This window comes from Quercus lobata, chromosome 2, assembly GCF_001633185.2.
Source record: "Quercus lobata isolate SW786 chromosome 2, ValleyOak3.0 Primary Assembly, whole genome shotgun sequence".
NCBI lineage: Eukaryota > Viridiplantae > Streptophyta > Magnoliopsida > Fagales > Fagaceae > Quercus > Quercus lobata.
Window position 1 is genome coordinate 102886856 of NC_044905.1, and position 72089 is coordinate 102958944.

Genomic DNA, 72089 nt, shown 5'->3' on the forward strand with positions numbered 1-72089 from the left:
CTCAAGAGAGGAGGGATTTCAGGTCGGACTGTTATAACAGTAACCGACCCCGGAAGGATTTTGTTGGGCAGTCGGGTTCGGCAGACACCCAGGTGGTTAATGCAATATTTCAAGAGCTAGTGCAGTAGATTTTGGAGAAGATAAAGAATGAACCATTTTTCAAATGGCCGAACAAGATGGCAGGAGAGCCTAGGAAACGCAACCCGAACTTATATTGCCACTATCATCAGGATCATAGGCACACGACGGAAAATTACAGGAATTTATGGGACCACTTAGAATAGTTGGTCTGAGAAGGGAAATTAAAATAACTCTTGCATCACTCTAGCGGTAGGGCAAGCTAAGCAGGTTCAGAGATGCGTGGGGACGCTTCTTCAAGACTTCCTCTGGGTATGATTAACGTTATCTTTGCGGCCCCGAGGAGGACTGGATCTTGCCCTTCCAGGGTACTGTCAGTGTTCCGACCCCCGACCGAGGAGCATTCCCAAGTATCGAAAAGAGCCAGGGTGGATGTCCCCCTGATTCTGGGCTTTTCGGATAAGGACATGGTTGGAACCATACAGCCCCATGATGATACTTTAATGGTAACGCTGAGAATTGGCGGGTACGATGTCAGAAGGGTGATGGTAGATCAGGGTAGCGCTATGGATATAATGTATCCAGACTTGTACAAGGGGCTAGGTTTGAAGTCAGAGGATTTAACAACCTACAACTCCCCTCTAGTAAGTTTTGAGGGAAGGATGGTCGCTCCCAAAGGATTGATCAGGCTGCCTGTACAAGCAGGTACGAATGTAGTGGAGGTGGACTTTATTGTCGTAGATGTTTTTCTCCGTACACGGCTATTATGGGCAGACCTTGGCTTCATACCCTTAAAGCGGTCTCGTCTACTTTGCATCAGAAAGTGAAGTACCCATCTGGAGGCCAAGTGTTGGAAATAGTAGGGAGTCAGGCGGCTGCTCGACAATGCCTAGTAGCGGCTATACAGCATCGGCCAGAAGCAGAAACCTCGGCTACTGCCGACAATGAATTATAGCAATTAAAGCCCCCAGCATTACGCTTGGATGTACCAGCCGATGAGGTAGAGTGTGAAGATTTGGAGAGGGTAATTGTTGCTGGTGATCCGGAAAAATTCTTCAAGGTTGGGGCTAAGTTGCCTTTGCAAGAGAAGGAGAGGTTGCTGGAATTCCTCCGAGCCAATGTAGACGTGTTTGCATGGAACCCGTATGAAGCCCCAGGGGTGGACCCGAATTTCATTTGTCATCGACTCAATGTGAATCCCGCTGTTATTCCTAGGAGGCAGCCTCCTCGGCGACCATCGAAGGAGCACGCCGAGGCGGTTAGGAGTTAAGTGGCCAAGCTCAAACAGGCTGGGGCTATCAAGGAAGTTTTTTATCCTCAATGGTTGGCTAATACGGTGGTGGTAAAAAAGAAGATTGGAAAGTGGCGGGTGTGTGTGGAACTTCACGGACCTTAATAAGGCTTGCCCCAAGGATCCATTTCCCATGCCGAAGATAGACCAGTTGGTGGATGCAACCGTGGGTCATCCTAGGATGAGTTTCTTGGATGCCTTCCAAGGATATCACCAAATACTGCTGGCCACGGACGATCAGGAAAAGATTGTTTTTGTCACCCCAATTGGGAACTACCATTACAAGGTGATGCCTTTCGGTTTGAAAAACGCCGGATCTACCTACCAACGCATGATGACGAAAATATTTGAACCACAACTTGGTAGAAGTATTGAGGTTTATATCGACGACATGGTTGTGAAGAGTAAAGTGGTGTCTGAGCATGTGGAAGATCTCACGAGTATCTTTGCGATACTAAGAAAACACAAGTTACGCTTGAATGCTTCAAAGTGCTCCTTTGGTGTGGGTTCCAGAAAGTTCTTGGGGTACATGGTGACCCATAAAGGAATTGAAGTTAACCTAGATCAGATTAAGGCCATTAACGATTTACAAGCACCTCGGAATCTAAACGAAGTGCAAAAACTGACTGGAATGACTGCTGCTTTGAACCGGTTCATCTCTAGGTCAGCTGAGAGGTGTTGTCCTTTTTTCCGTCTATTGCATAAGTGGCAAGGATTTGAATGGACCGAGGAGTGTGCTGTGGCATTCTAACAGTTGAAAGAATACCTGTCCCGGCCGCCTATCATGTCTAGTCCTGAGGTGGATGAGGTATTGTTTGCTTATCTGGCGGTTGCCCCTCATATAGTTAGTTTCGTCTTGATATGAGAAGACAATGGCGTCCAAAGTCCAGTGTACTATGTAAGTAAATCCCTCAATGAGGCCAAGGTGAGATACTTGTCATTAGAAAAGGCCATCTTGGCTGTGGTCCATGCAACGCACAAACTTCCGCATTACTTTCAAGCCCATACTATGGCTATCTTGACCTAGCTACCCCTCAAGTCCATACTAAGAAGTGCAGACTACACTGGAAGAATTGCTAAGTGGGGCACAATTCTGGGTGCCTTCGATATCAAGTACATGTCTCGCACCTCTGTGAAAAGCCAAGTCCTTGCCGATCTGGTGGCCGAGTTCGCCAAGTGCCCAGAAGAAGTTAACATGAAGCAAGACCACATGGATGAAAAATCGGTTGGCCTAATATCCACACAAGGTGGATCCTCTTGGAGGGTGTACGTGGATGGAGCAGCGAACCAACGGGGAGCAGGATTGGGATAAGTATTGATATCCTCCAAAGAGGTCATCATCGAGAAGTCATTGAGGTTAGGGTTCTCGGCTACTAATAATGAATCAGAATACGAGGCTTTGTTAATGGGAATGAGTATGGTCTAAAAAATGGGCGGAAAGGTAGTGGAATTATTCTCGGACTCAAGATTGGTAGTCGGCCAGGTGAGAGGAGAACTGAAGGCTCGGGATCTAAGGATGCAGGGGTATTTGAGTCAGGTTAGGCGTATGCAAACGAAGTTTGAGTCTTTCGACTTATCGCATATTCCCCGAGGTGAAAATACTCACGTTGATTCCTTGGCAACCCTTGCCACCTCCTTGGTACGGAATTTTCCTTGGGTGATCATCATTAAAGACCTGTGTACCCCCACCTCACCAGAAAAGGATGTTTGCCAAGTCTATCAAACCAGTCTACCACTGAGCTGGATGGATCCCACATTGAAATTCCTTGAAAGTGACATATTGCCCGAAGAGAAGGTAGAAGCTGAGCAAATACGGAGGAAAGCTCCTCGGTACTGGTTATCTGAGGATAAAAAGTTATACAAATGGTCCTTCTCTAGGCCATACCTGCTCTGTGTGCCTCCTGAGACTGTAGAATCAATCCTAGAAGAATTGTATGAGGGCATTTATGGAAGTCATACAGGGGGAAGGTCTCTATCATGTCGAGCCATCACACAAGGATATTGGTGGCTAAATATGCAGAAGGAAGCATAGGAGTACGTTAGGAAGTGTGACCAGTGCCAAAGATTCGCTCCAAATATCCATCAACCAGGAGGAGTTCTTAATCCTCTCTCCAGCCCTTGGCCTTTTGCTCAATGGAGGCTGGACATTGTCGGCCCTTTTCCTAAAGCCCTAGGAAACAAGAAGTATCTGCTGGTCAGCACAGATTACTTCACTAAATGGGTCGAAACTGAGCCCTTGGCGAACATCAGATATATAGATGTTAAGAAGTTTATTTGGAGGAACATTGTCACGCGATTTGGAACTCCACGCATTTTTGTCTCGGATAATGGACTTCAATTTGATAGTAATGCCTTTAGGCAATATTGTTTGGACCTGGGAATAAGAAACAGACATTCCACTCCGGCTTATCCTTAAGGGAATGGGCAGGCTGAACCTGTTAACAAAGTAATAGTCAATGGGCTTAAGAAAAGGCTGGATGACGCAAAAGGGAAGTGGGTGGAAGAATTGCCACATGTTCTCTGGACATATCGAACAACACCCCGACATTCAACGGGGGAAACTCCCTTTTCCATGACCTATAGGGCCGAGGCCGTCATCCCCCCGGAAATTGGATTCCCAATGTTAAGGACCAGTACATTCTCTTCGGACAATAATGATGCGATGTTGGAGAAAATTTTGGACCTGATCGAAGAGCGAAGGGAGAGCGCGATGGTTCAACTAGCTTACTACCAACATAAACTCAAACAAGGCTATGATAGTAATGTGAAGCTGAGGCCATTAGCCGTAGGAGATCTGGTGCTGAGAAAAATTCTAGGGACCACCAAGAATCCAAATTGGGGAAAATTGAGACCTAATTGGGAAGGGCCGTATCGGATTACTTCTGTAGCCGGAATATGAGCCTATTATCTGGAAGACCTAGATGAAAAAGTTGTACTTCATCCTTTGAATGTAAATAATCTCAAGAGGTATTATTATTAATAAAAGTTTTTCAATTCAAGTTTTTCTTTTAATTTACGTTAGCCATACATCCTATGTTCCTACATCCTATGGTATGTATTGAAATGTTAAACAGAAACTAAGTTATGTCAGGTCCTCAGATCACAAACTTGGTGGAAATTAACGTCCTATGATGTGTATTGAAATGTTAAACAGAAACTAAGTTATGTCAGGTCCTCAGATCACAAACTTAGTGGAAATTAACGTCGTATAATGTGTATTGAAATGTTAAACAGAAACTAAGTTATGTCAGGTCCTCAGATCACAAACTTGGTGGAAATTAACGTCCTATGGTATGTATTGAAATGTTAAACAGAAACTAAGTTATGTCAGATCCTCGGATCACAAATTTGGTGGAAATTAACATACTATGATGTGTATTGAAATGTTAAACAGAAACTAAGTTATGTCAGGTCCTCGGATCACAAACTTGGTGGAAATTAACGTCCTATGATGTGTATTGAAATGTTAAACAGAAACTAAGTTATGTCAGGTCCTCGGATCACAAACTTGGTGGAAATTAACGTCCTATGATGTATATTGAAATGTTAAACAGAAACTAAGTTATGTCAGGTCCTCGGACCACAAACTTGGTGGAAATTAACATCCTATGATAGGTATTGAAGTGTTGAACAGTAACTAAGTTGTGGCAGGTCCTCGGATCACAAATTTAGTGGAAATTAATGCCCTACAACATCTATTGAAGTATTAAAGAGGAATCTATGAACGTCATTTAATGTACAATCGAAGTACTGGAGGCATAATTTTATTCAGTTTTTGAACTTTTATAAAAAGCTGCAATTGATTGGAAAGAATACGTGCGTATCTAAAACGTCTTCCTAAGACCCCGTTGTATTAATGCTTATCATCTATTTTTAATTGCCAATTGACGATGTTTATAAGTAGAATTGCCCCATGCAAACAAAAGATAGTTGAAATGAACCCATCCAAATCACAGTAACACAGTGAACAAGTACAAGAATAACATAAAGCAGCAAGAGTGATAAGAAAATAAACATGAGAGTCCTTACTAAATTTCTAGTTAAACTACAAAATAATTCCTACTTTTTCAATTTGAATTGGATCTTCGGGTCCTGGCTGGTAGATTTGTCTACCTCCGAAGTAGTGATTTCCTCTTTATCCTTAGTAACGCCCCCAGTTGGCAAGACTGTGGAAGCCAAAACCTGTTGAAAACTTTGGGAGGCCGTCTCTGCCTCCGAAGCAGTTGCGGTCTTGTCCGAGGAAGCTCCTGGAAGGGCAATTCCCCCTTTAGCTGATTCTGGTTGGCCAAAGAGAGGAAAATTGCAAGGCAAAACCTCCTCATTGGGGTTAACGACTGAAGGAGGAGCTTCAGCTTGATGGGGTAGAAGAGCTGAGGGACGGATCGCCTCAGGATAGAATACGTTCTCTGGCTTACGTAACTCAGATGAAGCCTCCACCCCAGCACGGTTAAAGGCCTCATCCCAAGTTTTTGTGCAGTAGATACGGCACACCGTCGGAACCTTGGCTTTCAAAGCCTCCTCAGTCTCAACTATACCAACCTCATAGCCTCTCTGCTCATCTTCATTCATTTCCCGTTCAGCCTCGGTTTTTGCTTTCTCGGCTTCCTCCCTAGACTTTTCAGCTCGCTCCCTTAGCTTTTGGGTTTCCTCCAAGTACTTCTTAAGAACTAGGACTTGTTCCTGAGCCTTCTTCAGTTCGGCATTCGCCTCACGCAAGCGGTTCCCCTGGTCCTTGGCCTGCTTTTGATAACCTTTTAGTGCCAACTCAACGCTCTTGCGAGCTTGCTCTTCAGCATGTAACTTTTTCTTTACATCGGCCAAGTCCTGTTCAAATTTGGACAAGGTCTGTACAGCCGTTGTCCGTCTCTTCCTTTCATCATCTAGTTGATCGGAGTAGATATTGAGCATCTCATCCAGTTTGAAAGTATTTTGGATAATCTGTAAGAAAAGAGGTTAACACTATAGTCAGTGAAAAGTACATATTGGTGACTAATGATCATGAAAGGAAAGAGCAGAAAAGTCAACCTCTTACCATGCCCAAGTATCTTTTATTGTCGAGGATAAGTTCATTCTTCCTCAAATTCTTTAGTTCGGCCATATCTTTTGGGAGCAATAAGGCTTCCTCTATGGCCGAGGCTATGTGGCACCCTATGCCACCGTTGAAGTCCCTTATAGATGCATCATCTCGCAAGGGTTCTCCACCGTGCATAGGTGCTGGCAACCATGCTTGTGGCTCTGAAAGTTGCGAATCAGATCTCTCTTGGCCCTGCTTAACTTGGTGCCTGGTTTTTTGCTGCTTTGTAGCTCGTTGGGTATCCTCCTCGCGAGTAGGACGAGACTTGCCAATGTCTGCCACCTCCTTCCCCTTTTACTCCCTACGCCTTTTTAACTCGGCAACGTTAGGACGGACTGGCTAAGGAGGTTGACGAGAGGGCTGGCGAGGAGCAGGAGGAGGAGACCTAGCGGGAAGAGATAGAGCCTGGGATTGTGTTGATTTTGCCGGCGCACTCTTCCCCGGCTGATCTTCCATCAACTCCAGCAAGCTTCTTTGGGATTTCTCTGTATCCCCATCTCATCAGGATCTTCCCTGGAGTTTATGGATTGATCAAAAATCCCAAAGTCGTCCGATGTTTCAGAGACCTCTACAACTTCTTCCTCGTCTTTTTCCTCTTCCTTTCTCTCTTATACTTCCTCTTCTCGGGGGGCAAGCTGGGATGAAGAGGCTCCTGCCGAGACTTTGGCCACGAAAAGAGGCCCGATACAGGATGTATACTGGGGAAGTGGAATACCTTCTGGGACTATGAGCCCTGTATAGGCAACACTGATACGGTGAAGCCGAGGATCACGGGCTCTAATTACTTCAGTGCCTGGAAAGCGAATGATAGGGGGGTATAGTCGAGGATCAAATGTGCTACTCGGAGCTGGCCGTCAGCTTTGTTCATGTATATCTCGGCTTTCAATACCTTATCAAGCTCGCCTTATTGACTAACCTAAGGTTGGGCTTTGTGTAACGTCTGTCTGCAGAACCATTGAATTGAAGCAAAGCGTTGTTAGAGGTAGGAATCACGAGACCAAAAAAAAAAAAAAAAGAGCGTATACAGAAACCAAATGTTATGAATCTCTAACTATGCTCCCACTTGGTACTCCTTCCACCGTGGGGCATGGCAGACCATTATGCCATTCCCTGGAGAAGATAAGGAAATCCTCCTTTAAGTTCTTGTTCGAAGTGGGAAGGCACTGGATTAGCCTCACCTCGGGATATCTCGATCTAAGATAATACCCCTGCCCTTTCAGGTGGTGGAGATTGTACACCCAATTCACATCATGGTGGGTCAGTTTTAGGTCCATCCTCTCATTCAAAGCATCTATGCTTCCCAGAACTCTAAACATATTTGGGGCACACTAGGTAGGGGATAGTCTAAAGAAGCTAAAGTAGCTCCTAGTAATACTACCCATGGGGATGGTCATCCCGTCTTCTATGAAGGCAATCATGGGAATAACCACTTCCCTTATTTGCCTAGCGTCAACCCATTCCCCTTGGGCTGCGTATCTCATACCCACCGTGGAGGGAATCCCATACTTAGAGCGGAAATTTCTGATACCTGTCTCGGACTCAACTAGACACCGAAATGGACTCTTCTTTTTCCCCATTTTTCTAAAGGATTTAGAAAAGAACTTAACGAATTTAAGATAAAAGTGGTAAAGATTTTAAGAAGACTTACAGGTTTAAAAGAGGGACCTCGAACAAGATGTGATTATTTGTAGACGCCAGGAAAATGATAAAAAAGGAGAAAGGCAAGTTCAGTGTATGAGCTCTGGAGCTGTGTGGTCACCGAAGGTAAGAAAGAGAATTGATTTGAGAACGCCTTTATAGTCGTGTAGAAATTATGAGTGGTAAAATTCCCGCTCATGAAACGAGACAAGCCCTCCACCGTTTGATTTAAATCTCACCATCGAACGTGGGAGACAAGGGCGTCGCTAAAATTTAATGCTGCCACAATCGGGATACTGAAGCGTCAGAAGCATGCCTCCAAACATAACTGGGTATGGGCTTATGACATCAAAATCTATCTTTTCTCCCGAGGAGTCGAAAAGCAAGATTTTGAGGGGCTATTGTGGGGGCCGGTCAGTCACTAAAACTATTAAAGTCAAGTTAATTGGGCCTGTGGCCCATCCAAGGAGGCAAACCTACCCAAGGAGGCTCATATTAGATTAAAGGGGTAACCAAACGAAGGGAAGAGGGAATATCATGAAAGGGGAGTTTAGTATTCGTCTGAGGACAAAACCTTTCTCGGTAATACGAGTCCTAGGACGATCAGGACGCCATATGGTTACAAACATACCTCGGAGCTACGTCACCACTCAAGGTGGGATAAGGGGCCAAAGGTGGGAAAGAGAGAAGGCAAACAAATATCTACGGTAACAGCTGCCTCCGCATTAATTGCCTTTCAACCAACTCTCTGGCCGCATTAATGTGGAAGTGATGCCTGAACAATGATGAAGCAGCTTTACAGCTACTAGAAAGAGGTTCCAGAAGGTGTTAGATGGGACAGGAAGAGATCTCCTGAACCCAATCTACACGTGTGTGGTGAAGATGGAATAAAGAGGGCAGTATATAACATGAAAGGAGGGCATGCAGAAAGAGGATCGGAACAGAGAGAAAAACAAAGAGAAGACTCAAGAAGAAAACTTGAAAAACAAAAGTACTATATCTATTTCAAAGAAGAACCGATTGTTATATCAGCTTTGATCCATCTATAAACGTGAGGTTGAATCTTTTTACTTCTAAAGAGGTTAATCTAGTTCTTGAACACCCACGCTCTACAAATTATATTGTTTGGGCCCCTAACGTGCGAACCCAATATCATTTTGGAGTCGTTACAAATTGAATCCTTACAGATAAGATATTCAAATTAAATATAAACATGCTATTATATAATTAAAAACCAAAAATAGGATATTTAAATTTGTCTTGCAACTTCTTTTCTTTTGATGAAAAAATTTACATCCAACAGTATATTACTAGAAATGCATTGTGATTCTTCAAGTCATACTGTGTGAGTTCAAATTTTTTGTCCCATTTTTCCTATCCCACTTTATGCTCCACAAATAAAAAATTACCAACTACCTATCTACTTAATTAAATGCTAATTTTCTACCTTCTCTTATTTCAGTTTCCTAAAATAAAAACCAAAACATTCCCACTGGTCATGGTCCACCACCACCAACCAGCACCGGTGCCACTACAAGTCTACAATGGCCATCTATCAATGCCTCAGTTGTTTTCAAATCCATGACTAGGTACAAGTATAGAGAAATTGCATTGTCCTTTTATCAACTAGCATCTATTCATCGAATCCACCACCCAATGGTCTATTTTGGTAGATTGATAAAGCATATTAGAAAACAAAAAACTAATATCAAGTGGCTTTGTGGCTATGATTTTCTTTTGATATTTAACATAAACTGTGGGTATATACTTTGATATTATTCTCTTAGGAATTTATGATCCTACATTTTTTTTTTTTTTTTGAGAGAGTTTCAACCTATGGCGTTCGCTTCTGATAATAGCTCTTTATCATCAGACCAAGACACCAATCAGTTTTTGGTGTAGGCGGGGATTGAACTCCAGATCTCTTATACAACCATCAGAGACTTTACCAATTGAGCTAACTGGAACCCATTGCTTTTGAAATAGAAGGGGACTGTTTCATGATATGGGAGCATGCACAGGTCTATTTGGTTCGATTTTAAGAAGAATTTCATAATAAAACAAACATTGACCCCTTGAGAATACTTTGGTTGAACAAACATCCAACATATTAAAAAAATTGTATGGTATATCAGAACATAAACATAATTGGCACGCGGTGGACGGTCGTTGATGAAGTGGTAGCGGCGCTAGTTGGTGGTGGTGGACTAGTAGTAGTGGCTGGTGGGGACGTGTTGGTTTTTATTTTATTTATTTTAGGAAACTGAAATAAAAGAAGAAGACAATTAGTATTAAATTAAGTAGGTGTACACTTGGCAATTTTTTATTTGTGAAGCATATAGTGGGATAGGAAAAGTGAGATAGAAGATTTAGACTAATACATAATTTGCCAATACTATAACTGTTGGCTTCTCTTCCCTGAATGAACTCAGCCCAATGAGGCAATGACAGCACAGGTGGCCACCATACAGAAGCTCTCATAATCACGAATTATGATTGCCATGGCCCCATATTACTCTCCTTTTTTCAAGTTACGGCTACATTTACCTTGCAAACTTCTTGTTGATTCTATATGACCCCATATATATCTTCTCTAGGCGTGACTTTAAGAATGAATTTGTCAATGAGATCCTCAGCATCATAAGCAATGTTTGTGATCTCTGCTACCCAATTACGCACACGTGCATCTTGTTCCTGCTTGCGGTCCATTGTCAAATTCTCCATCTCTCTCTCTCTCAAGTTTCCCCCTATTAGAATTAGAGTGTGAGTTGAGGAAATGACTGTGATCTTTAGAAGATTTTTTTTTCTATTTATTTATTAATTAAAAAAAAACAACATTAATTATTATTTTTTTCACATATTTAACAAATAAATTACTCAATATTATATATTTTGTCTAATAGTAAATAAGCTATCGAAAAAAAAAAAAGTTTTTTTTGCCGAACAAATATTAGAGGCTTCATATTAAGAGTCTGTTTGTATAAGCTATTGGAATACTGTGGTTTGAATTAAAATGACATTTGTAAAAAAATAAAAAATAAATAAATAAAATAAACTATTAAGAGTTGTTATTGCAAAACAGAGTTTTGGGTTTTTTAAACGCTCATTCAATCTCCTAAAACATCTAATTAAATGGACCTTTAAAATATATTTATTTATCTTCTAATCCTATAATATGTATTTGACAAGAATTTTATCGTTAAATAAACAAGTTCAATTATTTCCAATAAAATTATTCAGGATTCAACTACCAAATTAACAAACAAACAAAAAAAAATGCTATAATATGTATTTAAAATATCCTATACCATGAAATCCTTTAATGTAAGGAATTTTTTTTATTTTTTATTTTTTAATTCTTTCATCTAAGGAATTCTCCTCTTCTCATGTAACCTTTCTAGAATACCTTATGTCTCTCTCACTAACCTCACGCATTTTCTTTCTCCAACCTTTCCCTTCCACCTTTTTAGAATATTATCACCCTCATCACCACGTGGAAAGAATTGGATGGCAGAAGGGAAAATTCTCTCTTGAGTTGGACCCTAAAGACAACCTATAAAGTAGTTGATAAACTTCTCTAGAAAATTAGTGAAGGGGATAAACATTAAACTAGAATGTTATAAATGAAGTTGAAATTAGGCTCTATTTGGATGTAAGATGGGAAAGTGAAACTTTGAGGATGGAAAATGTTGGGAAAATATAAAATATTTGTATTTTTTATCATGTGTGTTTGGTAAAAATTGCAGAAAAGTGGAATGATAAAAAGCAAAGTACTATTATGTTTTTATTGTTAAAAGTATAATGATGAAAAAATATGGATAATTTTATACTTTCTTTCTTACTGTGCATTTGGCACAAATTAAAAAGTCAACTTTTTTTACTATTCAACTTATTTTTGCTATTATTTATGAGTCTCATTGCATTTTTTGATACTATTCATAGATTCCATTATACTATTTAAACTAATTTTTACCTTTATCTACAGTACTTTTAGTAAAATGTTTTTAGTTTCAGCAAAATAAACGGATCCTAAATAGACCCTTAATATCATCTTCTCTCTCTTTTTTCCAACAATTTGGAAGGAAAGAAAAAAAATAGTGAGTTCATGATCTTCAAATGGAAAAATTCATCCACTCTATTTTTTATCTCTCTCTTTTTATTTCAAAAGGAGTGTTTGGTACCACAACTTAAACAATAGTTTCAATTTTTAAATAATATTACTCCTATTTTTATGAACTTTTATGCTCACACGTATATCCAAAAAATTTACTAGACCAAACATTAACAAACTGAAGAAAAGAAAATGGGGGTGGAGGTTGAAAAAATAAAAATAAAAAAAGTAGGTGACAACTGACGTGGCAGTCCCGGATTGACCCGATCCAATATTATAAGTTTTACCACGCGTTCAGTTTTGCCAGTTGCAGCCATATACTCGTAAGATAAAATTTGGTTGCTCACTTTATCTTTTGTTTTGTTTGAAGTCAACGTTAGTTACTCTGAGTCTCTGAGCAAGAAGTTCAAGATCGACATCTCTGTGACCGTGTGGGTGGTTGCTTCACGCTGCTATACCGAATACTCTGTTTAAGGTTAGTCTTCTTGTCACTCTGTACAGCACAAACTCTACTCCTATTTAAGGTTAGCTAGCTGAAATGATTTCTTAACTCTGTATTACAAACTTGAGAATTCAATTCTGATTATATAAGTAAAATTAAATTTGGTTGCTCATCTTTACTTCTTTTTTTTTTTTTTAATTGAAGTCAACGCTTGGTAGTGGTAGCTGGAAGTTCAATATCTTTTAGACTGCAGATCATTACTCTAATTGTATAAGGTTAGTCTTCTTATCCATGTATAGTAATCTCTCATAAATGGTTAGATTAGTCTTCTCATTCATCTATAGTAATAGTATGCACTCATTAATGGTGAAGTTACCCCTTTGGAGTTTGGAAGGAAGTGCTTGAGCTTGTTACACAGTATTTAAAATGGCTTCTATTTTATTGGGGAAAATGATTAGACTGTACGTTGAATATTTCTGATCTAAGAATTTTTAGTGGAAATGGGAAGAAAAAAGAGCAGAACAATTTATGTGGCTTGGTACTGTGCCTGCATCCGCAGGTATCACACCGGTACGACACAGACACTTCATTTGGGCTGTGGTACTGGTGCCGTACCTGTGTAATACCGGTTTCATATCTGCCACATTATAATTTTTCAAAAATTGCTTGTGTTGCCATGACATACCCGTGTCTGTGTCTGTGTCTGTACGTTCTAGAATTCCACTATATAAAAATAAAAATAAGGGTTTTCAACGTACTTATACGGCCCAAACAAACCCTAGCCCAACACATTGAATTTCCCAATTGATTTAGACAACAAGGTCTTTTTTTGTCTGTTTGTTTTTCCCCAAACTTGATTTGGGTTATGTTTTGATAAATTAATACTTTTTATTTATCTAAGCAGGTTCTCCCTAAAGGTTAGTGGAGAATGGCGACTATTTAATATCAGAGGAGAACGAAAGGAAGAAAAAAAGGATATAGAAAATTGTTAAAGAAATCTAGTTCAAGTAAAGCTACAAGAGCAAATGGAGGTGTGTATTCTCTTTGATAATGTATATTCAAAACTACTTAGCGATAATGCTTTTGTGGAGGAAAATGTTGATTCATAGCATGATAATATACATGTTTTATTTATTAATTTTTTTCTGAAACATTATCCAAATGTCTTACAGTTGCTTATGAATATTGATACTGATGCAGAACCATCAAAGTTGCATGCAAAGGAAGTCAGGAATTCTATGAGTGGCGGGTGCCGGGGAGGTATTTCTCAACCCAAAGCACAATTTACAAAGACTAATTTCTTCATTCAATTATCAATAGCTATCTTTACAATGCCACAAAGAGTAAGTTATGATGACATCATCATAACTAACTAACTACACCTAAGCAAGTATGTAATTGAATTAGTTACATGTTAAAATAATCACAAACTGCATCTAACACAACATTTATTCCACCTGTCTAACCAACTTCTAATCAATTAAGAATATGCCTAATTGTTTGATCACATGTTATAAAGATAGTGTTGCCTGGAGTTGGAACTTGTTCACTTGGCTTCATCAAGACATACTCAGCCATATGAATTTTCTTGCTTCAAATGCTTTGCATCAGATGTATGTAACTCGTTTTCATTGTGGGAGCTTATGGTTGTTATCATGATCCTTCATCAGAAAATCAACCCTATTTGGGTGGTTTGTTGTCCATATTTCACCTAAACGAGTTACAAATACCAAAACCCCACAAGGGTGGTTTGGGTATTCAAAAGCTTAGTTCTTTTAATCAAGTCCTATCAGGAAAGTAGCTTTGGAGTTTTGTAGTGGAAAATAATCATCTTTGGAGAAGTCATTTAGATGAAATATGGAGAAGAACGGGGAGGATGGACAATGAAGCGGATTAAGGGACCTTATGGTGTTAGTTTGTGGAAGAGTATAAGTGGGGGATGATATTCCTTCAACTTCTTAAAATTTGACGTACAAGAAGGATCTGGAGTGAGGTTTTGGACATCTAGAGCGGGTTAAAGATTTTTTCCCAGATTTGTATGCCTTAATTGTTGATAGGGAAGCTTCAGTAGCTTCTTACCTAGCCAACCCATCCAAGGGTGAAGTTAGGCATTGGAATCCTCCGTTTGTTCAGCCTTTTCAAGATTGAGAACTAGAATCAGTGATGAATTTTTTTGAGTTGCTCTATAAGCACTTGCCTTCATCTCTCGGTGGAGATTGAGTTTTATGGATTCCAACAAAGAGTGGGATATATAAGATTCATTCCTATTATAATTCCTTTAGGGGTTTCACATGCCACTCTTTTCCATGGAAGAGCATTTAGGGTACTAGGGTCCCTCGAAAGGCAGCATGTGTTTTTTGTGGACTACAGTTTTAGGAACAAATTTGTCAATTGATAATCTCCATAAGCAGCACTTATTGATAAGTTGATTAGTGTTGTCCGGTTAAAAGGAGTGGGGAATCAGTTAATCATTTTCCGTTCCATTTCTTTTTTACAACAAATATTTGGTCATTTGTTTCTGCATTGTTTGGGACAGTTTGGGTGATGCCAAAATCTGTGATTGAGCTCTTGGAAGGTTGGCAAGGATGATTCCATTGCCTAGCAAGCCACAACTGTTATGTGAAATCTTTGGCGTGAAGTAAACGTGAGGATTTTTTTATGGTGCTGAGTAATCTAATTTTGTAATCAAATTGTGTTGTGTTGTGTTGTGTTTTTTTTTTTTTTTTTTTTTTTTTTTTTTTTTTTTGAGTTCTTGTATGATTAGATGACTGCCTTAGGTACCATCCCCTTGTTGTCTTTTGTATTTTGTGGATTTGTCTTTGTGATTGGACTCCTTGGAAAGGGATTTGAATGTGACCCTCCCTTTTCTTTTCTAATTATTAAAAAAAAAAACTCCTATCAAGTTTTGAAGAAGTCCAAGTTTGATTAGAAATTAGGAATAGATATTAATCATCTATGTATATGGATATAATATTTTCCAAATCAAACGAGGAGAATAAATTTTCAAAAGTTATGAAACTAAATTTGAGGTTTGTGTGATATAATCTTCTATGAGGAGTGATGCGAGGATTTTCTCCAAAAAAAAAAAGGTGTGATGCAAGGAAATGCTCGGTGTCATGCTTAGAATATGTATATATATATATATATATATATTCCTGTCCTTAATTTTTCAACAATTTGAAACCTTGCACAGGGTTACTATTCACAGTCCTGTAATAGCAACCCAAACCTTAGGTTTTACTCGTTAGAAATCCTATATTCCTTACAATTGTCAAGCCTTTTTTCCACTAAATTCTAACCCTAATTCTTAAAAAATTCTAAATTTGATTTGGCATGTTCCCCTTTGTCTTTCGTCATTTTGGGCTGGCTGGATTTGTTGCTGATGCTTTAGTTTTGGCTTTGTTCTCATGTGTGGTGGGAATTGAGCTGTGTGACTCAGGTTTGGGTGTTGTTTGGTATAGGTTGAAGGTATGGTTTAGGTGTTGAGGTTGTGATTGAGGTCTTCTCCTACTCACAATTTCTTGTTAGATGATGTTGGATGCCTTGTCAAAGAGGTCTTCTTTGAGAGGCTATTCTTTTTTGCTGCAGCTCTTGTTAATCATGGGTGTTTTTTGGAAGAACAATAAAGAAAAATCAATTTACAACATAGCATGGCTAAAGTAGTTGATGTGGCACATTCCGCATAGATTGCTACCTCTATATGTGAAAATTTTCATGAAAAGTGGTTGTATCCCCTAACACCACCCTCTATATGGGTAATTATTGTTTCACACTCCCAAATATGAAATGTTTCACACAATGTTCACACTTTCACACCAGATGTCCACATTTTCCACATGATATAAAAAAAATGTGGACACAATGTGAAAGAGTGTGGATGCAGTTGGATGTGAAACAAGCAAAGCCCCTTTCTATAATAACCTATGCTACTCTTTCTTATTAAAAAAAAAAAAAAACCTTATGTTAGAATAGATTAATTTTTCCATGGTGACCTGATGTCATAATCATACAGTGACGTATTGGTATGATATATATTTCTAATTTTGGGTTATTTTGATGTATATACCAACTCGATATGGAAATTGTATGTGCTTGAGCAAATTGAATTCACAAGAAAAAAGGGCTTTAATGTTATTACCATTTTATATTTAAAACAATAACATAAATAAATTATGACTGTGTTTTAATATTAGATTTTCGAAAAGAAAATTACAAAAAGGGGACATAAGCCCATGAATGAATAAATCTTTATTGATTAAAAATTCTCCTTAAGATGGCTTAGTTATGTTTAGAGGAAAGTGATTAATGCACTAACGAGAGAGAGTGAGTTAATTTAAGTGGAATGAAAAAAGGTAGAGGAATACCAAATTAATAGAAATTGTAAAAAATGACATATGACTGACTCTAACAAGTATGTTGAGGATCCATAGCTGACCCCAAATTTGGGATTAAGGTTTGGTTGTTGTTGATTAAAAATAAGCTCCATGTCTAAAGACCATTCATGAGATTGTGAAAATTGTGCTTTAATTTTTGTAATTTAACCATGTTTGCGCCTTTTGACTAACAAAATCCTTTTTTGTATGGTTATATATTATACTTATTACTTCTCTAAACTGAAAATTCATTCTTCATTTTGCATTTAGAGTTTTTGCTAATGTTTAAAATTTTTTATTGTTGTGACACAGATATGTGGGGGGCAGCAGCATCTGGTATAGCTTCAGCTGCAGCTTCTGCTGTGGGTACTGCAGCAGGGGATGAGGCCTGCAAATATACAAAAGATATTATCAATAACCTAAGTTTCAAAGTTGATAATGAAGCTGATTATGATCTAGAATACAACTATGAAAGGTTAATAGAGCAAGCAAAGAAGCTGTATGCCTGCAGGGATGATTTATTGGCTCAAGCAAAGACAAAGCTGGTCACTCAAGTATATGAAGCTTGGATTTCTAGGGTCATGAAATGTGAAGAAGAGGTGCGAGAACTAGAAACCAAATACAAGAAAGAAAAAAGTAATAAAAGGACATGGAGTCAGTTTTTTCGCGGGTCAAGCGAGTCACGCACAGATCTTAGCCAAAGCATGGCAGAGAAGTGCAAGAAACTGCATAATCTTTGGGTAGAAGGAAAGTCTGAGATAGGAATAGTGTTTGAGAAATTGCCAGAGCGTGTGATAATTATGCATGGACCCAAATCAGAAGACAAGATATTTCTTGACTCAACTGTTGAAGAAATACTGGGCCATCTGAGGGATAAAAATGTAAAAAGAATCGGACTTTGGGGAATGTCAGGAATTGGGAAAACAACCATAATGCAGAGCTTAAATAACAATGAAGATACTGCTAAAATGTTTGATATTGTTATTTGGGTAACTGTACCAAAGGATTGGAACTTAGAAAAATTGCAACACAAAATTGCTGATCGGTTAAAATTGAATATGGAAGGCATCACTGACCCTAATGAAATTGCTCAACTAATATGTAGAGACTTGAAAAGCAAAAGGTGTCTACTTCTTTTGGATGAAGTTCGGGAAGTTCTTGATCTGCCTCTGATAGGAATGTGTGAAAGTGAAAAGGATAGCAAGGTGGTCGTGGCAACTAGAAATTATCATGTTTGTTGTGATATGGAAACTGATTTGGAAATTAATGTGCAACGATTGTCTGAAGCTGATGCATGGAAAATGTTCAAGGTAAAGGTGGGTCGAAATGTAAATCTTCCAGGTATTGAACCGATAGCCAAGCTAGTTGTCAGTGAATGTGCTGGTTTGCCACTACTGATAGACAAAGTAGCAAGTATGTTTAGAAGAAAGGATAACTTTCACCTGTGGAGTGATGGATTAAGAAGTTTGCGGAGATGGCCAAGTATCAAAATCCAAGGCATCGATGAATTGATTGAGTGCTTGAAGTTTTGTTATGAAGATTTAGATGATGAGGTTAAAAAGGTTTGCTTTCTATATGGTGCAATATATCCTGAAGACTATGAGATATATATAGATTATCTGTTGGAATGTTGGAGAGCTGAAGGTTTCATTCATGATACAAGTGAGTTTAGAGTTGCACGTGACAAAGGGCATTCCATATTGGAGGAACTTATCAGCGTTTCTTTACTAGAGAAGAGTGCAAAGATGAATCATGTAAGGATGAACAAAGTAATACGAAATATGGCCCTTAACATTTCTTCCCGAAGTTGTAATTTCAAGATTTTGGTGAAACCTCGTGAAGGGTTGCAAGAGGCCCCCAATGAGGTAGAATGGCAACAAGCAAATCGAATCTCCTTGATGGATAATAAATTGTGCACTTTACCGGAAATGCCAGATTGCAATGAGCTTTCAACATTGTTATTACAGAGAAATCAAGAACTAATAGTGATTCCTGAGTCATTCTTTGGATGCATGCAAAATCTACGGGTTTTAGATTTACATGGCACTGGAATTACATCATTACCATCATCAATATCTTGCTTGAAGTGTCTCAAAGCATTATATCTGCATTCTTGCAGCTGTTTAATGGAACTCCGTTACTTAGAAGGACTTGAGCATCTCGAGGTGCTTGATATTCGAGACACTAGCCTTAATCATTTTCCAATTCAGATTGGACGTTTGAATCAGTTGAAGTGTTTACGTATGTCATTGTCGAATTTTGGCATTAGGCATTCAAGTAATGTAGAATATTGTCAAAATGTCTTTTCAAGTCTTCTTTTATTAGAAGAACTACTAATAGATGTGGATCCAAATAATCAAAGTTGGGAGGTGACTATAAAGGCTATTTCTGAGGGAGTGGCTAAATTGACGCACTTGACTTCACTATCAATTTGCTTCCCTACAGTGGATTGTCTTAAGAGTTTTATCTCAACAAGTCAATTGTGGAAGGATTTCCGCTTCACATTTCAATTTTCTGTTGGTTATCATGACATGACTCCTTATAAAATTCTTGATTGCTTCAAATATCAAATTAGGAAATGTTTGAAGTTTGCAAATGGCGAAGGTGTAGATCCAATAATTTCTGACATTCTTTTGGAAACTGATGCATTTGAATTGATTGGCCACAAGGGAACTTCAAGACTATCAGATTTTGGTATCGAAAGTATCAACAAGATGCGAGGTTGTTTGATTGAAGGATGCAATGAAATTGAAACAATTGTTGATGGTAATAGAGTAGAGAGAAGTGCGTTAATATGCTTGGAAAAGATGTTCATAAATAATGTTCCAAACTTAAAAAGCATTTGGGAAGGTCCTGTACATATTGGAAGCCTATCACAACTAACAACTTTAACTTTATGCAAATGTTTGAAGTTGAAGAAGATATTCTCCGGTGGCATGATTAAACAACTCTCTCGACTTGAACACTTGAAAGTTGAAGATTGTCCTGAAATTGAAGAGATAATTGCAGAGTCTGAAAATAATGGCTTGAAACCTGACGCACTTCCAGAGTTAAAGATGTTAGAACTTTCTGATCTTCCAAGGGTAAAAAGCATTTGGACAAGTGACTCATTGGAATGGCCATCTTTAAAGAAGATTAAAATCTTCAGGTGCCAGATGTTGACAAAATTGCCCTTCAACAATGAGAATGCAATCTACTTGAGATGTATTGAAGCCGATCAGACATGGTGGAGTGCATTGGCATGCCAAGATGATGCTATTGAACAAAGATTAAGGTCTTTATGGTTTCAATCTCCTTAATGGTTGTTCTTCTCTAGATAAGGTAACGGTAGAAATGTCTACTCCTCCTTTAAATTTTCATTTTCTTTATCTTTCAAGATATCTTATGAATGTGTGTGATTGTTTAGCATTTGTGATTACATGAATGTTGGATTCAAACCTTCCTCATATTTGATCATGATTATCTTAAGTCTTTAATGAAGACTTTTGAACATTTAATTTATAACATATAAGATATTAACCTTGCTTCATTTCAGTTTTGGGTAGCCAAACCTACCTTACATAGGTATTTCATGAATTTCTGTTGATTTGTGAATAACAGAAATTTTTGTTGCTATATAGAAAATATTGCTTCCAAAAAGCATTTTAAAAATTTCTTGTACATACTAGAAGCCTAGCTCGACTAATAGCTTTAACTTTATGCAGATGTTTGAAGTTGAAGATATTCTCCTATGATTGAATAGCTCTTTCAACTTCAACACTTAAGACTAGAGTTGAACAATGACTTGAAATCAAAGAGATACTTTTGGTTGGAATTTGGAAATGCATTTGGATTGATGACTGATTGAAGTGGCTATATTTAGAGTGTAATACGATATTTATGTGTTGACAAAATAGCCCTTCAAGAGTGAGAACGTAGTTAATATGAGACATATTGAAGGCCATTAATCATGGTGTAGTTCATTGTCATGGCAAGAAGATGCTATTGAGCAGAAATTATGATATATATGCATCTTCAACTGGTGCATTAGGTTTCATTCCTGTTCACAACAGTCCTATCTAAGGTAGTGCTAAAATGTTTGGTCCAACTTTTGGCTCCAACTTTTGGTTTGTAAGATTTAATACTTTCATGTTTCTTTCTTTTTTTCCCCCCCTTTTTAAGATGACATGAATGCTAGTGTCTACTATATTGACGTGTGATTGTTTTGTATTTGTGATTAAAATATAATGTTAGACCGAAAACCTTCCTCTTCTCCAAAAAAAAAAAAAATGGAAACCCTTCCTTATAGTTTGATTTTCTATATTTTCTATTATACTACAGAAGATGTAATCTTGCTAATTCACTTGATTTTTAGTAGCCAAAACTACCTTTTTCATATACCTCCTACTTCCAAATGTTTGTTTGGAAAAGTTCAAGTCCAACGTAGATCATGATCATCTTTGCCACAACTTTGTGTTCATTATTATTATTTTTTTGGTAATATGGGAATATTATAAAACAATAAGAAGCAGCTATAGAAGGTGTATCAGTGCATAAACGGTTACAACCTAGACAGCTAGACCCATCGGGTCATCCATCAAAAGAGTTTGTAACTCGACAGGAGTACTCAAAATGAGGAAGTCATTAGTCATGTTGTGTCTGAATAGCCTTTCTTGCTAGAGCATCAGCAAACGGGTTTGCCTCCCTATAGCAGTGGTTCAGCTTCCACAAAGGAATTTGGTTCAACAGGTTCTGCAATCATCAACAATTGGTGCAAATTCAGCATAGCTATTTTCGTTATTAGACAGCAAAATAACCAGAGTGCTAGCATCAATCTCAATTTCTATGGCTTGGATTTGCAACTGGATACAGAGGTTGAGCCCATCTCTGATTGCCCATAGTTCAGTTTCAAGACTGTTTGCCCACCCTATAGCTCTAGTGAACCCCTTCACCCATCTTCCCAGGCAATCTCTAATTATGCCTCCCCCTCCTGCCAAACCAGGGCAGCCAAGCACAACTTTGTGTTTGATAAATTATGAATATGATTTAAACTATGAGCACTACTTCCATCATCATAATCATCATCATTATTATTATTATTGAAGGGAAATTGATTATTATTCAAGAACTAGCGTTTTCCAATGCAATAGGTGACATCTGAGTTGAGGCAAAAGGACATCTGGGTTGTGAGTTTTGTGACCAACCCAACACTCTCTTATGTCTCCAAAATTTAGGTCTGAAAACAAACTACGCTATTGGTCTTCTATGTATGCGTGTGCGAATTGTTAAAAAAAGTTTTTCTTTACTTTTTGTCTCCGCTTTTTTGCATATATTCTAGCTTTTAGGTATTTTGAAATAAATTAGCTTTTAGCTTTATGTAACATATTTAAAATAAAAGTTATTAAAAATTATATCTTTTGATAAATATTATGTAAATAAGTTGACGGAAATAAACAATTTCAGGCTATGTAGTTTTGTTGATTTAACCTGCGTGGTAATGCTAAAAGCCTTGTAATAATAAAAAATATATAAAAATAAAAAAATAAAAACCTTAGGTATGACAATATCCTAAATAACAGGAATTTTTGTCTCCATAAAATATTCCTTCGAGATATCATTTAGGCAAAAATGCAAAACTGACCCTCTAACTTTCAGTCTTTTTCTTTTCAATCCTTTAACTTTCAGTTTTGTCATTTCAGTCCTTTAACTTTTAATTGTTGTCAATTTAGTACTTCGTTAAACTTCAGTTATGTCCTATCGTTAATTGAGCCAAAACTACGTCGTTTTGGCTCTTTTTTTTTTTAATAAATTTCGGAATTTAAAGAAAATTTAAAAAAAAAAAAAAAAAAAAACGAGCCACGCCTAAATCACTCACTGGTAAATTTCCTACACACTTCTCAAACTCAAACCAAATCCTCCACATTGTAAACCCAATACACAACAACAACAAAACTCCCACTACCACTTTCAGGAAACTAGCTACTCATCAATCTCTCACAAAAAAGTTTCAGCTTTCTTTCCACCATTTCATGCCAAGATTCAATCTTTCAACATCCCATCTCTTCCAATGTCCATGAACACTCCTAAAACTGAAGAAGACAATGGATCTAACCCTGACCCAAGATTCAATCTTTCAACATCCCGTCTTTAGCAAAACCCATGAAACTGCCACACCCACAAAAATGCTTCGTCCGCCCTCTATTCAGCACTCTCCTCCTCATAGTCTTCACCGCCACCGTCAGCGTATGCGCTGTGCTCCGCCACGTCAACATCAACCTCAGCCTTAGCGCGTGGTCCCCACAGAAGAAAACCCATGTCCTCAACTTAAGCTCCAATGAGGTTTTATCGGTATTGGTTGCAATTTCGAATTGGGTTTTCATCACATAAATGTTTTCTTCTTTTAAAAAAAAAAAAATCTTTAAATTCTAAAATTTATTTTTTTTTTTTTAAAAATATATATATATATATATATATTTATATATAAAAAGCCAAAACGGCGTAGTTTTGGCTCAATTAATGGCAGAACATAACTGGAGTTTAACGGAATACCAAATTGACAACAATTGAAAGTTAAAGGACCGAAATGACAAAACTGAAAGTTAGAGGACTAAAATAAAAAAAACTGAAAGTTAAAGGGTCAGTTTTGCATTTTTGCCTATCATTTATCAATATGAATGGTAATGGCTGATGCCTAACATGCTTAAAATTTCAATGTCCAAAGCAATTTGAGCTATGGCTATTTCAATTTGTTAATGTACCTATGTACACCTTCCTTTCTTTCAAGCACCAGATTTTAGAATGTAGTTGACAAGGAAGCTCCATTTAGTAATGGATGGACATCTATATTCTATATATTACTAAAAACTGAAGCATAGCATTTAATATTGCTGCTCTCACGTTACGTCACATCAGCTATCACATCATTCTTTCTTTTTTTAAATATAATTTGTCCTACAATTTTAAAATGGTTTTTACAATTTTCAACCCTATTAATGCAACCTACTACTTATTTATTTACTTCCACTATTGCCCTATAATAAATTGAGCCCACTACTTATTTATTTACTTCCACTATCACCCTATAATAAATCTGTATAATTAATCTAGCCCACCTCTTGTTTATTTAGTTCCACTATCAAGCCTAACCCAAAACCTTTTCAGTTCAGTTTTAGGGTTTTGTGTGAGCCTTTTCAGCTTAAAGGAAGGGGGAAAAAAAAAATTGAAACCTTCAGGTATTGCGTGAGAAAACAGAGAGTTTGAAAGCTACTCACCTTCCTACTCTACCGTTTCGTAGTAACGGCTGCCTATCCAATTTCCTTCCTTCCTGTCTTCCTTTGCACATGGTGTATAAATATTGATAGAACTTGTTTGCTTCGATTGAGGTATCTGTGATGCTTTGGATGTGAGACTTTGTTCTTCAGGTTTTTGTTTTGCTTTTGCTTTTGCTTTTGATGTTTGATTTAAATTTCAATTTGTTAATGCAATTGTTGAGGGGTTTTAGGATTGTTAAAGTTGTTTTGGTTTTTTCATTTTTTGAAGGAAGGATAGCTTTATCACGCACTAGGATTTCTGTGATGCTTTGGCAGAAGTGAGCGTTAGAGCTCAGACTCAACCAGTAGTGAATCCAAATTCAAAGTCAGACACCAAAATTCAAGCAGTTGATGATCAAGGACGGTGCTACAACCCCTTTTGGCTTTTCAAAAATCTCCTTAACAATAAGCCATGGCCCCCTCATAGATCCGATTCTCTCTCCTGCATCTACTACCCCTCTTGTATTATTTTTTATTTAGCAACCATAATTAATTTGAGTGACAACATATGTATTACAATATATTAAGAAATAATCATTTCTCATTTGTTCTTAGTTTTTAAATATTGAACCAATGTTATTTTGGATTTTCATGAATTTTTTTTTCCATACTTCAGCCCCCCTCAATCCAAATCTTGGCTCAGTCTCTACAGTTGATTCATCTCCACCAACGCCAGCACAAGCTCGACTAGCTCCTCCATCGTCAACTGGTGTAATATCCTTGGTTTTGCCACTCAAGAGTCCAGGCAAGTAGAACAAGAATTTAGAAAATTTTCAATCTTTTCTCTGTTGAGTTCTGTCGAATGTTTGTTTTGTTTGTCTATGTAGTTAATCTATATATCTATATATATCTAAAAGCTAAAGCATAGAATTTGTGGTTGCTATGCTCCAGTTGAGTCACATCAGCATCTAATTCTTTTTTTTTTTTCTTTCCAATTTTCCTATAATTATTTTTAACATTTATTTTTTTAATATTTATACTTCTCCAACCTTTCTCTCTGCCTTACTATTTCATCTCCCTACTACTTCTTCAATCTTTCTCCCTCCCTTACCTTTTCATTTCCCCACTACCCTCTACATTAATCTCGTTCTTCCTCTTTTCCTTCATCTTTCTTTATTTTTATCTCTTCTTATTTATACCCTCTTACTATAAATTTATCATTATCTCTTCTATTTTATGCATAGTTTTCCCTCACAAAAAAATGGTTCTCTCTCTATCTCTCTCTAAATTTTTGTGTGGATTTATTTATTTTTCTTGCATCTCTACTTTAGGTTGATGATTTTTTTTATTCTTTAAAACTCTATTTTGGGTTAATGTGATTTAGTTTTATTTTTAAAATTTTTGTTGTTGTTGTTGTTTTTTTTTTTTTTTTTTAATTCTCTTTGATTGTTAAATGTTATCCTATTGCATTCTAAAGAATTAAATATAGCATATAAAAATATAATATTATTCTATTACATAGCATGATTTGGATAATTTGGTATTTATTCTGTTACATAGCATGATTTTCTATAGTGCTCAATTTAGATGTTAAACTATGAGACTTTACTAATTTTTGTTTATTTTCTAATCCTTTGTGGTGGACAAAGTACTCTTAATAGTTGTATTAGAAGTACTCTATAATGCTATTCATCTATATATATATATAAAACCGAAGCCTTTGAAACTCCCACAATTTTCCACATCATCATTTTAATTTAAAAAATTTTAAATTAAAAGAGAGTCCTAATAGGAGTCTCTTATCTATATATATATATATATATATATATATATATATAAGAGACAAAATCTTTGAAAACCCTAAAGCAATCTCCTCTGTCTCTCTCCACTAAGAGAGAAAACCCTAAATTTCAATTTCTTTGGTACGTTTGCTATTACTTTTTCTCTTTTTTGTGAATAAGTTTTCTTGCTATTGCTTTTTCTCTTTTTTGTGAATAAGATTTTACATGACTTTCATTGGCGATGGAATAGTACTTTACAATATATAGTATAACTACAAGTATTGTGGAGTAAGGTATATACACTATATGTTATCTTATGTTTTCTCTTATGGTGTCATGCTTCTTTGTTTATTAATTAAAGATTATGTTGGAAGCCTATATTATTTGCATCTTCAAAGTGTTTGACAATGTTTGAACCAAATTTTTCATCAATTAGGAAGAATTGGATAAAAAAAAACTTAGAAAAGCTTTCCATCCTTACTGAAATTGTCTCGCAATAATGACTTTTTGTTTTTGTTTTGTTTTTATAATTTGTAGGTTCTGAATCATTTGATTTTAAATTTTATTGTCTTTTGAAAGTTTGACCATCTAAATATTTGGGTTCAATTTTTTGCAATATTTGAAACAGTTTAGCAAATTTCAACTGTTATAACTATGGATTATTCTCTTGAAGGTAACCTATCTTTCTCTTATATTTTCTCTATTTGGTAGTCATATATATATATATATATATATATATATATATTTTTTTTTTCCTTTCGGACGTTTTAACATTAGAATTTTTTAGTTATTTTTTTTCAATATCTAAATTTGTTAGCTAGATTTTTTGCAACCTATTGCATGTTCAAGCAATGACTTATTCATCAAATTGTAACTCAAAAAAATAGGAGCAATTCACGCAATAGTATAATTTCATAATCAATTTAAAATTTTATAAAATTATTTTAGTCTATTATAAATAGGTAAGATCCCGTGCGTTGCACGGGTTTCCGACTAGTTTAAAGAAAAGCAAAGGTTAGCCAAACGAAAATAATCAGATGGGTGACAAATTTTACCTTTTGCAATTTTATTTTAATTATTATTATTTTATAACAATGCATGTATATAAATTTAATTCTTAGATTTTGCTAATAATTGTTTATTTGATAATATGTTTTGGGTGGCCGAAATTATAATTTCTACAAAGAAAATAACCTTAATAGATTATCAAAAAAAAAAATTTATCCTAATATTGGTTTAATTAATCATTGTTAAGTTTCATTAATTTTTTTCATTTTACGTTTTTTTGGTGTTTTGTATTGTTCCTATATTACATTTATAATTGTTTCTATAATAAATAAAAATATAATTACGAAATATATTACTCATTATTAGATTAGTTTAAATTGTAAAAAAAAAATTAATAAAACCACCATAAAAATAATCATCACGTGCAACACGCGGATTCGTGGCTAGTTCTATTAATTCACCATGCCAAAACTTCAAAGTAATTGTACTAATTTTCTTTTTAGAAAAGAGGCATTTTTTTTTTTTTTACTTTTCATGTCTAGCATATTTTCCTTGCTTTTTCGTTACTTCTTAATAAAAGAACTAAAGTCTTCATTAATTTGATGAGTAAAATGTAAGAGAAAAACATTTAAAATGTCCATTACTCACTTAGATGTTCATAAAAAAATAAAAAATAAAAAAAAGAGGGGGAAAAATTGAGGATTATGTCATACAAGCGAAAAAAAATAAGAAAAGAAGAAACAAAATGAATTTGCCCAATCAAAAGGTTCATTCTATTTCTTTTATAGAGTTCCTAGAATCATAACCATTTACTATTTATGGCATCATCAACTACATTTTTAATATCTACTATTTAAATAATTAATGATGTGACCAAAAATTAAACCACTTATTTAACATTGAAATGTAAAGATTTTAAGAAATATATATTGGAGTTACATTATGTCAATATTTCTCTGTTATTGCTTAATAAGTTGAGACTTCATGGAATAAGGATCCTCTGGATCTGGAGTGCATAAAATTACTCTTAAAAAACGTAACTCACAGCTCGGGCTGATAAATAGATACTATTAGATTGACTAGAGTCTCCACAATCCCTTCAAAATCAACAGATGCAGTAGGATTGACCAAAATCTCCACCATTCCTTCAAAAATCAAAATCAATAGATATCAATAGATACAAGAGGAAGCTAGAAAAGCCCTGTTTAAATTTTCATGTTATTAGTAAAGCGGTAACGTGATCTTTATTGAAAACAGCCTAATTAACGAGCTTAAAGTTTGATTGCAGCTGGAACAGGGGTACTCACATTTTTTAACTGCTTCATATCATTCTGGTAATGGATTGACTAGAGTCTCCACAATTCCAAGAATTTCCAAAATCCTTGGTATTGATCAAAGCCTCCATTGTTCCTTCTATCACACACGATGGCAAAAATGGCCAAATATGGCCAAATACCATAGTTTAGTGAAATATTTGGTAATCTACTACTGTTTTTGAAATATTATGGAGAATACCATTGTTTTGAAACTTGAGTTTCACGCGAAACTCAAGTTTCAAAAACTTGAATTTCAGAAAAAATGCCACAGTGGCACCCGCTGACCTAGAAATTTTTTTAATTAAAAAAAGCCATGTAGAACTTGCAATTTTAGGAAACTCCAATTTCTATGAATTTGAGTAACATGTAAAACTCAAGTTTCAAAATGATGGTATTTTCCCAAATATTTTGAAAACAATGATAGATTGCCAAATATTTCACCAAACTATGGTATTTGACCATTTTGGCCCGCACACGACATTTCATTTCTAAAGTTTAGGTAGTTTCAACTTTCAACAGGTAAAATCTTCCATAGCAAAACATTTCTTTTCTGAAGTTTAGGTTGTTTCAACCATAGTTTTAAAAACCGGACCGGACCGGCCGGTCCAACCGGAAACCGGACATCAATCCGGTCCGGTTATCATTAAAAACCGAAAATAGCTTAAAAATCGGAGAATAGTGAAAATCGGCCGGTTCAACCGGAAAACCGGGAACCGGTGTGGTTAAACCGGTTCTTGAATCTGAAGAAGAACAAGAAAAAAAACTGGAATAAAATAGAAAGAACTTCTCAGATTTGCCCTAAAGTAAAATTGGAGAAAATTTGTGGTGAAAATAAAATAAAAGAAATACTTCTATTGGATGATATGTATAAGAAATCTGTGCTTTGAGCTTTGACTGGAATAAAATGTAAAGAAAGACTATCAAAAACTTATCTTGAGAAAGAGAATGACTTGAGATTTGAGAGGGAGCGGCAGAAATGAAGTTTACTGCATTATGAAAAAGTGTGGAAAGAAAACTGAAGAGGAGTAAGATTTAAAAAGGAGTTTGAATCTGATTTGAGGGGTAGGTGGTAATGTGTGGTTATAGATTTAAGGAGAATAAAAAAAAAGAAGAAAAAACAAAAGAGCAAAGTAGAGTGAACGTGTATGGGTAAGTGAGTCTGACACTTGCTATTGAAGGAAAAGCATGCAAGAGAAGTAAGGTGATGAATGACTTGTCTAGTCATTCTCACCTTTTGAACTTTGGTTTTCGAGTTTTTTTTTTTTTTTTAATAAATAGTTAAAAGTTGAAAGTTAAATATCAAACTATTATTTATATATTCACCCAAAAAAAATATTATTTGTAATATATATATACATGAAGCTTAAATAGCAAATTATACTTTTTTAATAATTATTAATTAGGAAAAAAATGAAGAATAATGAAAATTTTTTATTTTTTAAAATATTTTCTTAATATAATTTATGAAAAATAAAAATTCACATAAAATTTATTTAAATATTTTAAATTAAATTATTTATTACATCATCGGTTCGACCATCGGTTCGATCTCGGTCGGACCATAAAACCGATAATCAGTCTCTTTATCGGTTTTTTCACCATACCGGTTTTTAAAACCATGGTTTCAACACGTAAAATTATCCCAGCACAAGTTTCCACTTCCAAAATCTTGGATGTTTCAACATGTAAAATTTTTCTTAACAATACATTCGAATCACACCCTCCTTGGTTATAAGACCCCTCACAGTTCTAACTTCTAATTCACCTCAATCATACCCTTTGTAGTTATAATTCACCTGGGATTACACTCTTCATGGTTATAATTGATGGGATTTGTTCTTTAAAATCTATTTTGTATGATGATTTTAATTAATAAAAGTATTTTGAACATTATGCATTCATTTGATAAATAGTGAATGAGTTACACTATATGCGATTTAGATATGTTGATAAGATTAACATACCAAAGATCTGAATTGCAATTCCTTAGGATTCTTAAACTTAGGGTCTCAACGCCATAGTTGCTACAAGAGTATAAGCATAGCAGACAGAAACTGGTTTAAGAATGCCTCAGTTTACAAGTTACAATCATATACTATCAATTGACATTGAACCAATGAGCCTGCATAAGGCAATGCACAGACTACTTTTGATTAGGAAACATCGCTAGTACTCAGCAATCCCATATGTCAATTGGAACAAAAATTTCATCCAAGTAACCTGGGCGACTCTTGCTCCAATCCAACTCCTCTCACTCTCGATCTTCCACAAATACTGACAAGAAACTTCCTCAACCAATGGTTTTTTTTTTTGGTTATTTAGTGAAAGTATATAATTTCCAAAACCATTTTCAATATGCTTTTTGTACCTTATTTTGTCAAAGATTTGTTGAATTATACGAAAAACTTGAGATTCTGCATCTTAGATATGCCGTTGATTCATCCATAGGTGGGGTAGTCCTTATCTAACAAGGGAGTTCTTCCACAATATGGGATCAAAGATGGGGATCAGGTACTACTTGTTGCTGAAGAAGGGAAGAACTTGTTGCTGGAGCTCTTAATCTTATTGGAGGAGATACTTTATTTGGGCGGCTATGGGGATGTCAGCCACGAGCTTACTATCCAAGTTTGCATTTTGAAGTATGCTATTACCAGGTTTGTATCTGATTGTTGAACCTAAATAATCTACAATTCTCAACTCCTTACCTTCAGTTCTATAACCGGAAGAACAATCTCGAAAATTTTTCATGTTATGAAAAAACAGCTATATCTATGATAATGTTGGACTATAAGTATGAACATGATAGTGCACATCCTGTGTATTAGGGCAGCGCACTACTCTTTGCTCTTGTTTCAATATAATTAATTACTTGTCAAAAAATGAAAAATAGCTATGAATGTGATAGTGCACTTTAGAACCCTTGAGCCCAGGGTGATTGTTCTCCCACTTTATCACAAAGCTCAAGCTTACCGGCAAAATCACGACAGTATGGGTAGGAGGGTTGAATATCAGGAAATTGAGTACACGAATACACATAATCCAAATTGGCAACCAGTGTGTATGGTGGATGTAAGACTACATATACATATAGCATAGTTTTTTTGCATGAGTGGTGATGTAGTTTCTTCTGTCACATGCATAATATTAAAAGTGACCCTTCTTCTCTATAGGAAACTATTTAATTTCAAATTTACTCTTATCTCTTATACTCTTCCAATGCCCCTTCAACCTCTACCTCTTTCCCCTCTCTCTCTCTCTTCTGAGCAGTGAAATTTCAGTGTAATTAATTGTCCCTTAATGCTGATAATATTTGTCCGCATAGATTAAGTACTCGTTTTGCTGAAATAGAAGATTTAGTATTCTTACATACATGCCTTGCGTGATTTTACCGTATCTAATTAGTTATTCTGTTTGCAGGTCAGGTTTGTTATGAAACTCTTGCATGAGTCTGGTCCCTTTAAGGCCTTGAAGGAAAAAATTTGTGTTTTTATACCTGTAAATGTCTTTTTCATCATTTTGTGATGATCATAGTTATGATATTTTTCTTCAAGAATCAAGATTATGTAAATAGGCACACGTGACAGCAATCATTAGTGGATCACTGAACCATATTTCTCTCCAGTAGACAACCAGTTAGCTGAGATACCAAATGCTGGCTCTAGACTAGTTTAAACCCATGTAAATCGTGCCCTGATACCTATAAAAAACCTGTAAATGTCTAGAGGGAATCATCTCATTATAAATGCAGACAGTAGTATTCATAAATTGAAAATATCCCCCATCTACTTAGATGAAAGTTCTTTATATAAGCCTATCAAGAAATTAAAGTTCTTTATAAAAGTTGAATAACACCCCCAGAAGTAGTGCTGATGACTCTTTTGGAGAAAAGGGAGGGTGCTTGGACAAATGCCTTTAATCATAGAAATATATGTACAAACAATGTAAACTCTTCAATAATTTTATGGCTTTCTGGGGTATTACGCAAACAGTAATAATTCCTTTCTTTAAAGAATAAATTTGAAAAATGTAAAGAAATTCATATTTTTCCTCATTGACAACTTCCAATTGCAAATTATTATTACTATGAATGGTGATTATTCCATTCAAAGATGTACTTGGTATGAATTGTCTTCAAATATTGACTAGATAATTCCTCAACCAATGGGTTCTTAAGATTTGGGCAGTTATAAAAACTCAACCATTCTAACTTTGGTGCAATGTGTAAACCACAAGAGATATCGAATTGACTACGGAGCGTATACCGAATTTCGGCTGGTAAATGGATACCGGGCCGAAATAAAAAACCTCCATTGTTTTGTAGATTTCTGAGAAATTGAAGGTATTTGAACAAGAATAAAAATAGAAGAAGCAGTTGAGGCTTTTTGTAAAATCTTTGAAAATTTTCTTTACCTGCAGATTCTGCTTCTTTCTCAGTTCTCTGATGTGGCCTTCTTCTCCTTTTTTACTTCTTTCTTCTTTATGTTTTTCTACCACACTTCGGCACTTCGCCCTCTTTTTCTTGTTCTAACCGCCTGTGAATCTCAATGCAAAATTTTGAAACTTGTGATCAGTGATGGGAAGTGAAAATGACAAGGCTTTTACGCTCACTTATACCCATCCAAAATGGTCACGTTTCACTCACGTGACCTGTGGTGTATTTTTTTTTTTTTCTTTTTTCTTTTTGAAAGGTGTATTTTTTTTTTTTTTTTTTCCTTTCACTTGGTAATTGTACAATACGGATCTTTAGCTCAAAAAAAAGTACATTTTATTATATACTATAGATTATAATAAACTATATATATTGTACATTAGTTAGATAGTATTAATTTTTTTTTTTTTTTAAATTATTGTGTTCTTATTGTTATGGCAAAAAGGTGCTGTTTTTTAGGTTTTCCTTTTAAGATTCAACCATGTGACTATTTAATTAGAAAAAAAGTCTACATGACAGAATTTTAAAATAATAACTTAAGGAACAGCACCTAAGTACTGTACAAATTCTATACCTAAATTTTGTCCTTATTGTTATCATTATTACTATAGAATTAGTGGTAAGCTGAAATGATATACATGTATTGACTAGTACCAAAATATATCGTTTTCTTGGCTAAAGACAATATGGCTTCCAGTACGAAATTAATCCTCTTGTCGCCACCACTACCACTACTGCAGCATCACCTCATTTTGGGATCGGGTATTTTGGATAATTTATATGATCAACTTAATAATAAAAGCATCTTAGCTATTTTCAAGATCTAAAAGTAAACTTCTTTTCTTGGTAAACAAAAGTAAACAACTTCATCTCTTCTTCATCAATACGAAGAATAGAAAGCTAAACTATTTTGTCCCGCGCTCTCTTTCTTGATTCTAGTGTCAAGGTTTTCAATTCTTTGAGTTTATTCTTTTAGGATATATATATATATATATATATATATTAATCCTCTTCGATTTTCTTTTTACCAAACCATTTCTGTGTAAGTCTTAATTTTTTTATGAAAGAAAAAATTTCTAAAATATCATTTTTTTTTTAATTATTTCCCTACTAATTCCAGTATTGCATCATCATTACCGCATTTGTTTATGGAATCCCCGTTAGCATGTATTTTAATATTTTACATCATTTTTCTTGGTGAAGATTTTGCAAACCCTAAACATGGTGATATGATCTTTAAATTAAGCAATAGTATAATCAAGATAGTAAAATCTCTCTTTATTTATTTTTTCTTTTATACCTGAACAAATTAGAATGTGAAAGCACTATTAGAGCATGCAAATTTTGCAATGACACAAAAAATTTAAGATATTGGAATGTATCGAAATGTGAGAATGAAATAACAAGTTGACTTACAAAGAATACTATGAAAACCATACAGATTTCGTGCATCAGATATCTAATCAAATTGTTCATGAACTTGAAAGTTTTTGAAAAAATATATACCAAAATGAAAGATGAGAACATAGATAAATTGCTAGAAAAATGAAGAGGGGGGTGGAGAGAGAGTGTAACTTGGAGAATTTAAAATAACAGTTTAATTGAAAAAGGATAACGTATTAAGAAAACGGTGAATTCATGCTGGAAATTTAAAAGACAAACAAGTTTTTTTTTTTTTTTTTTTAAGAAGACATTGTAATCAAATTTTTGATAATGAAGATAATAATAAATGATGAAATTAAGATAAATTACAAAAAGTGAAAATTCAAATCAAGGAACCGTTTAATTTTAGGTGAATTAGAATTTGGAATTATTTTTAAGATTTATTTAAATTAATATTATTAAAAAAAGTTGTCCGTCAAATCAATTGATAACTTTAATATTTATAATGACTTTAACACTTGGTGAACGGTTCTTTTGTTTTGTATTCGATCTCCTTTTGTAAAATAATATCAATTTTTTTTTTTTAAGAAGAAAAATAATATCAATTGATTGAGCAAAGCACTGACCCAGTCACCATCGTGGTTCCTAAAAATGCCGCTTTCTCATGTTGTCTAAGGAAGAATCATTAGTGTTCTGTTGAAAATGGCTAGTGCTGGGCTCGATCCAACTGGCCCAAAGATATCTACCCCCATATTATAACTTGGGTTATATTGCTTTCACATTATCACATATGATTAAACTTGAGTTCCATTTAAGGTTTACAAAGATCATCTTACCAACAATAAAATAAATGGCCAAGACCTATAAATTTATTTGTCTCATTGAATGATCAGACCCATGAATTAGCTTCTCAAAAAAAGACCCATGAATTAACTTATTTTGTCAAATATGTTTTCAATACTTTTTTTTTTTGAGAGATAGAAATGTTTTCAATACTTAGAGAACACATTATAAGCCTTAAAGAGTATTTTTCTCTTGTGCGAAACTCTATGAATGTGTCACACTGGAAAACACAGAATAGAGAGTTCTCAATAGTGAGAATTGAGTTAAGAAGTTGAGCATAGTAAATATGATCATCTAGACATAGAAATCATGTCGAACCTTGTATATTCTTCGGCTTTCTTTAATTGCTTCCTAAGATTTATTTAAATTAATATTATTAAAAAAGTTGTCTTTCAAATCAATTGATAAATTTAATATTTATAATGACTTTAACATTTGGCGAGCAATTTTTTTTTTTTTTTTGGTATTCTCTTTTTGTAAAACTTTAGGCCATGTTTAGTAACTATTTTAGTTTTCTATTTTCATTTTCTTGTTTTCAAGGGAAAAATAAATTTTAAAAAAAAAACAATTTTTTTTCTATTTTCAAAATGAAAAACACATTTGGTTAGTTGAAAGGAATAAAAAATTTTCCAAAAACAAAATTCTAGAAATTTATTTGGTATTTGTTTTTGAAAAAGTTGAATTTTTTTTGTTTGGTTAATTTTTTTTTTTTTTAAATTATATCTATTCTAATTCAAAAACATGTTTGCTCCAAAGTATTTAAATCCTTGCACTTAGAGGAATTATAAAATCAAATGTTTTGTATATAACATTCAATCCTGAAACTTTAATCATATAAATAAGACTGAAACTATAACACTTTAATCAAGTATTATAAAAGATAATCAATAACTAAAATTTACAACGTGGCATCAATGCCAGGGAATCGATTTCATCCAAAAAAAAAAATTAACATGACATGAATGATGCCTATTATTTGCCAACATCAATCTTGCGATCTAATCCCTGTAAGTTGCCATAGCTTTAGCAGCTTGATCAGTTAAGTCAATATTGTGCAATGGCTTACTTGAATTATTCTTATCTTCACCTTCAACAGTAAGGTTATCAATATTGAACTAAGTAAACAAGCGATCATTTCTTGTTGCCATTCGAATGAAGTTATGAATTGTGTAACAAGCTCTCATCACATTCCCTTGTCGACATGGTTTATAACGGGGCATCATTTTTAAGACCGGAAATCGTGCCTTTAAAACGCTAAAACATCTTTCAATTACATTACGAAGAGAGGAATGTCTATAATTGAAAAGCTCTTTAGCACCTTCAAGATGATCCCCACCTCAAAAGTCTCATAGATGGTATCTTTTAGTAAGGTACGGAGGTAGAAACCCAAAGGTGCATAGATAACCAGAATCCACTAAATAATAGCCACCTAACAAAAAAATAATAAGATAGAGAGAAGTATGACATGATGAATGGATTAAACTTGAAAATTGTAAGTATGTAAGTGAGGAAACAATATATCTTACCAGATGGAGACCATGGGAAATTATTTTCTGGTCTTTGAAGTGCATCTAAAAATACTCATGAGTCATTGGCTGTACCCTCCCAACTTGTGTAAACAAATGTAAAATTCATATCAAAATCACATGCACACATTATATTATGGACGATTGTGGCCTTTCTATTCCTATAACTGACTTGCTTTGATGCTGGAGTCCATGCACTGAAATATATTCCATCAATTGCATCTATATATTTCTAGATAAAATATAAACACAAGTATTAACATATGCGAGCAAATAATATTTGTATAATAAAATGAACAGTAATTTGGGATTACCTTGAAATATGGAAAGAAGTTGGTATTGTTAGCAATATGTGGATGCACTTCATTGTTTTGAGAATAACGTATAATGAATTTTCACAGGCAGCATATTGCTCTTACAGTTTCCTTAAATTGCCTATCCACTGTCTCAGTTGAGTGTTGAAAACGATCTGCTATTAGCCTTATCCTCACATTATGTCCCACTATTAATAAGAACATACCAACTGCCTCCTCCATTGTAATCTAGCGTGAGTTTGTTAAGAACTTATGTGTTCTCAAATAGTTACAGAAACTTGTAAATGTTGGCCTATCCATGCGGAATAACTCATAACACGTTCGAGGATTGCCATTCAATATCTCTTTTATAAATGCATCACTAGTCAATATAGAGATACGTTAAGGCTCCTTAGGAATATAGTTGTTTTTATTCTCAACAAACATTAGCAAGAAGAAAATATCATCGTCCTCTTCCTCATCTGAAGAGGATGAACTGCTATTATAATTTGGTTGAACACTCATCCTGGACAATTAAACAGCAAATTTGCTCTCAAGTAGTGCTTTTTTATTAACATAAATAAAACATAATCAACATAAATAAAATAGATTACCATAAAATAATTATAAACCATCATTTAACAACGTTAAATAACAATATAATAGTACCAAATCATAGTTCAAAGACATTAAAATAAACATAATCTAATAGGAAATTATTGTTTTGACATAATCCCCCATAGCCTACTCAACCAAACCATCCTCCTGGCGAGACTTATGTTAACAAAGATCTCTCTATCATTAGGATCTTGCTTGAACTTCTCAACAACCTTCATAAATATTTCATCATTGACTACTTCCATGGTCTCAAGGATATTAATGCACTTGCCTAAGGAGAAGTCATTTGTAGGTGCAGTATTGCTACTAACTTCATCAATGGTATACCTCTTATACCTCTCATAACTTCATTCGAATTGCCTATCTGCCATATTTCCCTTATTGATCTCTTTCAGCATTATGTCAATAAATAGTTTCTCAAGTTGTGGTGTTCAAAGTTTATTGTCATCAATTGAATTATTTCCTTTCATCTATTATAATACAATGAAACATGGAAACAACTAAGGAACAACCTCAGAACACATGCCAAACCACCAGATCAACAAATACATAAATAAAAGGAGATATTGACATTAAATTTTAGATAAAATTTGTATTAACTGTTGAAAAAGAGAACAAACTTAAACCATTGCATAGTTGCTGCACAAGGATAGTGTATTATATGAAATCACCTTGTTAAGAAATTCATTACAATACAAAAAGATATCACATAATTCACAAAAAAAAAAAAAAAAAAAAACTGTAATATTTTGTGTTTCACGGCTCCTATTAAATCTCACATATTTTGTGTTTCATACGGCACCCTTTTTTTTTTTTTTTTGATGAATTATATGGCACCTGTTAAATCTCATACTGCAATTGCACTGTTATATACCTATAAAACTGGAATCCTATAAATTAGGATAGTATTATATGCCTATAAAATAAACCAAATGTGCTAACACTATTATATACCTATAAAATAAACCAAACATACTATTATATCACATCAACCCCTAAGATGGATTCTGTAAAGCTCGTTGTCCTTGTAACATTAGTTTATTCAAAGTTAAAGTAGGTCTTATTTATTTAGATACTAAAATATTATTTTATATGTGTACCTTTGACTGATGGATCACCAAAAGCTGTAAAAGATTAAGCAAATCTGCTAATAGAAAATAGAAATATGAAATTAGGGAGTGGGTTTTCAGTACCTAACACCCTTGTCTCTAGTTTCGTTCTCTAGCCTCTCTGTGATAAACTAGAGGCACAGCAAAAAGAAAGAAATATATAGCAGGATTTGTGCGGGAAATTTTAGTAGAAAGTAGCTGCAAAGATTGAAATTATTATGTGAAGTAGCGGCAAAGAGAAAAAAAATATATAAATAAAAAATCAAAGTAAGTTTAGTTGGACAATTCGAACCAGAGAGCTGGTTAATTAAAGTTGTAAAATAACCTTTTTTTCCCGTGTTTTCACAAGCCTAAAAAAACACAAAACTAAAAAGAGCCCTTTGGTTGTTTTATTTTTTCTTTATAAATTAGAAACAAAAATTGTTTTCTATTTTTTGTAGTTTTGAGCTTACCAAGCAAGTTTTTTGTGATTGGAAACAAAAAATAGCCCTTGAAGACAAAAAACTAATAAAAAAATAGTTACTAAACATACCCTTAATTTTCTTTATAATTTCCTTAAACCTTAGGGAAGTAGGTGTAATCTTCCTTCTTCTTCTTTCTTCTTCTTCTTCTTTTAATCAGAATTTTCCCCTAATCTTACTCCAATTGACTTACTCATATAAGTATTCATGTGAATGGCCAAATGATTTGCCATAAAATAGGTTAGACAATTTGGAATTTTTTTTTTTCTCCTTTTTCATCTATAGCCTATATGTACAAGGAGAGGCAATTCTCTTAGTTTTCTCTGTTAAATGCGGGAATGCATTCCATACTCTTATGCAACAATTAAAAAAAAGTATCATTTCATTTAGACAACTGTTGATCTGGCTTAACAACAAATCAACAAACCAAGGACGACTATTGCTAACATCAATAGAAGGCGGCATGACAATGACACTGACAACAAGCAAGGAAGCCATAAGCGTGAGAGATGGGTACTATATGGGTCCTCTCTACAATTGACGTCTCATCCAAATCCAATTTCTTATTCCTTGAAAAGTTTTTTTGATACAAGATAGAATTTATACTCTAGCATAATCTAAGTGTATATGTGTGTGAAGGTCCCTTCTGGAGACTTGAACCCCGCCCCTTACTCCCCATACCCCACAAGCATTTATACTTGTAGGTTGAAAACCTTAAAGCATCCTCATCAAAGATTTCAAAAAATTTAGCATTTATTATCTCAAAAACTTACTTTATCAATTTTAACACATCACTTTACAATACACCTAATATCAAAGATTTTATATTTTTTACCACTTCATTAAAATATTAATTTTTTATTAATTTTTATTCTCATTCACATCTGTTTCACTACCAACAAACCCACTGCCACTGCTAAAACCCGCTGCCACCACCGCAGACAGCCACAGCCACAACCACCACCACCAACCACAACCTCAACCCCCAACCACCAAAAGAATAAATAAAATAAATAAATAAAAAACCCACGGCACAAACCGCTGCCACCACCGTGGACAGCCACAGCCATTGCCACCGCCACCAACCACAACCTCAACCTCCAACTGCCAAACCCATGGCACAAACCGTAGCTAAAACCCATGACACACACCACTGCCACCATTGCGGACAGCCACAGCCACAACCACCACCACCAACCACAACCTCAACCCCCAACCACCAAAAAAAAAAAAAACCCACAGCACAAACCGCAACCAAAACCCACAGAACAAACCGCAGCCAAAACCCACCACCCAGCAACCCCGATCTAAACCCACCAGCAGACCCATCACATCGAACCAAATAAAAAGAGAACCACAGCCATCGAACCCAAGAAGAACCACGCAGAAAAAAAAAAAAAAACAAAAAAAACAAAAAAAACAAACAAAACAAAAAAAAACAAATAAAACAAACAAAACAAAACAAAAAACAAAAAAAAAAAAAACAAAACAAACAAAAAAAAAAAAACAAAATAAAAAAACAAAATAAAACAAAAAAACAAAAAAAAAAAAAAAAACAAAACAAAAAAAAAACCTCCATCGTCGCCACCAGACCACAACCATCGGACCCACGATCCATGACCACAATCATCGGACCACAGCCATCAGCAAGCCACAATCACCAAAGCACAATCATCGGCGAAGCACAGAGAGAGAAGAGAGAAGAAGTGAGAGAGGAAAGAGAAAGATAGAAGAGAGAGCCGTTGAGGTGAATAAAAAAGAATTTTTCTTTTACAATCCAGCGGTCTCAAATATGAGATTGTACTATAGCTGAATCTTAAAAATTTTAAGATTTAGCATATTTAATGTAGAGGTGTTTTTATCATTTGAGGTGCTAAAAATGCTAAAAAATAGCATTTAGCATTTTTAGCACCTTTGATAAGAATGCTCTTAGGATTATTTTCCATTCAAAATTCTCACCTGTTTTGTTAAAATGTTTGAAATTGATTATTTATTTAAATTTCATGGTAAAATTTTAGAAGTTTTGATTTCCCCCGTCAGATTTTGTGGTCACTACTGTTGTTGCTGCTCTATCAAGTGCCAAGCCCGAACTGTCATCATTGGGGACAACAATGAGATGGAAAGCTCAAGTAGAAACTTTCACTTTTTTGTTTACAAGACGAAAATCGAAAATGGGTGGTTCTTTTCCATTCGGACTTACCAAACACTGATTTCCCCAAATAGGGAGAAAAGAGAAGGGATGTAGACAAAAATATTGACAAAACCGTTACACACCTATTGATGTGGAAGATTATTTTTTGTAGGTAAAAAGGTAATGTCCTCTCTATTGCTTTTCTTCTCTCAGATCTAGATGTCTTTGTTGGATATTTTCTTAACCAGTTGAGCTGCTCCAAGGTTGGTTTCAAGAATTGTACCACTGCTCACTCAGTTACTCTATTAATACTATGAGGAACTTCCCCATCTAGTCATTAATTTTTATACGTATTCTCGGTCTAATTTGAATTTACCTCTTAAATTACTTTTTGTCAACTAGTAACAGTTAATAACAATATTCCACTGAAAATTTGTTGTGAAAATGTTATGGGTATAGCATTTTATTTATCATACAACACAAAGAATTTTTTTTTTTTAAATTGTTTTTTTTTTTTTTGGGGTAATGTTATATGGCATGGATAAAGAGGAAAAACAACAAATTCAACGTCATAAATATAAATAACCTAAAGCATCTTGTTTAAGTAACAACGAAATATTAACAGAGAGGCATCAAAAATAACAAAATCTTCTCCAAGATTAGTGACACTCCTTCCTAGAGCATCAACCACACCATTTGCTTCCCTGTAGCTGTAATGATTTACTTGGTACTGGGGGGATCCTACATTCCTATTCAGAAGGGCCCTGCAATCATCAACCATAGGAGATAAGGATCTAGAGGTGTTGGTTCCTCTATTTATCTAATTAACAATCAAGGAAGCATCCATTTCAATTTCAACTGAGGAGAGGTGAAGTTGAATGCAAAGATTTAGGCCATCTCTAAGCACCCATAGTTCTGCAACCACGCTAGTGGGAATACCAATTGATTGGGCAAAACCACTGACCCAGTCACCATTGTGGTTCCTAATAATGCTAACTCCTCCAACTCTCCTCAGGTTGCCTAGCGTAGAGCCATGAGTGTTTTGTTTGAAAATTGAAACAGTTGGTGCTAGCTAGGCTTGATTTAAGTGGGCCGAAGGTCTCTCCCCCATATTATTAAACTGGGGTCATATTGCTTTAACATATATATGATCAATCTTGAGTTCCATTTAAGAATTTACGAAGATCATCTTATCAACAATAAAATAAATGGTCAAGACCTATAAATTTATTTGTCTCAAATAATACATGGGGTTTACCAAGAATGTTTGTCTCATTGAATGATCAAGACCAAAAATTAAACCACTTATTTAACATTGAAATGTAAAGATTTTAAGAAATTTATGTTGGAGTTAAATTATGTTAATATTTCTCTGTATTTGCTTAATAAGGTGAGACTTCATGGAATAAGGATCCTCTGAAGTTCGTAAATTTACTCTTAAAAACGTAATTCACAACTCTGGCACTGATAAATAGATACTATTAGATCGACTAGAGTCTCTACAATCCCTTCAAAATCAACAGACGCAGTGGGATTGACCAAAATCTCCACAATTCCTTCAAATTCAATAGATATCAATAGATACAAGAGGAAGCTAGAAAAGCCTTTTCATGTTATTAGTAAAGCGGTAACATGCCCTTTATTGAAAACAGCCTAGCTAACGAGTTTTATTTTGATTGCAGCTTGCACAGGCCGGGGCACTCACATTTTTTGGCTGCTTCATATCATTCTGGTAATGGATTGACTAGAGTCTTCACAATGCCTTCAAAATCCATATGATAAACAAGAGTCTCCAAAATTCCAAGAATTTTCAAAATCCTTGGTATTGATCAAAGGGCAAAAATGGTAAATACTATCTCTAGTCGAAATTATTAGGGCACGTTTAGTTGACTGTAATAGGCACTGTAATATAATAGTTATTTATATGGTTTAACTATTCAATAGTTTGATTATGTTTTTATTATGGGGAATAGTCATTCCTTATGAATAGTTATTCTTTAAAATGAAGAATAATTATTCCTCTCTAAAAGAGTTGTAATAGCTATTCCTTAGTAAATGTAATAATTTCTAACATTAATATATTTCCAAATAAATAAACTTTCCATATCCACCTAACAATTATGGAAATAAAAAATCATCAAAAAATAACTCATCTCTCTAAAATTTAAAATATATTATTTTCAAGGAAATATATTTGTATGAATGAGATATTTCCTAAAATAGATCATAAGTTTTATTCTAATGTTACAACTCACAACCAAACTAATGAATAGATTTAATTATTCCATTAGAACAACTTTTATTCTTGGTAATAAAGATTACTATTCCTGTTGTAATCCACATTCAGTGTACCAAATGTACCCTTAGTGTTTTACCACTGTTTAAGAAATAGTTAGTGATTTACCACCTTTTAAAACTCAAGTTGTGAAACTCGAGTTTTACATGTAACTCGAGTTTCAAAAATTCGAGTTCCATAAAAAATGCCGCTGACTTGTTTTGTCTAAAAAAATTAACAATAAACAATGTCCTTAGTACATCTATTGAGCACTATTCACTCAATACATCAAAAAAAAATCATATTTTATTCACACATTGGGAAGGATGTGTTAAAATATATATATATATATATATATATATATACGTATTTATTTATATATATATATATATATTTAAAGAAAAAGAAATAATATTAAAACATAATAGAGATAGAGTATTGAGATTGATATAATTATCTATAAATAATAGATTAGCTCAACTAAAAAAAAGTGAGTTTTTTAAACAAAATTCACCTAAAAACCTATTTAAGCTGATGTGAATTCTGAGATAGAGAGAGAGAGATTTTCGCAAGTGCGGTCACAACAACCTTGTTGGTTAAAGAGGAAGAACTTGGTGCCCATACCTACAACTAGATGGATGGGTGACAATTTCTGCGAGTGGTTTTTTCCTCTAATTTTGTTGTCTGTTTGGTTACCAAGAATTGGAAAGCGAAATTAAAATTGGAAAAATGAAAGATAGAAAATAATGAAAAAAAAAAAAAATGAAATACTAACATGACATATAAATGGCCACTAAGCTACTGAGGTTCTTCTAAAAAATAAAAAAGCTACTAAGGTGGCCATTTTATGTAAAGTATTTTTTATACTGATGATATGACTCATAAACATTCCATTACACAAGGCAGCAATTTTTATGCATCATATGATTGCAGAAGGTGAATTTTTTTTTTTAAATAAGAAAAATGTAACATTTAAACAATTAAACGTGCTAAAAAAGTCAATAATTAAATTGGGACTACTAATTTGTTAAGAAGCAACATGATTAAATGAAATCAACCATAAAAAGTTGAGAATCATAGCAAAAATGTCTCTCTCTCTCTCTCTCTCTCTCTCTCAGTATTCACATCAACCTCTGTAGGTTTTTAGCCAAATCTAGTATAAAAAAACTCACTTTTATTAGTTTAGCTAATTTACTATTTACAGCCAAATTTAGTCTAAAAAGCTCACTTTTATTAGTTTAGCTAATCTATTATTTACAAACAATTACATCAACCTCAGTACTCTATCACTATTCTATTTTAATATTATTTCTTTTTCCCCAAATATATATATTTTTTTAACCCATCATTCTCAAAGTGAATTAAGATTTTTATTTGGTGTATTGAGTAAATAGTGCTCCACATAGATGTATTGAGGACATTGTTTATTAAGTTTTTGAGACAAAATATTGAGATTGATGTATTGAAATTTTGGGTGAGTTTAGCAATTTTTTTTAATTAAATGTTACTTTTGTAGGAAATTAACACAAAATTCTCAAACCTATGACAAAAAAAATAGAGAAAACACACGCCAAAGAAAAATAATCACACACACAAGACAGTATTTACGTAGTTCGGCAATTTGTCTATGTCCACATAGTTGCAAGGATTTCACTATTATTAGGAAAAAGTACAAAGTGCGGCATTACAGATTTTCTCTCTCTCAAAACTACATCAAGAAACCCTAATCACCAAAACAACGATTTCTATATCCTGCGCACAGGATTAACAATAGGCTATCAACCCTAGCCTCTGCTCCATGGATTAAGCCTCAGAAAATCTCCCATTAAAAAATCATGTAACATCATTTTGAATCGAGTTATCATTCGGATCAAATACAACTAAACTCCACAAAACCCAACAACTTTAGCTAGGTTGATGGGAATGCTCTGAGCTCAGCATAGACTTTCAGCGTAGCTAAAGAAATGTGACAATAGAATTCAAAGATAATTTTTGGTAAAAGGCCGGTAATATCCAAGAAACTAATATTTGTGAAACAAAACAACAGAATCGTTTATAATCCATTAAATCAGTTGATCGGAAAAGATTACTCATGTTAGGTCATTACTTTAGTACATACAACAGTTTTGACCATGTAACCATGATAGAATTCTGGTTCCAATAAAAAAAGAAGGGCTCACAATTACAGACAGACAACCAACGGTAATGGACTACATTAATCTAGAGCTTTACGGATCCAACTTTGTAGGATTGCAGAATGGACTTTTCCCCATGTTCATGAGCTCGGATTTCATAAGCATTTTGTGTTTGGGAGTATCAGAAATCTAAAAACACATTACTCTTTTTTTTTCTTTTTTTCTTTTTTACAAATGTGTGTTGGAAAAAAGCCCCAACAGCAGCATGAGAAAGATACATCAGGCTAAAGGGCTATATTAAATGAAAGTAAGGTCTCATCGCCATAGCATCTACAAGGGTATAAGAATAGCCAACAGAAATTGGTCTAAGGATGCCTCAGTTTTCACACATTATCATTGACATTGAAACATTGAATTTGCCTAAGGCAATGCACAGACTAATTTTTTATTAGGGAACATTTCAGGTGCTCAGCAATCCCATATGTCAATTGGAACAAAAATTTCATCCAAATAACCTGGACGACCATTGCTCCACTCCAGCGCTTCCCACCAACTTGTCTCACCCTTGATCTTCTTCAAACATTGACTAGATACTTCCCCAACTAAAGGGTTCTTAAGCTTTGGGCAAGCATAAAAACTCAACCATTCCAATTTTGGAGCAATGTGTAAACCTTTAGAGATGCTAACTAATTCAGGCATGTAATGAAGTGAAATCTTCTTCAATTCTGGGAGAAAATAAGAGATTTTATGCTCAGCAGTTATATCATGGCTTACTATGCTTTTGATGGAGGGGCAGTCATCAACTTTAAGCTCTTCTAAGTTGCACAGGTTAGCAAGCAACCCTGGTGTGAAAATAGTGGTTAATTGGGGACACGTGCACAATGTCAAGGACTTGAGACAAACTAAAGACTCCGGCTGTAGTGGCCCCTCCCACATGCTCCTTAAACTCTCCATATAATATACATACATGTATTCAAGTGAACCAAGAACAATTTTTTCAGTATCATATGATTCAGATACTATTTCATCGCTATCATCTTCTTCATAACCATCTGCTTCATCTATAATCACTTGAACCTCACTACATTCCCCCATAACTAAGCATTTTAGTTTCACCATATTTTGAATCCCAAAATTGGATAGCTTCTTAACAGTTGCATGCCTATCCAAGAAAAATGCTGTGGCATGTTGGAGTACCTTCTTTATATCTCTAGGAACATCCACACCATTTATGTATTTCAAGCATCTATCCCATCGTTCCAATTCAAACTCAACATCACGGGGGACTCCAGACATAATGCGCTTGACATGACGGCCAACAGTAAATCTGAAATATAACAGCGATGGGATATTCCACTGAATGTGACTTAAAAGTTCCACCCTTTGGAAATAGAATTTAAGAGAGTACAACCTCTTTAAGGTGCATACTTCATTAACAATATCTTCCACACACGCATCCCACCGCTCATCATCTGGATCAACATTAATATCCAACTCCTCTAACTGAGACAGTACAGAAATTACCCCACAAGGCACCACTGCATTTAATTGCATGGCTTGCTTACAATTACTCTGACATTCACAAAATGAAACTTCCAAACATGTCAGATTAGTTAGCTTCTTAATATCCGGAGGTAAATCCATAATCTCTGTCCCTTCAAGACTAAGAACCTCAAGCTGCTTGAGTTCTCCAATTTTGGGTGACAACACCATGAAACAATGACAATCATTTAGAAAGAGTCTTTTTAGGCTGACCAATCTGATAATGGAATTGGGTAAAGACTTGATATTAGTCCCGGATAAGTTCAGGATTTGAAGAGCAGGCATGTAATTAAAAAATGCGGGAGGAATCAATCGCAATTTGTAGTTTCTTTGAAGGAACAGTGCAGACAACTTGGGACACTTTGGATTCTCTGGTAAAACAGACAACTCATTGTCCATCAAGTAAATCTCATTGGCATTTTCCCAATCCTCATCCTTTGGTGGCTCAGTTAATCTTAAACCAACCTGCATCAGAAATTGTTGAGCTTCCTGAGGTCGATCTGCTTCAGGCTCCATCTCTTTGTCTGCAATCTGAAATTTCATTTGTCCACTAGATTCAGCCATCTTAACTGCTTCAACATCAAACACTCCTTGAGTTTTCAAAGTACTTACTGCTTCTTGTTCCATTTCCTCAACCTGTAAACCCTCTGGCCATCTTTGTGAAGCTTCAACCTCAATAAATTCAATCTCAGATATTGTTTGTTTACTTGAGTTAGATGCCGTCTCAAATGCTTCAGTGTCAAACACCATTCCTAGAGGCGGTAACAGTATTTGTTTTTCATTTTCTTCTTCCTCAAAAAAGCTTTCAGGTGGGCCAGTCAAATCCAGCTCTGTCACTGATTTTGCAATAAAAAATTAATTAAGATTCACAAAGATTTATAGTAAGTAAATGTGAAGTTCACCAAGTAAACCTAAATTGATTATTTTCAATTTATAAAATAAAAATAATGGAATTTGATAAATATAAGTCAAATAAAGTAATTATCCTCCTCCAAGAGAACAAAACAATCGCCAAAAAACACATAAAAATTTATTTTAAAAGAAAATAAAATCCACGCAGTGGAAAATACCACCAACAGATAAATTTCAGTTTAAGCCAATTTTTTTCATCACTAAGGTGCTAACTAAATTTCCTCAACCTGCATAATGCTTAGCATTTCATCTTTCACACAGGCAATTCCAACCTCATAAATTGGACAACTAAGGTCAAAGACTAACCAACATAAAATTATGATCTCAGAAGCAGCTAAATAGAAAAAGGATTCACAGTGAATTATCTGCATTTCCAATTATTGAGCTCTGCAATAACAACTCAACCAAAAATATATTTTCCTAAAACTTATCAAAACCAACTCCAACATAACATTTATTCCAAAACAACAAGCAGTATCAGAGCCACGTTCGACAATCTTATTTGGGCAATTTCAGCAGTCATAGAAGGACAATTCAAACTAGAAGATGACATCTTTTACTGGACAAAGTTCCAGTGTTTCACTCTCTGTTATTCCAATCTTTGAAGGAGAAATTTACAAATTTTCGAAGGTTAATATGGAGACATTGCTCTTGTCAGAAGGGCTGTGGAACATTGTTGACAAAGGTTTCAACAAACCTGCTGATGAGAATCAACTTTCAGAGGCAGAAAAGGAGAAACTTGAAGTGAATAGAATGATGTATGCCAAAGCTCTCTCAAAGCTGCAAAATGGAGTCTCTTCCACTGTTTTTCCAAGAATTATTAGAGCCACAACAGCAAAGCAAGCTTGGGAGGGAAAGTCTGCTGCGAGAGTTTCAAGGTAATAGCAAGGCAATAACGGTAAAATTTCAATCCTTGGAGAATTTGAAAATCTGAAGATGAAGGAATCTGAATCCATAAAAGATTATTTTTCTAGAGTCATTGAGATTGTTAATCATATGAAAACTATGGAGAAGAAATTTCAGATCAGAAAATTGTTGAGAAAATCTTAATAAGCTGGCCAGAAAATTAAGCTTGCAATTGAAGAATCCAAGGATCTTGCTACTATACTGTTGAACAATTGATGGGCCCTATTGAGTCTCATGAGCAAGGAAGATTCAGGCATGCTGACCAATCGCAGAGATCATTCAAGAAGGGCAATTCAAGAGAGGAGCAAAAGATGACAATCAAAGAAGATAAAAGAAAATTGATTCCAGCGAGAAGGAAGATGACAAAATTGAGAAAAGTACTGCCTCTGACTCCAAACCTCCTTGTAAAATTTGTAAGACAAATCATGCAACTTCAAAGTGTTGGTTCAGTGGAAAGCCCCAATGTCATCACTACAAAAAGTTTGGCCATATTGAGAAATTTTGCAGGTTCAAGGCTAATAACCAAGCAAATTTCGCAGAGAACAGGGATGCCGAAGAAGGAAAACTATTTTTTGCTTGTCATTCATCCATCCATCAAAGAAGAAGACAAAATTTGGCACCTTGATAGTGGCTGTAGTTATCACATCTCAGGAAATGAAAGAAGATTTATTGATATGGACACTTCAATTAAATAGCTATGCACTGTAGCTGAGTAGGTAAAAATTTTACCTATACCACCACTGATGTATCACATTTTTTGTACATGGTGGTGCTAAAAATAACTATTTAGCTTTTTAGCACCACCATTAGTAGTGCTCTAAGGTATACATGGGTAATGGAAAAATTGCAATAGCCAAAGGAAGAGGAAGTGTTTCTGTATAGACAATGAAAGGAAAAAAAAATGTTTGTGATATTTTTTTGTCCCTGATCTGAAACAAAAGGCAGCTGAAGATGGTGGCTGCACTATCTATGATGATAACAGGAACTAGATCTTGTGATTGCTAATGTCAAGCTGAAGTTTTGATGGATACTCAGTTCTGGCACAAAAGATTTTGTCATCTTAATTTTCATGGGCTGAAGCTACTAAAGGAAAAAAAAAAAAAAAAAAAAAAAAAAAAAGTGGATGGACTACCAAAGATAGAAACCAACTTGTGAAGAATGAATAATAGGAAAGCAACATCAATGGCCATTCATTAAACAAAGCTATTGGAGAGCAAAGGAGCCATTAGAACTCATTCATACCAACACGTGGAAAAACGAGAACTCCTCTCAGCCAGCACGGATATTTTCTGACCTTCATAGATGATTACTCGAGAATGACCTGTGTACTTTTTCTGAAGAAGAAATCAGAAACCTTTCTAGTGTTCAAGAAATTTAAAGCGTTCGTAGAAGAGCAAAGTAGCAGCAGTATCAAGATTATTCATGATGATAGGCAAGCACACTCAACAGTTTGAAGAATTTTGCAAAGATGAAGGAATTTGGAAGCAGCTAACTGCTGGATACAGTCCACAATAGAATGAAGTCGCTGAATGAAAAAACAGGACTACTGTGGAAATGGCAACATTGATTCTCAATGAGAAAGCCTTGCCAAAGAATTTTTCACTCAGCCGTGTACATTCTCAATAGATGTTCAACAAAGGAAGTGAAGAACAAAACTCCAATTGAAAATGGAGTGGAATCAAGCCACCTGTAAGGCATTTCAGAATTTTTGGAAATATTTGTTATTCTCATATACCTCAAGAAAAAAAGAACTAAATTTTATAATAAAAGTGAAAAATGCATACTTGTTGGGTACAGTTCAATGACAAAATGATATAGACTTTATAATTTTGAAAGTAAAAAAATAATCATTAGCCAAGATTTTTTTTTTTAATATATATTTTATGGGAAGGCTTCTGGGGATTGAAAGAGAAGAAAGTGCCGGAAAATGCCTTTGTGATTGAAGTGCAAGAAAGTATTCCAGCAGTACAATATGAAGAAGCTTCTCCACAGTCACCGATGACTCCATCAAGTTCAAATTCCAGAGAAGAGTTCAAATTCCAGAGAAGAAGTATCTTCGCCAGAAACTCCTTCAAGAAGGATGCAAAGATTGAGTGAAATATATGAGTCATGTAATTATTCTGTAATGGAACCAGAAAGTTTTGAAGAAGCTGACAAACAAGAAATGTAGATGAAGGCAATGAAAGAGGAGCTTGGCATGATAGTGAAAATAAAAAATGGGAGCTTGATGATCGTCCAAAAGAACATGATGTCATTGGAGTAAAATGGATTTACAAGACCAAGCTCAATTCAAATGGGAGTATTCAAAAACATAAAGCAAGGCTTGTGGCAAGAATTTACTCAAAAGCCAGGAACTGATTTCTTTGAAACCTTTGCTCCTGTTTCAAGACTCAAAACTATAAAAACAATAATTTTTTATTGATAGAGAATCGAAATTTTTATTGACTAGAAAAGTACAGTGTTTACTATAGTAAACCCACTGCACTTAAAATGAAAACAAACAAAATCAAAGAGAAGAGATAACAGAAATTATTGTAGTCTTGAATGAAGATAATTATATGTTGAGCAAACCCAAGGATTTTTGATGAAAGGGGAAGAAGACAAGGAGGATAAAAGCAAGCCCCTCAAGCATGTTACAGTGAAAATAATTAATAGTTCACCTCAAAAGAGTTTGAAATAAGCAAAAGTGAGCCTACACTTTACGTCATGAAGAAGGCAATCCGTATTCTCATTGTTTCTGTTTATATTGATGACTTAATCTTCACCAGTAATGATGAGAAGATGCTCCAAGATTTCAAGAAAGACAAGAAGAAAACTTACTAGATGAGTGATTTGGGGCTACTACATTGGTTTTTGGGAATTGAAATACCTCAAACAAAATATAGGATCTTCATTTCTCAAAAGAAAACTGCTGAAAACATTTTCGACAAATTCAAGATGCTTGGTTGCAAATTTGTTCCCACCCCCTGATTGCAAATGAAAAGCTGAAGAAAGAAGATGGTGCTAAAAAGGCAGACGCTAGAATATATAGAAGTCTGGTTGGTAGTCTATTGTATCTAACAGCTACTAGACCTGACAGAATGTTTGCTGCAAGTCTAGTTTCGCTCTTTATGCAAGAGCCAAGATAGCATCACTTTGTTGTTGGAAAAAGAGTTTTGAGATACTTGCAAGGAACTCATGATTATGGGATTTTCTACAAAGCTGGAGAAAGTTCAAGTCTAATTGGTTATACTGGCATGATTGTGCTGGATGTCTAGATGATATGAAATGCACAAGTGCCTACTTTATCTCTCTTGGTACTGGCATATATGTTCATGGACTTTGAAAAGGAAAATATTGTGGCACAATCTTCTGCAGAAGCAGAGTATGTGGCAGCAGCTAAAGCAACTTCACAAGGAGTGTGGCTAAGGAGAATTCTTAAAGACATCGGAGAAAAGCAAGAAGGCACTACAATGTTGTTCTGCAATTACAATCATCAATTGCTATTGAGAAGAATCCAATTATTAATGACCAAACAAAGCACATTTCCATAAGAGAATAAATTGAGAAATGTGAGATTCAACTCGAGCATTGCAGAAGTGAAGAACAGCTAGCTGATATTTTTATCAAGACTCTTCCAAAAGAAAGTTCTGCAATCTTAGCAAACTTATTGGAGCAATTAAGAAGTGCATTAAGGGGAGTGTTAGAAATTAATGCACCTTCATGAACTTTCTTGAATCTTCATGTATCTTTCTATTTCCATTGAACTTGTTTTATGTGTAGACACAATTTAAGTGTTTGATTAGTTCTAGAATGGCTCTAGAATTGTCTAAAGGAGCCTATAAAGATGTGGTTTGTAGCTTCACCTATGTAAGCAAAACTGAATAATTTTCTCATAGTGAATTGTCTGCATTTCCAATTATTGCTCTGCATTAGCAACTTAACCAAAAATATATTTTCCTAGAACTTATCTAAACCAACTCCAACAAACCATTATTCCAAACCAACATAGGATCGATGAGTACCACTAAGCTGTGACCTTCCATTTCCCCTGAATCTTCCATTATTGACCCTTGTGGGAGGTTGCGAACTCTCTCCTTTGTGATGTGATGAGAAAGGACTGAGCTTGTAAATAGCTCAATGATTCTTTCAAGGATCTAATTCTGATTTGAGAGAGAAGAACTTACATTCTGCTCCAACGACTGCACCTTCTGCCCCATTCCCAAGCTCTAATACCACTTTGGTATGTAAAAGGGGTTTTCCTTCCTTATTGTGGCCATTGGAGTGGAACATAGCCAAAACAAGATAATTGGGTTATTACTTTGAGGGAATCCGACCTCCAATAAAAGAGTTAGAATTTCAGTGTTTTTTCTGCCCTTTATTCACATAGTTCCCCTTTATTTATACAGCTATGCTCAAAAAATCAAGCAGAAAAAATAGGACCCATTACATCAACTACCAAGGAACTAGGAACCCATAACAATAAAGACTCGGCAATTTAATTTCCTAAGCACTCAAACTTATTGCTAACATTGACATGTTACTGCAGGTCAACAATAACATTTGACACGTTTAAACAAAACTAACACATAACAACTCAAACTAACATATCTTTCATGGTGAATTTTGATAAGGAAATGAGCTCGATTCAGAGTTTAAAGAGAACGGAGATAATATGAAGGGAGTGAAAATATATTGTTCTAAATAAATCTTTTGCCATTCAGCAAAAAAAAAAAAAAAAAAAAATCTTTTGGTTGAGTTTATTTACTTCTATGTTTTGACAAAAGACGAATATATTTGAGTTGTTCTGAATTGCAAGACAAGAGTTGTGGCAATGGGGATGGAGCTAGTAATCTTGTGTTGGTGGAAACCATAGCAATGGCAGTGGATTGATAGTTCAAGTGATGGTAAGGGGCTAGTAATGATGGTCCAACGAGAAGATAAAGTGACGATGGTGGTAGAAAATTGGCAATGGCTATAAAGTGGTTCTAAGTAGGTTGTTAACAATAGTGATGATGACAATGAAAGCACAAAAGCTATGGAAATGGCATGACTTCAATTCTTGTCATGATTGATGGTTGCAATAGTGTGGGTATGCACCAAGCCTTTGCATGATGAAAATTTTTTAAGAGTACAAATAACATTCACGGTAATGCAAATAACTTTCAACAAAAGCTTCAAAACCCCACTCACTAGCTGCAAACATTTAAATAGGATGTTAATGTTCTTAAGTGGTTCCAGTAAACGCTAATATTTTACATTTTATCATTTATCAAATGCAGAACAAATCTAAACCACTAAATAGTTACATAAACTACCTTAAATGTCATATTATACACAGCTCTTCCCTACATCCAGAAATTTTCTTTTTATTTAGATAGGTAACACAACTCACACACCTACATAGGATTGAAAAAATGCTTCTCAATGGTCAGGGTAAGACTAATCCAAGATAAAACTGAAAAATAGCTTATATGGAATGTATCCAAAAATTTAAATTTATAAAAAATAATAATAAATAAATGGGAACAAAATACTTGTTCAATTGATCCAATGCAATGCAAGGAAAAAAAAAAGATATTTCCATCAACAACCATTTAGTGAAAAAAAAACCCAAAGAGAGCTAAAATGAAAAATAAAAGATGATAGGCCAAAAATGTACTGATCCCTTGTGATTAAATTAATTGATTAATTAGCCAAGTTATTAATTAATCAAATTAACATGCAAAGCACGTGGTAGCACAAACAAATCACCAATTAAACTAAGTGCAGCGGAAAATAAATTTGACACGGTAATTTGTTTACATTGTGCAACTTGTGAACACTTTGATAGCCCTTAAAACAATCCTTTTATATGTCTAGGGTTAGGAGAAAAGAAAGCCCAAAGACATTCAAGGATTCCAAGAAAATCATATCAGAATTCTGGAATTCTTAAACCTCAACAGATAGGAGCTATCGAGCAGGTGTCGAGCACATGGGCTGAAACAGCTTTCTTAAGCTCGATAGATGCAGCTGTCGAGCCAGCTGTCGAGCTTTAATGAATTTGCACTATTTAGCTTATTTCTTGGATAGACTTGAATGACTTTAACACTTGATCTTGAAACTTTGTTTCTTGAAGTATTAAAAACACCTAAATCTACCCAATTACAAGTAAAGTGCGTTTTGTCAAAGGATTAGTCAATTTCATAAAAGAATGACATATGTCCTTAACAAATGAAACACATATGTCCTAACAAAAGAGGTTGAATAGGTGAGAATGCCTTTATCAGGATCTAAACTATTGGCTCAACATTTTTCCATCCACAAAACTCAAGGAAAGAAATATGAGGGATAATTATATGTTCATAGCAACCCCAGTAGAACTAAATTCTCACATACACTTATACCGAGAGAAGGAGAAAGGAGATCAAAGTTTCAGAAGTTGCTAATTAATTCTTATAATGAGAGTAGGACTGGTTTTCTCAATTTTTATTTGCCAAAAAGAAGTAGAATAGGTGGAATGCCTTGATAAGGATCTAAACTCTCTGCTCGGCATTTCCCCATCCACAAAACTCAAGGCAAGAAACCGAGAGGATCCTTATACGTTCAGAGCAACTCCAGTAGAACTGAATTCCCGATACAAATTTTCAACCGCTTGAAGGAGAAAGAAGATCAAAGTTTCAGCATTGTCTAGTTAAGAACAGTAAAAGATAAAATGACAGGATCTAAATACAGAATAAGACAAGGTTAAACTTTTCAAAGTAAAAAGAAGAACATCTATGAAAATGACAGGAAAAAAGAGGGAGAAAATTTTGGTATGGTGAGGAGGCTGTCATCTTTTAAAATTAAACTATCTATAATTACAAATGTATTGAATAAGAGCTGTTATAAATAGATTGAAAGAAATAAATAAATAAAATAAGACCTTTGAACACAAACAAGAGCAAGAGCACATGCAAAGAGGCAAGTTATATAACCAATGTTGGCTTCTTTGTTGGACGTGGCCCCAAGGAGAGAAGGCTTTGTTCCTAAATGGAATAACTGTTAAACAGTAGCAAGTAGCATTATTGAGTTGATTACTAACTTATAAAAGGTTAAAACTATATATTAATTGTTAAAATGAAAAAAAAAAAAAAAAAAAAAAAAAAAGAGAGAGAGAGAGAGAGAGAAGATATTATACGATAACTAAAAAGGTAACGTGGGGTTTTGGGGGAAAAAAAGTTTACCTCCTAAGGTTGCGTTTGGCATTGGCTTAAAAAGCTAGCTTTTTTTACTATCCAGCTTATTCTTGCTACTATTCATGGGTCTCATTGCACTTTTTGGTACTATTCATGGGTCCCACTGTACTATTTCAGCCACTTTTTAGCTTTATCTAAAATACTTTCAACAAAAAATTTTCAATTTCAGCTAAATAAGTTGTTCCTAAACAGACTTGAGTATATTAATGTGATTTAAGATATGTATGACAGAGCGTAAGATGGTAAAAGTGTCACTCGAAGAGAACTTTTCTTGCAAAATGTTTTCTAGATTTTGGCAAATGTTGTCTAACTTATCTTTTCTCCAAAAAAAAAAAAAAAAAAAAAAGGTAAAAAAAGTAGTCTAACTTATCAATCAACCATTGGTTATATTCATACCTCCGGATCTACCCCAAACTCGCTTATCTAAACTTGTTTCTTCAGACATGAAGGAGCCAATCCTATGTGATGTTGGGGGCAAGTCTTTATTAAACAAGCGACAAAGAATAAAGCCACCCTGTAAAAGGTAAAATGGGAATGTAATAAATTTTTTTAAAGTAATGTTGTAAACATAGCATTTCTCAATAACTTTATTCGAAACTAGGAATGAAACAAGTACACAGGAAGTGTTCTAGAGGTACATCATACTAAACATTGATATGTAATAATTCAAGAGATAAATGCTAAGAATGTCACTCAAACAATCTGAGCATATATGACGCCAATAATTTCTAGAAAGAATGAAAGCTTTTGAGTAACTAACCATGAAAAAATATGTAATAGACTAATAGTATATTGATATGCAGACAAGTATAACATTGTTGATGCAAGCTGGCAAGCCTATGGTTATTTTACAAATATAGTTAGATGAAATGATTATAAAGTGAGAAGATAATAACCAGACAACTACTAAGGAAAGAGAAAGAGGGAGAAAGTAAAGAGAAAAGAGGCAAGAAAACATAACAAAAAAGCTCTTCGTTTATTTATTTTTTTTTTTTTACGTCAAAATCTTCACCCCTTTTAACGTCCTAATTTATCCCTTTCATTGACTTATTTACCTACCCTAGAACTAGTCACACTAAAACTCACTTAGCCTAACAGATATGGATCCTATGAAGTGCAGGACACACTTTAAAGGTAGAATAAGCCACTCGCATGAGGTGCACAGTCTCGTTACTCAAACAAACCAAGCAAAGTCACGAAGAGTAGCAACAGAAAATGAAGAGTTAAAAGACAAAGAAGAAGCCATCCTCTCTCTCTCTCTCTCTCTCTCTAAAAATGCATGCTTTTAATTTTCTTCTTGAACTCAATTCAGTGCAAAAACAAACAACAAAGCGAATTAGTTTCGACAAACACATTTACCTCTTAAAGATGTATTTCTCCCCAATTTAATTGAAAGCTTTCTAGACCAAAGTGGCCAATTTTTCAAATATTTCTGCACGTGTATGTGTGATGGAACTGTATATGCTTTGTTAAAGCATGAAATGGTTCTTATGGAAAAACATCAACGAGCCACCGGATGAATTAGAAAAAAAATCTAGGTTCGGAACATTTTGAACTCATGTTATTTCAAAATTAGTGACAGATTTTTTTAGGAAAAAAATATGTTGGGAGCAGTCTTTTTTTTGTATATAGACCATCCACTCATTTTACTGTTTACATGTCAAGATGTGCCCACAATAGCCTTCAAAGCTAGTCTTACACTTTAAGAGGAGACAATTCCCTTAATATTTCTAGGATGGCCAAACCCATTGGGTAATGGATAACCTATCCTACCCGGCTCGAAAGTTTCGTGTAATACCCAGTTCATCACGGGTAAAAGGTAATTGAGTAGGATTTGGATATTACCTGAACCCAGCCTACATTTATATTAAAAAAAAAAAAAAAAAAAGAGATGATTAGTTCTTTCAGTATTTCATGGATTTAATACCAGAAATTATATCCCTTGGGTGAATTTTTTGCATTCACCTTAAGTGATTTTTAAAAAAAATTATTAAAAGATTTGTAAGGTTAGGTGTTTAGTCTTTAGTTGTTGGCTCCTTTATTTTAGCACCTGATATGGTTGTTAGTTAATAAGTGGTCCTTGATTTTAGCTTGTGCTTTTTGCTTTAATTAGGAACATATAGAAATATAGTACTAATTTAATTCTTTATCCTAATGTATATTATTATTCATTATTTAATTGCTGGTTGACCGGATTTTTAAATTTGAATTGCATCTTCTATATATATTGAGTTTTATATTAATATTGATTGAGTACAGTATTAATGATGACATTGTAAAGTCAAAAAGTATTAAGAAAAGGAATGTATTGATAACTTAAATAATTACTGCCAAAATACATTTATTATCAAGATTAATTCAAACTTTTTTAATTTTACAGTTTAAACAAAAAACAAAAATTACACAAACTCATATATTTAACAAAAAAAGATTCATAATACTATAAGATAGCATTTGGTACGGGAGAATCCACATTACCCCTAGCATCCAGATCCTTGGAAATGTAATGCCTTGCAATTTGGATGTCTAGGAATGTAACTATTCCTATATTTGGTTTAATTGGGAATCTAATAAGATTTCTAAGAATGTGAGATTATAATGTTTGGTTTATTTTTAGAAATCTTAACTGAATTATTTATTTTTCCCATTCTATTCTTAGATTTGTTAATCCAATATAAGTCTTTTTTTTTAAAAAAAAAACTTCCTCTAAATAAATAATGAAAAACAAATAGTCCTTTTTTAAAATCAAATACAAGTAATAGGCTCATGCAATGCATAGATGAAAACCATATCCAAACTAAAGAAAATATTTCAATAAACCATATTTCCTTTCTCATTTTTATAAATCACTAAAACTTAATGGCGTTATTCATTTTAACCGTGAAAGAAAATATCTTCTGTTTTCACAAATCATTATGCAGGCAGCCAGACAGATATGTAGCTACCATGAAACCCCCGCAAAATATATATGGCATCTACTCATAACATTCTTCCTAACTATATTATATAATCACAAAATCACTACCATTATGAAGCATCCCCCAATTAAATTCATGCAATTCATTAAGGAAACAATATAATATTATAAAGCATTCTCAAGAGTGTGAATAAGCTATGATATACCTGGGAACTCGCTGAAAGCTTTTGCGGAAACAATATAAAACAAAATCATATTTTCATTTAAAGATCGTTGTACCACACAACCATGGATTCTAAATAGAATAAAATTGCGTACCTCTCTTAGCAACCCAAGCGTGTTGCCTCCCAAGGTATTCACGTCTCTCTCTCTATTTCTTTTGAGTTTTCAGAAGACTGCAGTATCACACAGTAGTTCTGATGGCCAACCACTAAATATGATATTATAAAATCTTATTTTATAGTAGACTTTTAAAAACCCTAGAGAGAGATTGGACGTGGGATCCTTAGGGATCCTAATCTTCAGCCGTAGGATTTTATCAATAACTTTTTGAACGTTATTGACTTATCTTGAAACTCTTTCCAAAATTATTTCTTAATTTTCTCAATCATATCAAGAAAATATCTGAACTTCTACATATTGCAATAATGTCCATCAACACATTGCAATTGACCCCTGAAGATTAGAGATTTACAAATGAGGTCCCATTTCATACAATTTTATATCTATGTCCTTCCACCATACTATATTCCCACAAGCCACTAGGACTGGATAAATATCATTGTTATGTCCCTAGCTTATGTGACCCTTAATTTCTTGATTTCATAATTTCTATTGGACTCCAAAATATTTATAAAAACTCTTTAAATATATATATATATATATACAATATTATATATATATAAAAAAACATTTTTGAAAAATGTCACCGGCCGGTTTTGTTTTGAGTCCAACTTCAATATGAAAATCAACTGAATATACTATCTTCTTTAGAGACTGGTGGATTCATTGTTGAGCATTTATATATTTTACTCATTACATACATAACCCAACGTGTCTGTATATAGCCTTTAAAATTGGCATCACCAGTTGACATTGTCAAAGTTATGTGCATAATAAATAAATATACACAAACCCCTCATGTTTGAGGACAATAGAAAAATTGTGATAGAACAACCTTTTAAATAACAATGATCACTCCATAAGGTGTTCTTGATCAGATCCAATTCAGTGTATGTACTTGTTACATTACACCCACTTGTTTGCTTAAAGTCACTACTTCAATGATGGAGTAAATCATCCTATCATATAGCAGCACAACAAGTGTAGGCTTCAATGGTAATATTCAATTAATATCCACAGCCTAGAACAATTTAATAATATATGAAAAATCATTACTCCCTGTCTTTGGTTCCTTAACCATTAACATGATTTTTCCTACAGAGGTGACATCACATGTCACATTTAAACAATGAAATATACCTATAAAAATTATGAATGTGAAAATAGAATTTTATCATCAAATAAAAATGCACAGTATTGTTTTTGAGAGCACATAATTCTAACAATCTCCCACTTGCACTCAAAACCAATCATACATGTATTTAATACCCATTGCTTCCAAATGTTTCTCAAACACTTTTTGAGACAATGCCTTTGTGAGTGGATCTGCAACATTATTGGCAGAGGCAATCTTTGTTATTGCTACATCACCTCTTTGTATAATATCACGTATCAAGTGATATTTACGTGCAATATGTTTTGTCCTTTGATGAGCCCTTGGTTCTACTGCATTTGCAATAGCCCCATTATTGTCACAATAGATAGTAATGGGTGACTCGATAGAAGGAACAACTTCAAGTTCTTGAATGAACTTGCGAATCCACACAGCTTCCTTTGCAGCTTCACTTGCAGCTATATACTCTGCTTCTGTAGTAGAGTCTGCAGTAGTATCTTGCTTGCAACTTCTCCAACTTATTGCTCCCTTGCCAAGAGTGAACACAAATCCAGAAATTGATTTTCTATCATCAATATCAGATTGAAAATCAGAATCTGTATACCCTTGGACAGTCAAATCCTCACCACCAAACACCAAGAAATAATGTTTGGTCCTATTTAAATATTTGAGGATATGTTTCACTGCTGTCCAATGCTCAGAACCTGGATTGGATTGATATCTGCTCACAATGCTCACTGCATAACAAATGTCTGGTCTAGTGCAAAGCATTGCATACATGAGACTTCCTACAGCCGAAGCATAAGGACAGTTTCTCATTTTCTCTCTCTCTTCTTGTGTTTTAGGACACATTTGATTAGAGAGATGAATTCCATGTCTAAAAGGTGAAAACCCTTTCTTGGAATCTTGCATGCTAAACCTAGCCAATATCTTGTCAATATAATTGACTTGTGAAAGTCCCAATAACCTTTTCTTTCGGTCTCTAAACAATTTGATTCCGAGTATATAGGACGCTTCACCAAGATCTTTCATTGCAAAGTGACTAGATAACCATATTTTTATAGATGACATTGCTCCTACATCATTGCCAATGAGTAGTATGTCATCTACATAAAGAACTAAAAATGTAATAGTGCTCCCACTAACCTTTTTGTAAACACAGGGTTCATCCATATTTTGTGAGAAACCAAACGATTTGATTGCCTCATCAAAACGGATGTTCCAACTGCGTGATGCTTGCTTTAGGCCGTATATAGATCTCATCAACTTGCACACTTTTGATTCTTGACCATGAGATATGAAACCTTCTGGCTGGTCCATAAAAATTTCTTCTCGAATGTGTCCATTCAAGAAAGCTGTTTTAACATCCATTTGCCATATCTCATAATCATAATGTGCAGCAATTGACAATAGAATCCTTATGGACTTTAGCATGGCTACTGGCGAAAAAGTTTCCTCATAATCAATTCCAGCCTTTTGATTATACCCTTTTGCCACTAGCCTAGCTTTATAGGTCTCCACCTTACCATTAGGTCCTATCTTCCTTTTGTAGACCCATTTACAACCAATAGGCTTAATACCTTCTGGTTTGTCTACTAAGGTCCAGACCTGGTTGGTATACATTGAGTCCATCTCTGATTCCATGGCCCTTTTCCAATTCTCAACGTCCTTATCAGTCATTGCTTCTTGATAAGTAAAAGGGTCATTATCATGCTCCTCTGACTCCATTAGATAAATCTCATTTAACAAAGTGAGTCTAACTGGAGGCCTGATAGTCCTTTTACTACGTCGAGTTTCTTGTATTTTGCTTGGTTCAGTAGGCACTATTACTTGCTCTTCATTATACTCATTCAACTCAGCCATTGGGTTATCAATTTGTTCATCAAGAGAAACTTTTGCTCTACTTTCATTTAGGCTATAATCTTCCTCAAGAAAAATAGCATTCCTGCTCACAAACACTTTTTGCTCACTAGGATTGTAAAAATAGAAACCAGTAGACATCTTGGGATAGCCAACAAATAGACATCTATCACTCCTAAGTCCTAGCTTATCCATATTAGACTTTCTAACATGTGCTGGACAACCCCATATCTTTAAGTGATTTAGACTTGGTTTCTTACCAGTCCATAACTCATATGGGGTATTAGGAACTGATTTGGTAGGGACTCTATTTAATAAATAAACAGCAGTCTCCAAAGCATAACCCCAAAATGAAATTGGCAACTCTGACATGCTCATCATAGAACGAACCATATCTAATAAGGTTCTATTTCTTCTTTCAGCTACACCATTATGTTGAGGTGTGGCAGGGGGAGTCAATTGAGAAATAATCCCATTTTCCTTTAGATATTGCTTAAATTGATCCAAGAGGTATTCTCCTCCTCTATCAGGGCGAAGAACTTTTATGCATTTTCCAGCTTGTTTCTCAACCTCATTACGAAATTCTTTGAACTTTTCAAAGGATTCAGATTTATGTTTCATTAGGTACAAATAGCCATACCTAGAATAATCATCAATGAAAGTAATGAAGTAATAGAAACCACCTCTTGCCATGTGATTCATAGGACCACAAACATCAGTGTGTATTAATCCTAATACATCAGTGGCTCTAGCTCCCTTTCCTGTAAAGGGACTTTTGGTCATTTTCCCTTGTAAGCAAGGCTCACAAATTGGATAAGGCTCTACCTTCAAAAGATTCAATGGCCCATCCCTTACCAATCTATTGATTCGGTCAATATTGATATGACCAAGCCTTAAGTGCCACAAATAGGTAGGATTAACATCTCTTTTTCTTTTAAGAGATAACACACTGGTAGCAATATCATTCTCAACACAATTAATAGAATTATCAATAGAACTCAAAAAATAAAGACCATCTTGTAAAATGCCAGAAGTTACAAATTTATTATTAAACTTAACAACAAGTTTAGAAGTAAAAAGAAATGAATATCCTGAACAACCAAGTTTTGAAACTGAAACTAAATTTCTTCGCACTTCTGGCACATATAAGCAATCTTCTAAAACAAGAGTTCTACTAGAAGATAATTCTAAATAAAAGGTTCCAATGGCAGTGGCTGCAACAGTTGCACCAGTCCCCATCTTTAGGATCACCTCCCCTTCATTTAGCCTTCGGGTCTCCTTGAACCCCTGCAACACATTGCAAATGTGTGAGATTGTACCAGAATCTACACACCAAGAATCAAATGGACCATCCATTAAATTTGTTTCAATAACGAGCAAATTAGGCATACCTTCTGCAGGTTTGTCATTCTTCAGAGAAGCCAAATAATGGCGACAGTTTCTCTTCCAATGACCAGGCTTACCACAATGGAAACAATTTCCTTTTGCTTTCTTTTTCTCAGTGTCCTTATTCACTTTGTCACCTTGAGCCTTATTGAATGACTGAGACCCTTTTCTCTTAAAGTTCTTACCCTTAGGCTTAAACTTAAAAGAAGAATCAGATTTTTCAGCCAACATTACAGTAGGCTTTTCTTTCTTGATGAGATCCTCAGCTGCTTTCAACATATTGAGCAGCTCTGACAATGTCACTACCATCTTATTCATGTTATAGTTCATGATAAACTGATTAAAAGAATCAGGTAAAGATGCTAGGATCACATCAACTTGGGTCTCACTATCAATTTCTGCACCAAGCATATCCAGTTCATTGATGAAAGAAATCATCTTCAGGACATGTTCCCGAACTGGAGTTCCTTCCACCATTTTGGTGGACATGAGATTTTTCATAGCAGTTTGCCGTGCACTTCTGCTTTGTTCTCCAAACATCTCTTTGAGGTGCAGCATCATATCTTGTGCTGTAACTAGGCCTTGGCATTGTTTTTGCAACACATTGGTCATAGAGGCCATTATGTAGCATTTAGCCATTTCATCAGCCTCATGCCACTTATTAAATGCATCTCTTTGCGCCTCAGTGGCATCAGCTAAAGCAAGTTCTGGTGCCTCAGTATTAAGGACATGAGCTATCTTATCAGCAGTGAGAACAATGATTAGGTTCCTTTTCCAATCTACATAGTTTGGTCCAGACAATCGATTTTCATCCAAAATCTTAGCTAAGGGATTAAAATTGGTCATAATGAATCTGCAAAATAATACAAAATAATATTTTCACATACATATATCCATCATATTCAGGTTTTTGAATAACTAATGGTACCTCCCACAAGAACAAAATATCATAGATTCCCAGAACAGAATATAACAATTATATTCATAAATAGTTCGAAGTGGGCATCGGGAACCCTTACCTTGCATGCTCCAATAATTTCTTTTGAAATATACTGTGCACACCATATAAAGGCAAATAGATACTATTCATCATAATTTCATCTCATGTTTCTAATTTTATTTAATTTATCTATGACTCCCGATTTACTTTTGGCCTCCAAATCAAACATGTTTTACACTATTTTAGTGGTCATGTTTATTTGGATAAGTGCAAACCATTATCTAAGTGTGATATATGTACTAGTATGATTATGTTGCTATTTTAGCCACACTCCCACCAGTCATACACACACCTGTCTTCCCAAGAAGTAAACAAGAGGAACTACTAAACCAAAATCAAGTCTATCCTTTTGGCTTCAACAAAATTTTAATTTAAAAGAACCTTTATTCACCGACAATGGAGGGCCATAGGAATTATTCTATAAAATTATCCTATTTAGCACTTAACATATATAAACACTGGGATGCAACTGTAAAGTGAGTCAATGCACTAAACATCATTCTTTATGTGTCTAACACAACTCCCACCAATTGAGATTCAATTCCTTAATTCGGCAATACTCAAGATTTTATCAATATAAAAGGGTGAGTTAATTAACCAATATATATCAATATAGGTTACACAGATAAGCACATATACATGCATGTAGGTTCATAATAGACAATCTATCAAAGACAATCTATAACATAAAAGACAATCTATGAAGCCTACATATGAAACCATAAAAGGACAATCTGTAAAGCATGTATAGGCTACGGCGCACAAAAGCAATATACAATATATAAGGCATAAGAGACAATCCATGAAGCCTACACATGAAACCTAATCTATAAAGCATTTGGAGGCTTACAACACTACTGCGGCGCACAAAAGCAAGGTATTTTAATTGATGTTCTCCACTTCACCGAATGAAAATATTTAACATATCACATATGTATATCAATCACGGCATATAAGAAACATATCTCGGCAAGCATATTGATATTAAATAATAATTTAAAATCCATGATTAATTGTGGTTTGCTCTGATACCACTGAAAGCTTTTGCGGAAACAATATAAAACAAAATCATATTTTCATTTAAAGATCGTTGTACCACACAACCATGGATTCTAAATAGAATAAAATTGCGTACCTCTCTTAGCAACCCAAGCGTGTTGCCTCCTAAGGTATTCACGTCTCTCTCTCTATTTCTTTTGAGTTTTCAGAAGACTGCAGTATCACACAGTAGTTCTGATGGCCAACCACTAAATATGATATTATAAAATCTTATTTTATAGTAGACTTTTAAAAACCCTAGAGAGAGATTGGACGTGGGATCCTTAGGGATCCTAATCTTCAGCCGTAGGATTTTATCAATAACTTTTTGAACGTTATTGACTTATCTTGAAACTCTTTCCAAAATTATTTCTTAATTTTCTCAATCATATCAAGAAAATATCTGAACTTCTACATATTGCAATAATGTCCATCAACACATTGCAATTGACCCCTGAAGATTAGAGATTTACAAATGAGGTCCCATTTCATACAATTTTATATCTATGTCCTTCCACCATACTATATTCCCACAAGCCACTAGGACTGGATAAATATCATTGTTATGTCCCTAGCTTATGTGACCCTTAATTTCTTGATTTCATAATTTCTATTGGACTCCAAAATATTTATAAAAACTCTTTAAATATATATATATATATATATATATACAATATTATATATATATGAAAACACATTTTTGAAAAAATGTCACCGGCCGGTTTTGTTTTGAGTCCAACTTCAATATGAAAATCAACTGAATATACTATCTTCTTTAGAGACTGGTGGATTCATTGTTGAGCATTTATATATTTTACTCATTACATACATAACCCAACGTGTCTGTATATAGCCTTTAAAATTGGCATCACCAGTTGACATTGTCAAAGTTATGTGCATAATAAATAAATATACACAAACCCCTCATGTTTGAGGACAATAGAAAAATTGTGATAGAACAACCTTTTAAATAACAATGATCACTCCATAAGGTGTTCTTGATCAGATCCAATTCAGTGTATGTACTTGTTACATTACACCCACTTGTTTGCTTAAAGTCACTACTTCAATGATGGAGTAAATCATCCTATCATATAGCAGCACAACAAGTGTAGGCTTCAATGGTAATATTCAATTAATATCCACAGCCTAGAACAATTTAATAATATATGAAAAATCATTACTCCCTGTCTTTGGTTCCTTAACCATTAACATGATTTTTCCTACAGAGGTGACATCACATGTCACATTTAAACAATGAAATATACCTATAAAAATTATGAATGTGAAAATAGAATTTTATCATCAAATAAAAATGCACAGTATTGTTTTTGAGAGCACATAATTCTAACACTCGCTCGTAACCCACTACTTGACTCCTCAAGCTGCAATAATAAGAGACAAAGTTGCCGCAAAATTAAAGGCAGAATACAATAAAATAAATCATACCAATTAAAGAACAAAGTATCAATAAAGCAAACAACAAATTCACACCATTATTTGAATATAGCAACTAGTGGTCAAATATAGCACCAAAGCCACCTTCAGCATAAATCCTAAGACCTTCCAATGCCTTTCAAAATTCAAAAACACTCATACAAATATGATGGGTTGTTAAAAATTAAAAATCTACACATTTTTTATCATTTTATAACAAACATCAAAGGCACTAGATAGGATACAGATTATTAAAATTGTACTGTAACATATAAATCTAGAAACAAAGCCATTAATCTAAAAACAAAAAATAAAAAGCAATAAACCAAATGAAGCCACCAATCCAAATCTATATTTCTAGCAACTAAACAAAATCAAAATTTGAGATACAAATAAATACATGAACAAATTTCCATGAAAATAGCTCCATTAATAATTTATTGAGCAACACTCACGACAAGAGATATTGTAAGAGATAATGTTGTTTTGGCAGGAAGAGATAAAGACAAAGGAAAAGATATTAATGATTTGTTTTATTTTTTATCTCAATTACTTAAATGAAAAGGAAAAATGGTTAAAATTGTCAATTTATATAAAATGCAATTTCCTTTAAGCTTGGGAATCTAGATACCCACCTGATTTAAAGGGAATCCACATTCCCACATTTCCCTAGCATCTGATTTCCTAGTGTGATTTGCAACCAAATACGGAAATCTTTAAACATTCTTGGGAATCCTAAAACATTACTCTGTACCAAACGTCACATAAAAGGAATATCTAAATTAATGGTAAGGATATTCTTATGATTTGTTTGTTGAGTAATGCTACAGCCACAATCTATTTTACAATATTTTTACAAAATGTTAACGTGGTCAATCTCTTATTGGTTTTCATCTAAACCCACCATTAATATCACTTTTTCATTTACCAATAATCACTCACCACATCAGCAGTTTATAAAAAATTTTGTAAAATAGTTTGTATCTCTAGCATTATTTTTGTTTCTTTTATGTATCAAAACCATATTTTTTTATATTATTTCTAAATTAATTCTTAATTATATACTCCTATGTGAAACCATTTTAATAATTCTATACTTTATCCACAAAAAATCATAATACTATAAAATGGAATGAGATCAAATTAATTACTCTCCTAATTGCTCAATCCTTAATTAAAAATTTCCCTTTCTCAGTTTGGTTTTCGGCTAAAAACAATAGCTGTAAGTAATCTTCCATAACATTAGATAAAAAGAAAATTTATTATTAACATTTAAAACACCATTTAAGTGATCGCTAATTATTCATTCATTGTAAAATCAAATCATTTATATCATGATTCTGACTTTCACTTGGATGGAAAGTAATGATGTCATTAGTAAATACTAGAGAATATAGTAAACAAGCACATATTACTTCATTTTTCTTAGTATTAATCACCAATTGATTTTCTTTGTACATACCATAATATCATTTCAAAATCATTTTTAACAAGGTTAAACTAGTAAATTTGAAAATGTTTAATAAGGAAATTTATTAATTGATAGTTTAAAAATGTCACCAATGTTTTCGGAAAAAAATCCAACTAAGCCAAATAGTGATTAATAAGAAATCAAACGTCTTCTTAGTAATATTAAGGATTTTTTTTTTTTTTCGTGATTATTGATTTCTAGTCAATTAGTGATTTTTGATAAGTTTTCTTATAGTAATATTAAGGATTTTATAAGGAAAATTTCCATATTAGTAGGAGTTGTCATAGAGTTCTAGAAATAAATGTTTTAGTCACAACACTTTAATTTAGCATATAACCATTAAAAATTTTCCAATAGAGATTTTTTTTTTTTTTTTTTTGATAGTTTAAAATTTCATCACTGAAAAAAAAAATTTAAAAGCCCAAAAAATCAGGATCAGGTTGGGTATGGATACATGGGTAAATAATCCGGGTACTAATCAGGTATGGGTACTAACTGGGTATTAAAATCGTATATCCATGAGTAAAATATTTCGGTCGGGTTTGGGTAAACCAGACCCAAACCCGGCCCATGGCCATCCCTAAATTCCCCAAACCAAACACTCATTCCTAAATTCCCCTAATCAAATACTCATTCCTGTACACTTATAGGTTGTTAATGTGCCTTGATATATTTTACAAAGGAAATTTTCATATAATTGGAGAGTATAAATGCCTTAATTATTTATTTTCTAAGGCTACTTCCTTCTTAAACGAATGAGGAGTGTCACATCCACAACATTTTCACAACAAATCCTAGTTGACAAGTTGTTACAAGTTTTTAATTTAAATCCAACATTAAAATTACATTTTTACCCCTTAGTAACATCAAATAACAACTTGCCACGTAAGATTTGTAGTAAAAATGTTATAGACATAATGTTTCTCGAAATGAATAGGCTATGGTGCATATTATAAGTGCAAAAAAAAGGGAAATAATGTAAAAATATCCCCTTGAACATTGATAATTTGTCTAAATCGACCCTTTTGTTAGCTTTCAATTAATGCAAGGGTGGAAAATATTACACACGTGTGAATTGAGTTTCATTCAACTGCATTTCATACTATCTCATGGCCCTCCAAAGAAAATTTCTTGTTTCTTGAAAAGCATACCTGGTGAGTATCGATGGCACGATACTCGTGCAAAACCCAACTGGTGCGCACGCCGGGAGCACGACCTTGGTGGTAAACTAAGGTCTTCTTACTACCAATCAAGCTGGAGTTACTGGGCCCCGACTTGCTGGACTTGATGTGGCGATCCTTACCGGTGACTTTCCAGTAGCCTGATTTAGTTATCCTATTCAAACGAGAGGCAATCTGGAGCTCGCAGAAGAAGAACCACTGCTCATTGCCCAACTTTTTAGCTGACAAATCTGAATTTAATCCCAAAAATAAAATAAAAAAAATAAAAATCCATATACAAATAAAAGCCAAAAAGACACCGCTAAAAAGAATTTCTTTAAAAAGAACCGAGGAAGATAAATATTCGGAGAAACATAGAATAAGTTGGGGGAAAAAAAGAGAGTACCAGGCAATTCCCAGGGATCAAATTTATAAAAGTCGACTTCGGCAATGACCTGGACCCCGGAATCATGACCCTGGTTCTTCAGCCTCAAGTAGTGGTTTATGAGTTCTTCGTCCGTTGGGCTAAATCTGAACGCCAAAGGCAATGATTCCAGCGACAAATTCGCCATCTTTCTCTCTTCACTTCGATCAAGAAACAAAGGTCTGTTTCCCTTTTTATCATAGTGCGCACTGACCCAAGAGGCATCCTTGTCTCTCTGTTTAAATTTAGATTTTAAAAAACAATAACAAAATATATATATATATATAAATTTAAAGAAATAATGTACCTTAATGTCACTTTCGTACATTTCGAGAGTAGATAGAGAACGTCCAGACCGCGCACCATGGTCACTTGATAAGTAGATGCAGTATCTAAGGAGGAGCTTCACATACATTTACATATAAATTAAGTTAAAGTAGAATTCTATCTTGCATATAAAAAAATAAAAAAAAATGTCTAAGCAATTTGATTAGCCTTAACGGACTGATATCACTTTTTTTTTTTTTTTTTTTTACGAAACAAACACATATAAGGAAAAGAAAAAGAGGTTCTAATATAAAAGCACACCACAACTCCACTCAAAACCCCTTTTCCTAAAGCCTTTAACTTTCTATCATTATTCCTAATGGTTCCATTACATTAATGTATTTAATATTAGGTCATGCTAACGGGTGTCCTTTAATCCTAATCTCAAAGCCATACTGATAACTTAAATTTTCTTGCATACTAAAATAAAAATAAATAAATCATGACATTTGTCCAACGAAAAGAAAAAGAAAATAAAAAAGTTAAATGAGGAGAACTTACTGTATCTTCTATTAATACCCTACTACAATCCTTGAGCATTTGTGGTGATTCTTGTTGAACAATTTCTTGACCCATTTGTTGTAAAAGGTCATGCATCCACAACGTGCCAAATTGATCAACAGTAATGAGACATTTATCAGTAAGTTTTTTAATTCCATCAACAATATCTAAACCTTCAGTTTTGAGTATATCTTCAACAGTAACCTTCTTCATTCCATTCAAGGAACATGCGACCTGGAGGAAAATCTCCCGTTCATTTGTATCCAATGCTTCATAACTTAATTTCAATATTTCTTGAATTTCTAGTTTAGGAATCCTTTTATACTTATCCAAGGCATTTTCCCATTCTTGTTTAGTTCTTCCACAAAAACTAGCACCCATTATTGTTAGAGCTAATGGATGGCCTTTAGCATAAACTATAACTTGTTCTGAAAGTTCCAAATAATCTTCCTTGGGTGTGTCTCTTAGGAAGGCATGCCAACTAAAGAGTTCAAGAGCTCTGTAGTCATCTAGTTCCTTAACCTTATAGCTTAAATCAACATTGACAAGAGAATCTAACAAGTATTTGTCTCTTGTTGTTATAATGATTCTAGTTCCAGAAGCAAACCAATCACATTTTCCAAGCAATTTTTCTATTTGATCCAATTTATCTATATCATCCAGAATTAAAAGAATCTTTCTATGGAGAAGAACTTCCTTTATCATAGTGATTCCTTTAGATACATTGTGAATCTTTAAGTTGCTATCTCCTAAGATCTGAAACAGTAGTGTCTCTTGAAGTTGGATCACACCATTTGTCTGTGACTTTTTGCTAACATTCTCAAGAAAGCTGCTTTGTTCAAAATGCTTGAAAATGTTTTTATAAACAGCCTTTGCAATTGTTGTTTTACCTACTCCAGCAGAGCCATAGATTACTACCATGCGAACATCATTTGACTTAATATCTAAAAACAATTTTATGGCCTCTACATGAGAATCTATTCCAACAAGGTATTTAGCAGAAAATAATGGC

At 34.3% G+C, this 72089-nt stretch overlaps 3 protein-coding genes across 7 annotated transcripts in view; 1 reads left to right on the plus strand and 2 right to left on the minus strand.

The window, feature by feature from the left end:
- The first annotated feature begins 12498 nt into the window (after positions 1-12498).
- Positions 12499-21248, plus strand: LOC115977627 (probable disease resistance protein At4g27220). 5 transcript variants are annotated; one of them, XM_031099604.1, is made up of 6 exons: positions 12499-12716; positions 12839-12909; positions 13539-13665; positions 13835-13894; positions 17320-20328; positions 20712-21248. In XM_031099604.1, exons 4-5 carry the CDS (start codon positions 13873-13875, stop codon positions 20304-20306), a joined length of 3009 nt encoding a protein of 1002 aa, XP_030955464.1. In that variant the 5' UTR covers positions 12499-12716; positions 12839-12909; positions 13539-13665; positions 13835-13872; the 3' UTR covers positions 20307-20328; positions 20712-21248. The 5 variants fall into 5 exon arrangements, with proteins under 5 accessions (XP_030955464.1, XP_030955463.1, XP_030955466.1 ...); XM_031099603.1 differs by having other exon boundaries at positions 12499-12667; XM_031099606.1 differs by lacking the exon at positions 13539-13665 and having other exon boundaries at positions 12499-12667.
- A 24520-nt stretch (positions 21249-45768) lies between these two features.
- On the minus strand, positions 45769-56611 carry LOC115977628 (disease resistance protein At4g27190-like). Its single transcript, XM_031099608.1, has 2 exons — positions 56497-56611; positions 45769-47922 (listed from the first exon to the last, which is right to left on the minus strand). The coding sequence occupies exons 1-2, from the start codon at positions 56543-56545 to the stop codon at positions 46013-46015; spliced, it is 1959 nt and encodes a 652-aa protein (XP_030955468.1). The 5' UTR covers positions 56546-56611; the 3' UTR covers positions 45769-46012.
- A 9532-nt stretch (positions 56612-66143) lies between these two features.
- The window catches only part of LOC115974097 (TMV resistance protein N-like), an 8318-nt gene continuing 2372 nt past the window's right edge, over positions 66144-72089 (minus strand). The window contains exons 3-8 of the mRNA XM_031094313.1: positions 71078-72089; positions 70557-70652; positions 70232-70484; positions 69817-70076; positions 67079-67142; positions 66144-66211 (exon numbers count right to left, since the gene is read on the minus strand). The exon at positions 71078-72089 is cut by the window's right edge and continues 66 nt beyond it. Coding sequence (XP_030950173.1) covers positions 66144-66211; positions 67079-67142; positions 69817-70076; positions 70232-70484; positions 70557-70652; positions 71078-72089 — 1753 coding nt within the window. The remainder of the gene's footprint in view (positions 66212-67078; positions 67143-69816; positions 70077-70231; positions 70485-70556; positions 70653-71077) is intronic.

What these genes read in the sequence shown, in the direction of transcription:
- LOC115977627 (XM_031099604.1), top strand. Translation starts at nt 13,873, where the DNA reads ATGAGTGGCGGGTGCCGGGGAG. An exon ending in GAGTGGCGGGTGCCGGGGAG is followed by an intron (nt 13,895 to 17,319) that starts GTATTTCTCAAC and finishes GTTGTGACACAG; the next exon opens with ATATGTGGGGGGCAGCAGCA.
- LOC115977628 (XM_031099608.1), bottom strand. Translation starts at nt 56,545, where the DNA reads ATGTCTGAAGAAACAAGTTTAGATAAGCGAGTTTGGGGTAGATCCGGA. An exon ending in AGTTTGGGGTAGATCCGGAG is followed by an intron (nt 47,923 to 56,496) that starts GTATGAATATAA and finishes TTGCAAAATCAG; the next exon opens with TGACAGAGCTGGATTTGACT.